Genomic DNA, 72,089 nt, shown 5'->3' on the forward strand with positions numbered 1-72,089 from the left:
TGATAACTGATGAAATAATAATTCATAATGTTTACCCATTACTTGACAATTAAATATTAGTATTTCTTTCATTTTAAATAGTCACTATGTATGTGACAACATAGCTCAGTTGGATAAACTGCAACAACAATTGGATATAAGCAACTCGTTTTGTGGGTTCGAATCTTCATGAGTTTTTTTTTTCAGATTTGTTTTTTTTTTCTATTCGTTTTCATTTTTGTTTCATTATTTTTGTGTCTTTTTTGATGGTTTGAATTTGTATATATGTCTTTATATAACACAATAGTATGTTCATTATTTGCATGGTTTGAGTGCATGCATTTAATCAATATCATCTTTGATATATAATAAACTATTCTGATCTGCCATATCGGCTTTAGATACATCTCTGTCGTATTGTCACACCGTTCATGAAGGAAACTTAATTTTTATGCAAAAGTGAAATAAAAATTAATTCTCAATGCTGAGTTTCGAACCCACACGGCAAAAGATCTGCTGAACATGGACAGTATGCTTTACCACTGAGCTAATTTGTAATTGGAACAAAATCTAGAAATATTTAGTTTGTAACATGCTAGAAAAAATGCTGAATTCCCTATGTTCCATTTTAATCTATTTATAGTCATGTTTGTAAATATCAAGTTATCGTTGGGGCATAGTATCAAAGCCATAGTCTTTGTGGTTTGGACAAGAAGATTTTCAAAGTTTTTCCCTACATAAGTCTATGTAAACCATGTGGCCCCAAGGGCCGAGCCATATTTGACCCTAGGGGAATAATTTGAACAATCTTAGTAGAGGACCACTCGATGATGTCATATACAAAATATCAAAGCCCTAGACCCTGTGGTTTTGGACAAGAGGTTTTTCAAAGTTTTTTCCTATATAAGTCTATATAAACCATGTGACCCCCAGGGTGGGGCCATATTTGACCCCAGGGAAATAATCTGAAAAATCTTGGTAGAGGACCACTAGATTATGCTACATACCAAATATCAAAGCCCTAGGCCCTATGGTTTTGGACAAGAAGATCAGAAACCATTTAACTGTTCCTGGTCAATGTGACCTTGACCTTTGACCTAATGACCTCAAAATCAATAGGGCTCATCTGCTGGTCATGGCCAACCTAACTATCAATTTTCCTGACATTAGGCCTAAGCGTTCTTGAGTTATTGCCTGGAAACCATTTTACTGTTCCTGGTCACTGTGACCTTGACCTTTGACGTATTGACCTCAAAATCAATAGGGGTCATCTGCTGGTCATGACCAACCTCCCTATTAACTTATGTGACCCTAGGCCTAAGCGTTCTTGAGTCATCATCCGGAAACTGTTTTACTGTTCAGGGTCACTGTGACCTTGACCTTTGACGTATTGACCTCAAAATCAATAGGGGTCATCTGCTGGTCATGACCAACCTCCCTATTAACTTATGTGACCCTAGGCCTAAGCGTTCTTGAGTTATCATCCGGAAACCGTTTTACTATTCAGGGTCACTGTGACCTTGACCTTTGACATACAGACCTCAAAATCAATAGGGGTCATCCGCTGGTGATGACCAACCTTCTATCAACTTTCATGATCCTAGGCCCAAGTGTTCTTTAGTTATCATCCGGAAACCGTTTTACTATTCAGGGTCACTGTGACCTTGACCTTTGACATACAGACCTCAAAATCAATAGGGGTCATCCGCTGGTGATGACCAACCTTCTATCAACTTTCATGATCCTAGGCCCAAGCGCTCTTGAGTTATCATCCAGAAATGGATTGGTCTACATTCCGACCGACAGACATCTGCAAAACAATATACCCCTACTTCTTCGAAGGGGGGCATAAAAAAATACAGGACTTAGTAGGAAGCTGAAACCTTATTTGAAACTCTCTCTTGTTTTGTGTTTTGAGGGTTAACGTCTGTTTTTCAGCAATAAAACAAAACTATATACTAGAGACCGTACCATAGCTCTTCGCATACTTTGATTTTTCAAACTAAAGTGATTTTTACAAGTGCACCGGTTACGATAAAAAATGTAAACAACGGACTCTGTCTATGAAACTTTGAAATGAATGAATGACAGTCGATCTTAGTCATAATACTGATTGACAGTGAATGCTAATGACTCCATGTGTTGCAGAAAGGTATTTAGTTTGTAACTGTAATTTCCCATTAATTGAAATTCTCTCAAAACTGGTAAAATAATTACTTATATTTGGACAAATCTTATCGTCTTTGCCGTTCGGCAGCTGCAAAAAGGGCAAATATAAAATATTCAGTGTAAGTAATATTTCACTGGTACTGCCAGTTAGTAAGTTCATACTCTGAACAACACGTCAGAGAATGACGTTGGCAGCATTAGATTATATTTTTTCTTTACACAAAAAATGCCGTTAGGTAACAAAGCGAATACGCCGATAATCCGGAGTTCACCGATTATTGTTCCAGTTCACGCAATGTAATCCAGCAATTAAACTGCATAGCTATTAGCTACTGCTGTTACAGGGAAGTGGTAGAGTGTCTGCCTTAGGTGTGAGAGGTCCTGGGTTCGAGTCCCAGTTAGAGCTTAACTATTTAGATTCTGCTAAAGCATAGTTTTTCTGTTAATAGACTGTTCCAGATGTTCTAAATTTTTAGCATACAGTATCATGGATCAGTATTTAGCAATCCAGATCAAAGTTGAATGTTAAATCAAATGCACCCAATTAAAAAATATTGACTATATTATGTCCCTTTGATGTTTATGCTCTCCATGTTCAAGAAGAGTTGCATGTCCTTGATCACAAAATTTTCGTTATCATGAAAATATTAAATGCTCATAACTCCGCACTTCTGGTTAAAATATTGTCTATATTTCTGTTTTTGAGAAATATATGTACATTTGTCTTCATTTCAAAGCTTTTTAACTTCAAACCTATGATTTGAAAAACTTAGGTACTATCTCTATATATACTGGCGAGCTGTTAACCTATTCTAGTTTTCTTTGATCTCTTAATTAGTACTAACCTTTCTCTCAGCAAGTAACTGACAACTTTCCCTATCTAATTGGAGGTTGGAGACGAATGACCAAGACACAATTGCCAAGATCAATCATCACAAAGTAGCAGAGCTATTTTAATAGAATGTTAACACTAGGCACAGGTTACCTTGTTTTATCGGTGTTTTCATAGCTGGAGGACTTCGTATTGCTTTCACAGCTGAAGAGTTTTCCTTATCAATCACCAAAGGGCTCCTGGACTTTCTAAAGTATGAAAGTGGGTGCATTGTTGTCAGGATCATTGCAGTCTGTGTGCGAATCTACAGAGCTACCATGGCTGGACTCTGGAAACAATTTAATATTTAGTATCTTTATACAATCACTATGACAAAGTTAAACACATATTTTGTACAACTTCATACGTACATTACGAGGTATTATGTGTAGAAACAAAAAAAGTCATGAACCACAAAACAAATTAAACTTCTATATACAGTGTGAGATACATAAATGTATATCAATACTACGATCTCAAATCATTTCCTTTTTTACAGGGTTCAGATAAAGCTGAGAAAATAAACTTCTCTGACTTTTCCCTGATCAAAGTCCAATTTTCCACGACAAAAACAATTCATGTTCACAGAGCTAAGCTGGTCATAGATTAATAAATATTGGCCTCAATTGTCCCTATCAGCTAAAGTTTACCATCTTTCTTGTTAGAATGATGAAAAGAGTGTAAAGCAAGTTTGTTACAGTTTAGCAAACCACTGTATTTCTTTAGCAAGATGTAACAGACAATAAGAAAGATCCATACTATTCACTGAAAGACTACCAATTATCACATTTTGTGTTTTACTACTTGATAAGTTCAGACAGACATATGCCGTTCTGTGAAAACTTGTCCTTATTCATACTTGATTTTTATATAAAATAGCATTTTTTTTACTAAAATTTATATATGCTGCGATATATTTAGAAGAAATTTGTTTTGTTTTATATTTTCAGTAGTTCAGTTTGCATTGTAAAAATGATAATATAAGATAAGTCATGAAATCAAATAACAAGAGGGCCATGATGGCTCTATATCGCTCACCTGTTATCATTGCACTTGAGGACCAAGAAGGTCCTCAGATATCTAAGTCCAAAGGACAGGAACAACAAAGGGAAGAAATTTAACCAAAAAGAAAAAAAAATTCTTACAAGGTACAGATATGTCAAAATACACCTAAAAATTAGAGGTACCATCCATGTCGTACCATAGAAAAGTGGTCTCGGTTTTTCCCTACGGCCAATAATAAAAAAGTTACTAAAAATAAGCTATTTATAGTAACATAAAAGGGAAGTAATTAAAAAAAAAATTATTGCAAGTGAACAAAAGGATCTGCCAAATAAATCTGTTGACATAAATGAAATTTCAGATCAGTATCTTCATTAGTTTAATTTGAAATAAAGGGAGGTAATTTGACATAAAATCAGTCCATAGTTATCTACCCTGATTGGCTCAGTCCAACTAATGACAATAATGAAATTTCAAATAAGTCCTATAAGTACTTACTGATATAAATCCATTTTGATTACAATCAGGGGAGGTAATCAGATATAAAATAACTCTGGAACCTACGATTGGATCTGATTTGTCATAGAATCCAAGACTTATTGTTGCTGAAGATATTTTGGAAGTTTGTATCAAATAAAACCATAAATGAAGTCTCTATATGGCTGCAAAAGCCAAAATAGTCAATACTGGACCTTTAAGGGGCCATAACTCTGGAACCCATGACGGAATCTGGCCAGTTCAAGAAAGAAACCCAGATCTTATGGTGATACAAGTTGTATGCCAGTTTGGTAAAAATCAAATTATAAATAAAGCTGCTATTGTGCAGACAAGGCCAAAATAGCTAATTTTGGCCCTTTCAGGGGCCATAACTCTGGAACCCATAAAGGGATTTGGCCAGTTCAAGAAAGGAACCGAGATCTTATGGTGATACAAGTTGTGTGCAAGTTCCGTTAAAATAAAATCATAAATGAAACAACTATCGTGCAGACACGAAATTGTTGACGCACGCACGCACAGACAATCGGACTGACGACAGGTGATCACAAAAGCTCACCTTGTCACTATGTGACAGGTGAGCTAAAAACATATGCCTGTTTATTTTCAAATGTTAAAATTTTCTGAGTACAGAATAAGTACTAATTTTGCAGGAAAGAACATCTGAAATTAACGAAACTACTGCAATGCAATATGTAAACGTATCATCAGGGGTCCTGAAATAAGCTGTCCGATTCGTGGATTCCTCGGTCCGGACAAGCAGTTTTTAGAAGCTGGCTTGTCCGGGGACAAGTAAAATTTCCGTGGTAAATATTTTATGAAAATGAAACTAATCGGCGACATCTGTTATTTCCGCATGCATAAAGGCAATATCTAATCTATTTGTGATCATTTATGACCCTTAAATTTATCAAAACAAAAATGTATGCAGCCATTTATAGACACGTGGACTGGTTTACTACATTTAATGATCATTATTGGAAAATTAAACCGTGAAGTTGAAAATGAGTGCCAGTCTGGGGATTCCCGTTATCTACTTTCATTTTTGATTTTCAGGAAAACGATTAGCTAGGTTGACGCTATGTAAAAAAGTTTAGTAACCAAAATTTGTGGCTTAATTTTTCGAGTCGATTGTTTTGACATTTAACAACTCGGACAGCTTATTTCAGGACCCCTGAAAGACCAGTGCAGTATTCATTGAATGTAATGGGACCAGGGTAGAAATTCTAGGCATACATACATGTACTGAGATTATTTTTGTCAATGGCATGTGTTCAAGTGTTCTTAATTATTCTCTACTCACTAAACTTGCTAGTTATAACATATTTTCAAAAGGATGGTTCTAGTCATAACATAAAAACTTTATATAAGTTAAAATAGAAGTCAACAGAAGTGTATGTTTGTATTATTTGTTTATTTAGTAATGATAATGCTGATCCTTTCCTTTTTAAACTAAAAAGTACGGACAAGTTCTTCTTAGGTACGGACAAGTGGATTTGTGGGCCCAACTTGTCCGTGGCTAAAGTAGACTCTGAAAATATTTCAGGACCCCTGATCATCATTTAATATGACTAAAAAACAAAATTTGTCTTAGTTTTCCACTATAACTAATGCTGTCACTGTGTTACTATTCTACAATTGAAAAGAACTTTCCTCACACTTTTTACATATACAAGAGAGTAGCAGCGTTTGGTTATTTATTGTTCAGTATTCCCCTTAAATCAGCTCAGTATTAGATTTGAAGCCATTATGCCCAATATGTCCTGATATCAACCCTAAATATTGTCGGTAGTTTGTTTTTCTTGCATTCCTTTCTTAATCTTTCACTTCTTTTATGAGCTGAATTGACCTTACGCCAGACAGCCTGTAGCCACGCCTACCAGTTTTCAGGGGGAACAATTCATGCTAGGCCCGACAAACAAAGGAATCAAATTGCGACGGCAGAAATATTTTGCCGGACATTCTAGTTGATTTCGGCGTACACTACCTCAATTCACACGTATTTCTAAAGTGAAAAGATAAAACACAATCGTTAATAAGTGGATGTTCTGTAGCGAAACATAAATTCTACAAAAAACAATGATAGATTGTTGTTAAAAGCCGGAAACTGCACCCGAGTATGAGGAAAACTAAACAAGGCAGGGGGCCGAGCGGAAAACACGTAAAAAAGACGGAAATATCTGAAACCATTATAGCTGATTTTGTGTTTTTTTTTTTTATTGTCCGTTTCTTTTTCATTATAGAAACGTCAAATTTCGATCTCCCGGAAATCATGTAGGGTATGACTATATTAAGCAGACTAGAACATTGATTTTTATTAATTAAGGTTGAAATCAGACTGTGGATTCTGAATCCTATTTCAAAATAATTAGATAAATTAAATAAGGTAATTTACATGTAAAAATTGTCACTTGTGTCATTTAAGAAACGTCGGATTTCGAAATACCGGAACTCATTTTAAGATGCTCATATCATTGTTCAACATTATTCAGATACATAGCATTTAATGTCTAATACTTGGACATGATGTGTTTTAAGTATAAGTAAAGAAAGTTCTCTTATTAGAATTAAAACGTGTAAATGATAAATAAATAAGATATAGTCCAAGGCGATGATATAGTCCATACTCATATTTCAAGACTTATACCGGCGCATCGCAGCTTAAAACAATGTTTGAGCCTACCAAATTTCTTTATAAAGTATACAGAATGAATGCACAATTTTTTGTTTAAGAACATATCTTCTTTATACGAAATATACTATTTTTTCTGGAATTTTAGACGAAGTTTACGCTGTCTATTAAAATGAAATTTAGAACGAAAGCACACACCGAGTGCTAAGTCAAAACTTTGAGCACCTGGAAAATTATTGATTAGACTCATTAAAAATAATCTTATATTAATCATAGTTTTTTATCATGTTTATTATTTGTTGTATTATCACCCAGGTATGACTTAACATACACCAGTGGGAGATTGATGTAAACCTTAAAAAATGCATAAATCATGTTTCAGGTACATTAAGGCATACTATTTACACGTTACCATTCAAATAATATAGAACATCAAATATTTGTGTTTTATCAGAACATACCAGTTACTCTGGTAACTGATGGAATATTTTTACTATTGAATAAAGAATACTAGGCACTTTTGTTAAATAAGAAAGTTAATTTTCATAGAATTTTACACTGATTTAAATGAAATAATTAAAACGTTATAACACAATGAGTGCTAAGTCGAATTGCTTTGCTTTTAAACACTCTTATAAGATTTTTAAGATCAACTATTCTTGAGGACGTCCACAGAGCCTGATACATCGTTGACAATATTTGAGGTCTGAGAGTGGATTTGGAAAAGGGAAGCGCTCTAGTATTACACTCCCCCCTGTGTCTGATGTAAAGGTGTCCTAACGTCACCTTTTTCCCATTTTGGACGATTTTTCGGTGGTATTTATATTCTTTGACTGGCGAGTCCGGCACTAAGTTTGACGGACAAAATGGCGGCTAACAACAAGGCTTATCAGTTCTGTTATCTGATTGGTCAGTTGGAACCTGTCAATCAACACTGGCGTAAGGTCAATTCTACAGTACTACAGGGTAAAACTAAAATGCTGACATAGCACGTTATTAACTATGTCATAATGACCATGGCTTGATCACCTGTGTAATACGAGCTACATGTATCAAATGTCAAACTGATGTTTAAATACCAAGAAAGTAGGTAAGTAGGTCATATTCATGGTCACTTAAAGTCAATTTTAAGATAAGTGTGCAAAACTTGTAAGAAATCAACTAAACAATGATACCGGTACTACCAAATATCAAAGGCCTAGGCCTTGAACTTTCAAACAGAAGACTTTTCAATTTTTTTCCTATATAAGTTCATGTAAAACTTGGGACACCCTGGGCCTATTTTCAACTAAGGGGCATAATTTGAATAATCTTGGTAGAGTACAATTCAATATCTGCATTTGTTCTGCAGACAGTAACTTGCAAGTAAAACTTTAACTAGAATTTTATAAGTCCAATAGGGGGCATAATTTGCCCAAAATACATGTCAGAGGTATGGGACTTGACACAGAGAGGTTGGTAATTGATTTAGAAAAAGAAAAAAAATAAATATCAAATCTATAATGCCTTTAAGTAACTGCTGTAAGTACTTGCACACGAAACTTTAAACAGGATCTTCTAAGACCAAAAGGGGGCATAATTTGGCCAAAATGGTTAGAGTTATGGGACTTGATGCTATCAACTAGTTTTATAACTCCGAAGACACATGTGAAGTTTCAATTCAGCATCTGCATTAGTTTTGGAGATAGTAACTTGCATGTAAAACTTAAACCAGGACTTTCTTAGTCCAAAAGGGGGCATAATTTGTTAAAAATATACATTTTTTTCCAGAGTTATGGGACTTGACCTAGTAAGGTTAGTAATTGACCTAGAAAAAGAAGAAAAATAAGTTTCAAGGGTATATATATACCTTTTAATAACAGCCATATGTACTTGCATGCAAAGCTTTAACCAAGGTGTCACGCTGACACTAGGGCGAGTAGAATAGCTAAGACTATTCAGTCAAGCTAGAAATTCCCAGACTTTCCCGTGACCTTGAAAAATATGTTTTTCCCTGACTGTGGGAACCCTGAAAAGGTAAAGTTACTTTGCTTTTTGGTGCTTTCTGGACTGGAGGGCTTCTCGATGCTTTCACTGCTGAAGAGTTCTTTATCCATCTCATTACCAAGCGCTCCTGGTCTTTCTCAATGATGGAAGTGTGTGCTTTGCTTTCAGTTTCATTGCAGTCTGTGTGCGAATCCAGAGGTACCATAGCTGGACTCTGAAACCAGACAACAGAGATGTTTATTCATTCACTTTGACAGAGCTTTACACATATTTTGTATAACATCATAAATACACTACAAGGACAACTTCATACAAACATTATGAGGTGCTATGCGTAGACACACAAACCATTCAACAAATTAAACTTCTGAATAAAGTATGAGATACATTAATGTATATGAATACTGAATCTTGGCATATACATTTGAAATAATTTCAAAAGGTACAGTTACCTGGCTTATTGGAGCTTTCATGGCTGGAGGCCTTCTTGTGTCTTTCACTGCTGAAAAGTTCCTTATCCATCTCATGGCAAAGGGCTCCTGGTCTTTCTCAATAATGCAAGTGGATGCATTGTTTTCAGGAGCATCGCAGTCTGTGCGAATCTACAGAGCTACCATGGCTGGACTCTGGAAACAATTTAGAATTTAGTATCTTTATACAATCACTATTACAAAGTTAAACACATATTTTGTACAACTTCATAAGTACATTATGAGGTATTATGTGTAGACACACAACAAATTAAATTTCTGAATACAGTGCGAGGTTCATAAATGTACATCAATACTGCATCTTGGCATATACACGTCAAATCATTTCAACAAGAGCTGTCAGTAGGACAGCGTGCTTGATCTTTCTCAGTGCTTGTTGATAAAACAAAACCTGAAGGTAAAAATTTCTAGAACATATGTCGCATAAATCTGTCAACATCAGAAGATAGCTATTGGTATTGCTTTTTATTATTTGAAACGTATTTCATTCAAGTTTCAAAATAAATCCTTTTGATAGTATTTAAGGTACTGGACTTAATAAATCAAGAGGGCCATGATGACCCTGGATCGCTCATCTAAGTAATATGAGCTACATGTTTCAAATGTCAAAATGATGCTATAAGATTAAGAAAGTAGGTAACATTCATGGTCAGTGAAGTCAGTTTAAGATCGGAGTGCAAAACTGTATTTGTCATCCAAATTTCAAGGCTCCGAGTGTCTTAAAAAACAACAACACACACACACTAAAAAGTAGGTCATCAGGTCAAGGTCAAAGTCAAGTGACCCTAATTACTTAGAGTCAACAGGATATTATAATAAAACTGTCTAAGAAATATGATCAGAAAATCTTTAATTTTTTTTCCCTTACATAACTCATATAACATGTGATCCCACAGGTAGGGCCTCTTGTCACCCAAGGGGCATAATTTGAACATTCTTGTTTCGACAAGAAGATTTAAAAAACAAGAGCTGTCTCCATAGGATGACACATGCCCCCGATGGCACTTTGAATGAATAGTTATGGCCAATGTTACAGTTTAGGACCTTTGACCTACGGACCTGGGTCTTGCGCGCGACACGTCGTCTTACTGTGGTACACATCCATGCCCAATATTTTTAAAATCCAAGCATGAATGACAAAGATATGGACCGGACACGCCCATCAATGCACTATGTTGAAATATGACCTTTAACGTCTAAGTGTGACCTTGACCTTTGAGCTACGGACCTGGGTCTTGCACGCGACACGTCGTCTTACTGTGGTACACATTCATGCCAAGTTATTTAAAAATCCATCCATGGATGACAAAGATATGGACCGGACACGCCCAACTATCATGAAAAATGACCTTTAACATCTAAGTGTGACCTTGACCTTTGAGCTACGGACCTGGGTCTTTCGCGCGACACGTCGTCTTACTGTGGTACACATTCATGCCAAGTTATTTGAAAATCCATCCATCGATGACAAAGATATGGACCGGACACGAAAAATGCTGACAGACTGACAGACCGACTGACGGTTCAAAAACTATATGCCTCCCTTCGGGGGCATAAAAATCCTGTATAAGACTATGTAAAACTTGGGACCCACGAGGTGGGGCAAATTTTCACCTCAAGGTAATCATTTGGACAATCTTGGTACAGGAACATAAGGCAATGATACATACCAACTATCAAAGGCCTAGGTCTTGGGGTTTCTGAAAAGAATATTTTTTTTAAGGTTTTTAATATATGTCTTTGTAAAATTGGGACCCCCGGGGTGGGGCCTCTTTTCACCCCCAGGGTAATAATTTCAACAATCTTAGTAGAGGACCACGAGGATGAGAATGACAATTTTGTCCGGAGCATTTCTTCTTCATGCATGGAGGGATTTTGATGTAACTTGGCACAAATGTTCACCACCATAAGACAGAGTGTCATGTGCAAGAACCAGGTCATTAGGTCTAAGGTCAAGGTCAAGGTCACACTTAGAGGTCAAAGGTCAGATACAAGAATGACTTTGTCTGGAGCATTACTTTTTCATGCATAGAGGGATTTTGATGTAACTTGGCACAATTGTTCACCAGCATGAGACGGAGTGTCATGCGCAAGAACTTAGAATTACTTCCCTTTGTTGTTACTATAAATAGCTTATATTGTAACTTTTTTATTACTGGTCATAGGGAAAATTCAAGACCACTTTCCTGTAGTACAACATGCATGTTACATCCAATTTTGAGGTGTATTTTGACCTGTCTCTACTGGTAAGGATTTTTGTGTGGACTTAGATTTTTTTTTTTTTTTTTTTTTTTTTAAGATTTACTTCCCTTTGTTGTTACTACAAATAACTTATATTGTAACTTTTTGTAATCTTTTTTTTAACTGGCATAAATGTTTGCCTCAATGAGACAGAGTGTCGTGTGCAACTCCCAGTCCTTTTGACAGCTGACGGGCTCGACATGTTGCCCGTGGGCATCTAGTTTTAGATAAAGGAATTTAGTGTACATGTTGCCACGGTTACATAATTCAAATTATATTTCATAGAAGTTATTGATTTGTATTTTCAATTAGGGATATACAATGTATAATTCTATTGTAATAGAATGTTCACTTTCTTTAATATTTTCCATTATAATTAGCCAGTGAAAAACAAATGATGCAGAAGGAATGACTGAAATGTTACGTTCTTACGATAATTACTTTTGTTACAAAACATACCATAAAACTGAATATTCTAAAGTAGTTTTGTGTGTTTTCCACATTTCTTTTCCTGGATACTTATGATTTAAAATATCTAACTTATTAGAAACAATTTCAAATTAATCTGTTGTTTTCAAGTATGATAATAGAAAACAAGAGTGCCAGAATGTCACAATATACGCCCATCACAGCAAATTTCTTAACACTAGCACCAGTCTGTATTTGCAAATGGAATTTTAATTTTCTAGTTGTTTACAATGTTTTTTTAGAAATTGTTGTAATTCTTTTATTTTTCTAAGTCCACAAAAAAAATCCTTACAAGGTAGAGATACCTTAAATTACACCCAAAATTTGAAAGTAGCATCAATGTTGTACCTCAGAAAAGTGGTCTTGGTTTTTCCCTAGGGTCAATTATAAAAAAGTTACAACAGGGCTTCCATTAGGATTTAATTTCATGGAGTCAGGACTGCCTAACATTCAGATTTTGGAGTCCCTCTTATATTTTCTTGGAGTCCTACGTAATATCACTTTGTACAATGACCTTCAGTATCATCATCATCATCATCATTACTATCATCATCATATCTAATTGGTTCAAAACAGTGTGTAAAGTAATAGAGTAAAAGGACCTCTAGAATGATTAGAAAACATTTTATTTAACAAAAAATATTTTATTGTTTTATTATACCTATAGCAACAGTCAGCATTTTATTAAAATCACCAGACTTACTGTTGTTCAGCTACATAACGAAAATCCACTTTAAACAAGAGTGCAAGAATGTCACAATATACGCCCGTCACAGCAAATTTCTTTACTCTAGCACCTGTATTTGCAAATGGAATTTTAACTTTGTGGTTGTTTAGTAATAACTAAATGTTTTGTTTTTCTAAGTCCACAAAAAAACTCCTTACCAGGTAGAGATACCTTAAAATACACCTAAAATTGGAAAGTAACATCTATGTTGTACCATAGAAAAGTGGTCTTGGTTTTTCCCTACGGTCAATTATAAAAAAGTTACAATATAAGTTATTTATAGTAACAACTAAGGGAAGTTAATCTTTAAAAAAAAAAAAAAAAAAAAAAAAAAAAAAAAAAAAAAATTGTAAGTCCTCACAAAAATCTTTTCCAGGTAGAGACTGGTCAAAATACACCTCAAAATTGGATGTAGCATGCATATTGTACTACAGAAAAGTGGTCTCGATTTTTCCCTATGACTTGTAATGAAAAAGTTACAATATAAGCTATTTATAGTAACAACAAAGGGAAGTAATTCGAAAGAAGGGAACTGCGCATGACACTTCGTCTCATGATGGTGTATAATTGTGTCAAGTTAAATCAAAATCCCTCCATGCATGAAGAAGAAATGCTTCGGACAAAGTCATTCTTGTATCTGACCTTTGGCCTCTAAGTGTGACCTTGACCTAAGACCTAGGGACCTGGTTCTTGCGCATGACACTACGTCTCGTGGTGGTGAACATTTGTGCCAAGTTATATCAAAATCCCTCTATGCATGAAGAAGACATGCTCCGGACAAGGTTTTCATTCTTATATCCTTTGACCTCTAAGTGTGACCTTGACCTTAGACCTAGGGACCTGGTTCTTGCGCATGACACTCCTTCTCATGATGATGAACAATTGTGCCAACTTTCATCAAAATCCCTCTATGCATGAAGAAGATATGCTCCGGACAAAGTCATTCTTGAATTTGACCTTTGACCTCTAAGTGTGACCTTGACCTTAGACCTAGGGACCTGGTTCTTGGGCATGACACTCCGTCTCATGATGGTGAACAACTGTGCCAAGTTTCATCAAAATCCCTTCATGCATGTAGAAGATATGCTCCGGACAAGGTCTGTGGACGCCGCCCGCCCGCCTGCCAGTGGCGTTCCCATAATACGTCCCGTTTTTCAAACGGGCGTATAAAAATCTAAAGTACATTTTATTTGGAATAGAATTATGTCAAATTACGTCATTCACCTGGCAATACTCAACCAGTTAACTTTCATCCCACATCAAAGAAAATCAATAAAGGAAAATTTTGCCGAAAACTCCCTTTGAAGCCACGTGCTGGTGTCATCAAAATGTGTCAAAGATATCAGTTCTTAATAGGAGAAAAATTGAATGTTTTGTTTTGTTTTTGTTTTTTCTCTAGAAATACTGTAAAAACAGGATTTATCATTCACGAAAATCCAAAGTAAGTAGCAAATTTATTACCGATCGAAAAAAATGTTTTAATATAAACTGGATGTGAAATGTCATTTGCTAGAAGAAAATAGTTACTTTCTGAGGTTTTTTGTGCTGAAATTATCGATATATTTCCCACAATTAGTTACTTTGTCTTCCGACTTCGGAACTTGTTTCACAAACTTGATCCGAGCCAAATGCATGTAATGTTTTATTGTCGGCAATTAGCGCCAAAGGGGTCCGGCACGGTTGAATTGTGTTAAAATGTGGGTGAATTGGGTTTAATGACTTATTTTTGGGTCCTAGAGCTAAAATTAAAAAAAATCCCATACTACTATAACTACTCCCTAGAAACCCAATTCACCCACATTTTAACACAATTCAACCGTGCCGGACCCCATTGATTAGCGCCTTCTAAACATGTCAACTGATCTGGATAACGGTTTACATTTACAGACGGTCTCTATCAAACACGATGCTTTCACACTAGTCTCACACTTCAAACACTGCCGGCAGTTTATACGAGGCTGTCCATCAAGAGTCATTCTTGTATCTGACCTTTAGCCTCTAAGTGTGACCTTGACATTAGACCTAGGGACCTGGTTCTTGCGCATGACACTTCGTCTCGTGCTTGTGAACATTTGTGCCAAGTGGTATCAAAATCCCTCAATGCACGAAGAAGAAATGCTCCGGACAAAGTTTTCCTTCTTGTATCCTTGACCTCTAAGTGTGACCTTGACCTAACCCCTAGGGACCTGGTTCTTGCGCACGACACTTTGTCTCATGATGGTGAACAATTGTGCCAAGCTACATCAAAGTCCTTTCAAGCATGAAGAAGATATGCTCCGGACAAAGTTTTCATTCTTGTATCCTTTGACCTCTAAGTGTGACCTTGACCTTAGACCTAGGGATCTGGTTCTTACGCATGACACTCCCTCTCATTATGGTGAACAACTGTGCCAAGCTACATCAAAATCCTTCAATGCATGAAGAAGATATGCTCCAGACAAAGTCATTCTTGAATTTTTCATTCTTGTATCCTTTGACCTCCAAGTGTGACCTTGGCCTTAGACCTAGGGACCTGGTTTTTGCGCATGACACTCCGTCTCATGATGATGAACAATTGTGCCAACTTTCATCAAAATCCCTCCATGCATGTAGAAGATATGCTCCGGACCAGGTCTGTGGACGCCTCCCGCCCGCCAGGGGTGTTCCCATAATACGTCCCATTTTTCAAACGGGCGTATAAAAAGGAGTTTAATACTTATGTTGCCATGGTAACGCAATTTGAATATTTTTTCTTAGAAAATACGGAATTAAATTAGCTGTATTTTTCTACTTTATAATAAGCATCTACAATACAAAATTTCCTAGTAGTATATGTTTCTTTTTTTTTTAAATAGTCATTTATTACCAGAGGTGAAAGACAGATTAAGAAGAAACAATGACAGAAATGTCTTACTCTTATGGTTATACTCATGTAACAAAATCTATCATAAAACCTAACATATTTTATATTTTCACAAGAAATCTTCGGATTCTATTTTTGAATACATATACTATATAATATCCAACTTAATGAAACACTTCTCCAGATTTATCTCGTTTTAAAGTTTTAATGCTGGAAACAGAATCAAATGTATATGTTGCCATGGTAACACAATTTTACTAAGTTTATTCTTTTGGTTAATACCCATATTACCAAACCTGTCATAGCACCAAACTTTATTTAATATTTTCATCTGGAATTTTCAGATTTTGCTTTTGAATATCTATACTTTCAAGAATTCAGATTACTGGAAACATTTTTATTTTTCAAATAAAGCTTCTATTTTGAAATACTATCGTAGAAAAAAGAATATAATGCATATGTTGCTATGGTAACGCAATATGAATAGTGTTTTCATAGATAATATTGACAATTTTAATTATCAGTATTTTCCTACTTTAAATAAGCTTCTAAAATATACAAGTTCATAGTAACAGAAGGTTTAAAATAGACATTTATTACCAACAATTGTATGACAAGTTATGAAGACACAATGATGAAAATGCCTAAATCTTATGGATTTTGCCAATTTTACAAAAACTGTCATAAAACCAAACATTTTTAAGATTTTTATGTTAAATTTTCAGATTTTATTTATGAATACCTATACTTTTATTATAAATAACTTACTATAAACATTCTTTCAAGTTAAGCTTCTATTTTACAACTATTGAAGAAAAGGGAAATTAATGCATATGTTGCCATGGTAACGCAATTTTAATAATGTTTTAATACATGATATGGAAGATTAAAATTGATTAAATTTTTCTACTTTAAGTAAGCATCACTAGTATAAAATTTCATAATAATAGAAGTTTCATTTATTTTCAAAATACTCATTTATTACCAGCAAGTGAAAGATAACTTGTGAAGAACAAGAGGACCATGATGGTCCTGAATCGCTCACCTCTTCCCACATGACCTAGTTTTGAGTATGACATCGTTTTTTCTACTATTTGACATAGTGACCTAGTTTTTGAGCTCAAGTGACCCAGTTTTCAACTTGACCTAGATATTATCAAGATAAAAATTCTGTCCAATTTTCATGAAGATCCATTGAAAAATATGGTCTCTAGAGAGGTCACAAGGTTTTTCTATTATCTGACCTATTGACCTAGTTTTCGAAGGTACGTGACCCTGTTTTTAATTTTATCTAGATATCATCAAGGTGAACATTCTCACTAATTTTCATGAAGATCTCATGAAAAATATGGCCTCTAGAGAGGTCACAAGGTTTTTCTATTTTTATATCTACTGGCCTAGTTTTTGACGGCACGTGACACAGTTTCGAAACTGACCTAGATATCATCAAGGTGAACATTCAGAACAATTTTCATGAAGATCCATTGAAAAATATGGCCTCTAGAGCGGTCAAAAGATTTTTCTAATTTTAGACCTACTGACCTAGTTTTTGACCGCAGTTGATCCAGTTTCAAACTTGACCTAGATATCATCAAGATGAACATTCAGACCAACTTTCATACAGATCCCGTGAAAAGTATGGCCTCTAGAGAGGTCACAAGGTTTTTTTATTATCTGACCTACTGACCTAGTTTTTTAAGATACGTGACCCAGTTTCTAACCTGACCTAGATATCATCAAGGTTCACATTCTGACCAATTTTCATGAAGATCCATTCAAGGGTATGGCCTCTAGAAAGGTCACAAGGTTTTTCTATTTCAAGACCTACTGACCTAGTTTTTGATCGCAGTTGACCCAGTTTCAAACCTGACCTATAAATCATCAAGATAAACATTCAGACCAACTTTCATACAGATCCCATGAAAAATATGGCCTCTAGAGAGGTCACAACGTTTTTTTATTATTTGACCTACTGACCTACTTTTTGAAGGCACGTGACCCACTTTCGAACTTGACCTAGATATCATTAAGAGGAACATTCTGACCATATTTTATGGAGATCCATTCACAAGTCTGTCCTCTAGAGAGGTCACAAGGTTTTTCTATTTTTAGACCTACTGACCTAGTTTTTGACGGCACATGACCCTGTTTCGAACTTGACCTAGATATCATCAAGATGAACATTCTGACCAACTTTCATACAGATCCCATGAAAAATATGGCCTTTTAGAGAGGTCACAAGGTTTTTCTATTATTTGACCTACTGACCTAGTTTTTGATGGCACATGACCCACTTTCGAACTTGACCTAGATATCATCAAGGTGAACATTCAGACCAACTTTCATGAAGATCTCATGAAAAATGTGGTCTCTAGAGAGGTCACAAGGTTTTTCTATTATTTGACCTACTGACCTAGTTTTTGATGGCACGTGACCCATTTTCGAACTTGACCTAGATATCATCAAGGTGAACATTCTGACCAATTTTGATGAAGATCTCATGAAATATATGGCCTCTAGGGAGGTCACAAGGTTTTTCTATTTTTAGACCTACTGACCTAGTTTTTGACCGCAGGTGACCCAGTTTCGAACTTGACCTAGATATCATCAATATGAACATTCAGACCAACTTTCATACAGATCCCAAGAAAAATATGGCCTTTAGAGAGGTCACAAGGTTTTTCTATTATCTGACCTACTGACCTAGTTTTTGATGGCACATGACCCAGTTTCAAATTTGACCTAGATATCATCAAGGTGAACGTTCTGACCAATTTTCATGAAGATCTTGTGAAAAATATGGCCTCTAGAGAGGTCACAAGGTTTTTCTATTTTTAGACCTACTGACCTTGTTTTTGAAGGCACGTGACCCAGTTTCGAACTTGACCTAGATATCATCAAGGTGAACATTCTGACCAATTTCCATGAAGATCTTGTGAAATATATGGCCTCTAGAGAGGTCACAAGGTTTTTCTATTTTTAGACCTACTGACCTAGTTTTTGATGGCACGTGACCCAGTTTCAAACTTGACCTAGATATCATCAAGATGAACATTCTGACCAACTTTCATAAAGATCCCACAAAAAATGTGACCTCTAGAGTGGTCACAAGCAAAAGTTTACAGACGCACGAACGCACGCACGGACACCGCGCGATCACAAAAGCTCACCTTGTCACTTTGTGACAGGTGAGCTAAAAATGACTAAAATTTCTGATTCTTATGGTTATTACCCATGTCATAAAGATGGTTATACAATCAAACATTTTGGATATTTTCATGTGAAATTTTCATGTCATATTTAAAAATACATATTTTTCAAATATTTTACATTTTGAAACCTTATTTCAAGTGAAAATGTTTTTTTAAGTATTTGCATGTAGAAAAAGGGAATTTAATATAGCTGTTGCCATGGTAACACAATTTGAGTAATGATTTTATTGAAAGGCTTGTAGATTTTAATTGATTATCATTTTGTGTATTAAGTAGGGATCTATATTACATCCTGCCATTGTAACTGAAGATAAACTTATCTCACAATTGTGAACTATTACCAGTGACAAATAAACTTGAAAGAAAGGATATTAACTGAAATGTTCTATTTATACTTTTAATATCTATGTTACAAAAAATGTCATAAAACTCAAAATATTGAAGATTTTCCTCTGAAATTTTCAGGATTAATTTCTGAATGGATGTACTTTCTAAATATGCAAAAATCTGAAAATGTCAAATTCCCTCATCTGGACCCATTTTCTCAGTCCTGGTCACATATAAGTCTATATAAAACTTGGGACCCCCAGGGCAGGGCCTCTTTTCATCCCAGGAGTACAATTTGAACAATTTTGGTTGAGGACCATAAGACAATGCTGCAAACCACATATCAAAGGTCTAAGTGTTGTGGTTTCAGACAGGAAGATTTTTAAACTGTTTTTCCTATATAAACTTGGGACCCCCGGGACAAGGCCATATTTGATCCTAGGGGGATAATTTGAACAATTTTGGTAGAAGACCACTAGATGATGCTACATACCAAATATCAAAGCCCTAGTGGTTTTGTACAAGAAGGTTTTCAAAGTTTTCCCTATATGAGTCTATATAAACTATGTGACCCCCTGGGCGGGGCACATATCTGATCCTAGGGGGATAATTTTGGTAGAGGACCACTAGATGATGCTACACACAAGATATCAAAGCCCTAGGCCCTGTGGTTTTAGACAAGAACATTTTTAAAGTTTTTCCTTCTGAATGGAATTCAATTATTTGAACAATTTTGAAAGGGGGCCACCCAAGGATCATTCCTGTGAAGTTTGGTGTAATTCTGCCAATGGTTTTCAAGAAGATTTTTTTAGAAAATGTTGACGGACACCAACACACGACGGACGACGGATATTGAGCAGTCACAAAAAGCTCAACATGAGCCTTTGGCTCAAGTGAGCTAAAAAGGGGTAATAACTCATTAACAAGAGGGTCATTATGACCCTGGATCGCTCACCTGAGTAATATGAGCTACATGTTTCAAATGTCAAACTGATGATTTTTAGAATTTTTTTTTAAAATTTTCTGATGTACAATCAAGTAACCCCTGGGGCTGAGTCAATTTTACCCCGGGGGTCATGATTTGGACAAAGTTTGTATAAGTCTACTAGGCAATGTAACATATCAAATATCTAAGATCTAAGCCTTCTGGTTTATTTTTAGCAAATTTATAAAGATTTCCCTATGTACAAGCAAGTAACCCCTGAGGCTGGGTCAATTTGACCCTGGGTGGGGGGGTCAAGATTTGAACAAATTTTGTAGAGGTCCACTAGGCAATGCTACATGTCAAATATCTAAGCTCTAGGCTTTCTGGTTTATTTTTAGAACATTTTGAAGATTTTTCTATGTACAACTGGGGATCATGATTTGAACAAATTTTGAAAAGGTCTATCAGGCAATGCTACATGTCAAATATCTAAGCTCTAGGCCTTCTGGTTTATTTTTAGAAAATTTTTGAAAATTTTCCTATGTAAAATCAAGTGACCCCTGGGGCACCCGGCGTTCATGATTTGAATAATTCTGTAGAGGTCTACTAGGCAATGCTACATGTCAAATATCTAAGCTCTAGGCCTTCTGGTTTATTTTAAGAAAATTTTGACAATTTTTTTATGTACAATCAAGTAACCCAATGGGGCGGGGGTCAATTTGATCCCATGAATCATGATTTGAACAAATTTTGTAGAAGTCTACTAGGCAATGCTACATGTCAAATATCTAAGATCTAGGCCTTCTGGTTTATTTTTAGAAAATTTTTGAAGATTTTCCTATGTAAAATCAAGTGACCCCTGGGGCGGGGTCAGTTTTGACCCCGGGGGTCATGATTTGAACAAATTTTTTAGAGGTCCACTAGGCAATGCTACATGTCAAATATCTAAGATCTAGGGCTTCTGGTTTATTTTTAGAAAATTTTTGAAGATTTTCCTATGTAAAATCAGGTGAACCCTGGGGCGGGGTCACGATTTGAACAAATTTACTAGAGGTCGACTAGGTAATCACTGTGGGGAATCATATGATCAAAATAATCTCTAAACCAAAGTTATATTTTGAAGAACATGAATAAATTTCCTGTCATGATAAGATATGTAATCTAAACATAGCCTATCATGTGACTAATAAAAATTGTGAAATTATCATGTAGTTGACAATAATGATAGATATCCTGTAATTACAAACACTAAGGAAAACTAGAAAATGCTTTTGTAAAAAAGCGTATGTCTCCCCCAATGCAAAGTCCTATAGGCAAGAAGTCAATAGGGGTCAGGAGCGAAAGTCAAAGAGACACTGATGGTTGGCTGCAGTAGGGATCATCTACTTGGCATGTCCAGTCATCCCACTAAATTTCAACACTCTTAGCCTAGTGGTTCTCAAGTCACTGTTCAGGCTCCTGTGACCTTGACCTTTGATCAAGTGACCTCAAAATAAATAGGAGTCATCTACTCTGCATGTCCAATCATCCTATTAAGTTTCAACATTGTAGGTCAAGTGGTTCTCAAGTTATTTCCAACAAGAGTGCCAGAATGTCACAATATACGCCCGTCACAGCGAATTTCTTTACACTAGCACCTGTATTTGCAAATGGAATCTTAATTTTCTAGTTGTTTACAATGTTTTTTTTTAGAAATTATTGTAATTCTTTTATTTTTCTAAGTCCACAAAAAAAATCCTTACCAGGTAGAGATACCTTAAAATACACCCAAAATTTGAAAGTAACATCAATGTTGTACCACAGAAAAGTGGTCTTGGTTTTTCAGTAGGGTCAATTATAAAAAAGTTACAATGTAAGTTATTTATAGACACAACTAAGGGAAGTTAATCTTTAAAGAAAGAAAAAAAAAAAATAAATAAAAAAAAAAAAAAAAAGAAAAAAATTACAAGTCCATACAAAAATCCTTACCAGGTAGAGATAGCTCAAAATACACCTCAGAATTAGACGTAACATGCATGTTGTACTACAGAAAAGTGGTCTCGATTTTTCCCTACGACTTGTAATGAAAAAGTTACAATATAAGCTATTTATAGTAACAGCAAAGGGAAGTAATTCAAAAGAAGGGACCAGTGCATGACACTCCGTCTCATGATGGTGTACAATTGTGCCAAGTTACATCAAAATCCCTCCATGCATGAAGAAGAAATGCTCCGGACAAAGTCATTCTTGTATCTGACCTTTGACCTTTAAGTGTGACCTTGACCTTAGACCGAGGGACCTGGTTCTTGCGCATGACACTCCGTCTCATGCTTGTGAACATTTGTGCCAAGTTGTATCAAAATCCCTCAATGCATGAAGAAGAAATGCTCCGGACAAAGATTTCATTCTTGTATCCTTGACCTCTAAGTGTGACCTTGACCTTACCCCTAGGGACCTGGTTCTTGCGCATGACACTCCGTCTCATGATGGTGAACAATTTTTCCAAGCTACATCAAAGTCTTTTCATGCATGAAGAAGATATGCTCCAGACAAAGTTTTCATTCTTGTATCCTTTGACCTCTAAGTGTGACCTTGACCTTAGACCTAGGGATCTGGTTCTTACGCATGACACTCCCTCTCATTATGGTGAACAACTGTGCCAAGCTACATCAAAATCATTCCATGCATGAAGAAGATATGCTCCGGACAAAGTCATACTTGAATTTTTCATTCTTGTATCCTTTGACCTCTAAGTGTGACCTTGACCTAAGACCTAGGGACCTGGTTTTTGCGCATGACACTCCGTCTCATGATGATGAACAATTGTGCCAACTTTCATCAAAATCCCTCCATGCATGAAGAAGATATGCTCCGGACAAAGTCATTCTTGAATTTGACCTTTGACCTCTAAGTGTGACCTTGACCTTAGACCTAGGGACCTGGTTCTTGCGCATGACACCCCGTCTCATGATGGTGAACAACTGTGCCAAGTTTCATCAAAATCCCTCCATGCATGTAGAAGATATGCTCCGGACAAGGTCTGTGGACGCCGCCCGCCCACCGGCCCAACCGCCCGCCAGGGGCGTTCCCATAATACGTCCCGTTTTTCAAACGGGCGTATAAAAAATGACTTTACATGAACAGGCCACTGTGACCTTGACCTTTAATAGACTGACCCCAAAATCAATAGGGGTCATCCACTCGGCATGTTCAATCATCGTATGAAGTTTTAACATTTTGGGTGAAGTGGTTCTCAAGTTATTGATCGGAACTGGTTATGAATGTTCAGGCCCCTGTGACCTTGACCTTTAACGGAGTGACCCCAAAAACAATAGGGGTGATTTACTCTGCATGAACAACCATCCTATGAAGTTTCAACATTCTGGGTGGAGAGGTTGTCAAGTTATTGATTGGAAATGGTTTTCCATGTTCAGGCCCCTGTGACCTTGACCTTTAAAGGAGTGACCCCAAAATCGATAGGTGTCATCTACTTTGCATGTACAATCATCCTATGAAGTTTCAACATTCTGGGTTGAGAGGTTCTCAAGTTATTGATTGGAAATGGTTTTCCATGTTCAGGCCCCTGTGGCCTTGACCTTTAACAGTGTGACCCTAAAATCGTTAGGGGTCATCTACTCTGCATGACCAATCATCCTATGAAGTTTCAACATTCTGGGTCAAGTGGTTCTCTAGTTATTGATCGGAAATGGTTTTCAATGTTCAGGCCCCTGTGACCTTGACCTTTGACGGAGTGACCCCATAAACAATAGGGGTAGTCTACTCCAGCAGCCCTACAACCCTATGAAGTTTGAAGGTTCTAGGTCAAATGGTTCTTCAGTTATTGCTCGGAAATGAAGTGTGACGTACGGACGGACAGACGGAAGGACGGACAGGGCAAAAACAATATGTCTCCTGGGGGAGACATAATAATAAGTATCAGTTTCCTGAAGTGTTCCAGATAATCAAAAGGTAATTGTGATTGAAATCTATGTAGGTTTAGGATAGATGTATGTCGGCATATGATAGGCTATATTTCAATTTTACAGCAAAAGATTCTACAATATTATCCCATATTATTATTTTTTTATTTTGGTTTAGAGATTATTTTGATCATGTGATTCCCCGCAGTGGGTAATGCTACATGTCAAATATCTAAGCTCTAGGGTTCTGGTTTTTGAGAAGAAGATTTTTTAAGATTTTCCTATGTAAAATCAAGTGATCTCTGGGGCGGGGTCAATTTTGACCCCGGGTCATGATTTGAACAAATTTGGTAGAGGTCCACTAGGTAATGCTTCACAACAAATATCTGAGCTCAAGGGCTTCTGGTTTTTGAGAAGAAGATTTTTAAAGTTTTTCCTTTCGGTTGCCATGGCAACCAGAGTTCTGCAGTTTGGTGAAGTTTGGTGTAATTCTGCCTAGTGGTTTTCAAGAAGATTTTTTTAGAAATTGTTGATGGATGACGAACGACACATCAAGCAGTCACAACAGCTCACCTTGTCACTTTAAAAAGTCCCGTAACTCTGCAAATTTTATTTTCTGAAAGAACATAACATGCCCCATGCACAACTACTGTTGTTACTGATCACTTGTGTGAAGTTTCATTAAACTGTGTCAAGAGGATGAGAGTTTGTGCGCACAAGATTGGGCCAAAATAAAAAATATGTTTGTTTGCTGTCTCCCCACCTACCCACTTATAATGCTGCGCGCTTTAAGTTTTTATTGGATAATGCTGGTCAAATTTTTTTACAAGTTGCAGTATGAAGTGTTGCATATATTTCAAGTAAGCAAAATAATAAGAAAGTTTGAATAATTATTATATGTCTTATTTTTACAGAAGAAATATTCTTTAAGATGAGACTATATATCAACTGGCAAAAGTGTAATCCCTCAGGCAAAAAAAAAGTAATAGCCTACCTACCTACCCTACCTTAAAAAGAAAAAGAAGGGTCGTGAGACAGCAAACAAAGACTTTTGTAAATGTGGCCTTGTGTCTACAGACAGACAGAAAGACAACCTGAATCAGTATACTCCCCCACCTTACAACTTTCTTGTTGGGGGTACAAAAATTGGTTGACTCTATCCTAGTAAACCTCGATACTAACCGTTATGACAATTTTTCTCCTCAGTAAGACTTGGACCCCCATCAGCAATCATACTGTTGTCTTTGCTAAAAGCCGGGACGAGTTTCCACTTGATTCCGGCTCAGCAGTTTGAACAGAAACGAGAATCTCATTGACTGTGGGACTTTCATCTACACTCTTATCCTCTTGTCTATCACCTGAAAAACATCCAAGGCCAGTTAATTATTGTGGAGGTCTGTGGAAATACGTAAAAAAACGAGCTGTCACTAATGGTGACAAATGCCCCCGCAGCACCTTGACCTTTGGCCTGGTGACCTTGACCTATGACCTGGTGACCCCAAAGTCAGCAGTGGTCGTGTACTCAATAAGTACTATCAGCATGTGAAGTTTGAAGGTCCTGGGTGCAGTGGTTCGCGAGTAAAGTGCCTTCATGCAAAAAGTTAACGTTGTGACGAACGAACGAACGGACTGACAGTTGAAAACTAATATGCCTCCCTTCAGGGGCATAAAAAAAGATATTGAATGTAATGTCAAGACTTTTAAAACTGACATTTTATACAAGCAAATTTGAATGTTTGACATCAAAGACTTCTGACTTAATTGTGTGACTTTGTTATTGAGAGTTTAACGAGGCTTCTGACTTTTGGTGGACTTTATGGATAGATTAATGGGGCAAGAGAAGGACAATTTTTGGGAACTTTTAATGGAAAGATTTATGGAGCTACATAAAGACAAAGTTTTGGGGAATGTGGTTCATGGATAATGTAATGAAAAAACAAAGTTTGGGGGACTGTTTTATAAGATCTAGGAGGCTACTGGAGGACAAACATTGTGGGACTGTTATGGCTAAGTTAATGGGGCTACAGTAACTGAAGGACAAAGTTTGGGAGACTTTGTGTTATGGAAAGATCTATGAGGCTACTGAAGGACAAACTTTGTGAGACTGTTATGGCTAAGTTAATGGGGCTACTGAAGGACAAGCTTTGTGAGACTGTTATGGCTAAGTTAATGGGGCTACTGAAGGACCAGGTTTAAGGGGACTTTATGTTATGGAAAGATCAATGAGGCTACTGAAGGACAAACTTTGCGAGACTGTTATTGATAAATTAATGGGGCTACTAAAAGACTAGGTTTAAGGGGACTTCGTGTTATGGAAAGATCAATGAGGTGACATGTAACCACTTGGGTACATCAGGTAAATATAATTAAACAGTCTAGAAAATATGATCTGATAATTTTTGAAGTATTTTTTTTCTATATAACCCATATAACAAGTGACCAACAGGGCAGGGCCTCTCAAAACCCCAGGGGCACAATTTGAACAATCCTGTTAGAGGTCCACTAGGCAATGATACATACCAAATATCAAAGGCCTAGGCCATGAACTTTCAGACAATAAGATTTCTTTTTTCCCCTATATAAGTCTATGTTAAACTTAGGACCCCTGGGACGGGGCCTCTTTTCACCTCAAGGGCCAATTTGAACAATCTTGATAAGAGGACCATAAAATGATGTCACATGCCAAATATCAAGACTCTACATCTTGCGGTTTTGGACAAGAAGATTTTTTAAGTTTTTCCTTTCGACTGCCATGACAACCAGAGTTCTGTATGGAATTAATTTCTTTAAATAATTTTGAAAGGGGACCACCCAAGGCTCATTCCTGTGAAGTTTGGTGTAATTACCAAGTGGTTTTCAAGAAGATTGACGGACACACAACGCACAACAGACATTGATCGGTCACAAAAGCTCACCATGAGCCGGCTAAAAAGCACTGGACCATTCAGTCTAATCTGTTATTTGGATGCTTTGTAAAGTTTTTAAACTAGATGCCCACGGGCAACATGTTGAACCTGCCAGCTGTCAAAAGGACTAGGAGTTGCACATGACACCCTGTCTCACTGAAACAAACATTTATACCAAATAAAAAACAACAGCTGTCGGAGGACAGCAACGCTCGACTATTCAACAGCCTAGTCGCTTGAATGAATACGAAAGTCGAACAAGAGTGCCAGAATGTCACAATATACGCCCATCACAGCAAATTTCTTTACTCTAGCACCTGTATTTGCAAATGGAATTTCAATTTTGTGGTTGTTTAGTAATCATTGTAAGTCATTTGTTTTTCTAAGTCCACAAAAAAAACTCCTTACCAGGTAGAGATACCTTAAAATACACCTAAAATTTGAAAGTAACATCCATGTTGTACCACAGAAAAGTGGTCTTGTTTTATCCCTATGGTCAATTATAAAAAAGTTACAATGTAAGTTATTTATAGTAACAACTAAGGGAAGATAATCTTAAAAAAAAAAAAAAAAAAAAAAAAAAAATCCCCCCAAAAAATTGTAAGTCCACACAAAAACCTTTACCAGGTAGAGATTGGTCAAAATACACCTCATAATTGGATGTAGCATGCATGTTGTACTACAGAAAAGTGGTCTCGATTTTTCCCTACGACTAGTAATGATAAAGTTACAATATAAGCTATTTATAGTAACAACAAAGGGAAGTAATTCTAAAGAAGGGAACTGCGCATGACACTTTGTCTCATGATGGTGTATAATTGTGCCAAGTTACATCAAAATCCCTCCATGCATGAAGAAGAAATGCTTCGGACAGTCATTCTTGTATCTGACCTTTGGCCTCTAAGTGTGACCTTGACCTTTGACTTAGGGACCTGGTTCTTGCGCATGACACTCCGCCTCATAGTGGTGAACATTTGTGCCAAGTTATATCAAAATCCCTCTATGCATGAAGAAGAAATGCTCCGGACAAGGTTTTTATTCTTGTATCCTTTGACCTCTAAGTGTGACCTTGACCTTAGACCTAGGGACCTGGTTCTTGCGCATGACACTCCGCCTCGTGGTGGTGAACAATTGTGCCAAGCTACATCAAAGTCCTTTCATGCATGAAGAAGATATGCTCCGGACAAAGTTTTCTTTCTTGTATCCTTTGACCTCTAAGTGTGACCTTGACCTTAGACCTAGGGACCTGGTTCTTGCGCATGACACTCCGTCTCATGATGATGAACAATTGTGCCAACTTTCATCAAAATCCCTCCATGCATGAAGAAGATATGCTCCGGACAAAGTCATACTTGAATTTGACCTTTGACCTCTAAGTGTGACCTTGACCTTAGACCTAGGGACCTGGTTTTTGCGCATGACACTCCGTCTCATGGTGGTGAACAACTGTGCCAAGTTTCATCAAAATCCCTTCATGCATGTAGAAGATATGCTCCGGACAAAGTCTGTGGAGGCCGCCCGCCCGCCAGGGGCATTCCCATAATACGTCCCGTTTTTCAAACGGGCGTATAAAAAGGGGCATAATTTAGTAAAATAGGGTTATGGAACCTGCATAGTGCTTATCAGCTAAAGACAGTGGACAAGTGTGTGAAGTTTCAATCCATTTCCATTAGTGGGTACTGAGATACCAGCTTACATATAAGAATTTAACCCAAAACTCCTAAGTTGAAAAAGGGGCATAATTTTGAAAAATGTCATATCATGACAGTGAACTAGTGTGTGAAGTTTCAATCCTTTCCCATTAGTGGATACTGAGATACCAGCTTACATACAAAACTTAACCAAAAATTTCTATGTTGAAAAAGGGGCATAATTTTGTAAACAAGAGCTGTCTCCATAGGATGACACATGCCCCCGATGGCACTTTGAATGAATAGTTATGGCCAATGTTAGAGTTTAGGACCTTTGACCTACGGAGCTGGGTCTTGCGCGCGACATGTCTTCTTACTGTGGTAGACATTCATGCCCAATAATTTTAAAATCCATGCATGAATGACAAAGATATGGACCGGACACGCCCATCAATGCACTATCATGAAATATGACCTTTAACGTCTAAGTGTGACCTTGACCTTTGAGCTACGGACCTGAGTCTTGCGCGCGACACGTCGTCTTAGTGTGGTACACATTCATGCCAAGTTATTTGAAAATCCAGTTATGGATGACAAAGATATGGACCGGACACGAATGCACTATCATGAAAAATGACCTTTAACGTCTAAGTGTGACCTTGACCTTTGAGCTACGGACCTGGGTCTTGCGCGTGACACGTCGTCTTACTGTGGTACACATTCATGCCAAGTTATTTAAAAATCCATCCATCGATGACAAAGATATGGACTGGACACGAAAATTGCGGACAGACTGACAGACGGTTCAAAAACTATATGCCTCCCTTCGGGGGCATAAAAAGTGAAATAAAGTTATGGGACCTGCTTTGTGCAGGTCAGATTATGACAGTGAACAAGTGTGTGAAGTTTCAATCCTGGTTCTTGCACATGACACTCCGTCACATCGTTGTGAACATTTGTGCCAAGTTACATCAAAATCCCTCCATGCATGAAGAAGAAATGCTCCGGACTCATTATTGAATTTAACCTTTGACCTCCAAGTGTGACCTTGACCTTTGAGATAGGAACCTGCGGCTTGCGCAATGACACTCCGTCTCACAGAGGTTAACATTCATGCCAAATATAAAACAAGATTGCTCCATGCATGTCAAAGTGATGGTCCGGACAAACCAAATCCGACGGACGCACGCACATACACCAAACAGCCATTTGGACAAACTATGTCTTCGCTTCCCGCAAGCGGGCTCGACAAAAATTACACCGATAAACTATCACTTCTAGCATTACCACAAGAAAAAACTTGACTGTGCCAATTTGGTGAAATAAATGAGTTGGTATCAGCAAAATACCCAATAACTTTTGAAAAGCCATGGTAATAATATAATTTTTTACCCAATTCATATTTCCAGTAACAAATTCAGACAAAAAGTGACGGGTAAATACCTAGCTCAACAGTTGCACTAAAAGCTTATCTGGAGCTCTGAAATATAATAATATACAAAATTTTTTATAGATGAAGCAGGTTATGTGAAAATGGTACCACTAACCATTATGACGACTGCTCTCCTGTGTAAGACATAGCACCGTATCTCCACTCCTACTGTTGTCTTCATTATAGGCCTTGGGCGAGTTTCCATTTGACTCTGGCTCCGCAGTTTGAAGGGGAACAAGATTCTCATTGACTGTGGGACTTTCATTTACACTCATATCCTTGTGTCTATCACCTGAAAAACATATATAGCCAGTTAATTACTGTTCTGGTCAGTAATATTATCCACAATATATACTGAATTAAATACTGCCAATATTTATTTATCTATTTGGATTTAATACAAGAAATCTAAAATCAAAGACTGCCAACTCTGATCATATTTTAAGTTAACTCAGTGGGGAGAGCGTTGGTCTTTGGATTGTGGGGCCACGAGTTCGATCCTCGGGCAGGGCTTATGTTCTCTATGGCAATTTGGTAAAAGACATTGTGTCTGAAATCATTCGCCCTCCACCTCTGATAATTCATGTGGTGAAGCTGTACTGGTACAGAATCCAGGAACACTGGTTAGGTTAACTGCCTGCCATTACATGACTGAAATACTGTTGAACAAGAGCACCGCCTTGCGGGTGCTGACGCTCATCTGATTTTTTTTGTGTAATAGAAATATTGTCCTACCCATGATTTTCTAAGTCTAAAAAGGGCCATCATTCTTGCAAAAAGCAGGTTAGAGTTATGTTTCTTGATGTTCAGTGTCCACTTATGATGGTGAAAAACTGTTGCAAGTTTTAAAGCAATAGCTTTGATAGTTTATGAGAAAAGTTGACTTAAACATAATACTCAACCAAGAAAATTATTTTCTAAGTCCAAAAGGGGCAATAATTATTGCAAAAAGCAGGATGGAGTTATGTTGCTTGCTGTACAGGGTCAGCTTAAGATGGTCAACAAGTATTCCAAGTTTCAAAGCAATAGCTTTGATAGTTTAAGAGAAAGAGTTGACCTAAACATTAAAACTTAACCAAGAAATCTGATATTTTCTAAGTCCAAAAGGGGCCATAAATCTTGCAAAAAGCAGGATGGAGTTATGTTTCTTGCTGTACAGGGTCAACTTATGATGGTGAACAAGTGTTGCAAGTTTTAAAGCAATAGCTTTGATAGTTTAGGATAAAAGCTGACCTAAACATAAAACTTACCAAGAAAACTGATTTTCTAAGTCCAAAAGGGGCAATAAATCTTGCAAAAAGCAAGATGGAGTTATGTTTCTTGATGTACAGGTCTGCTTATGATGGTGAACAAGTATTCCAAGTTTCAAAGCAATAGCTTTGATAGTTTAGGAGAGAAAAGTTGACCTAAACATAAAACTTAACCAAGAAATCTGATATTTTCTAAGTACAAAAGGGGCCATAAATCTTGCAAAAAGCAGGATGGAGTTATGTTTCTTGCTGTACAGGGTCAACTTATGATGGTGAACAAGTGTTGCAAGTTTTAAAGCAATAGCTTTGATAGTTTAGGATAAAAGCTGACCTAAACATAAAACTTAACCAAGAAAACTGATTTTCTAAGTCCAAAAGGGGCAATAAATCTTGCAAAAAGCAAGATGGAGTTATGTTTCTTGCTATACTGGGTCAGCTTATGATGGTGAACAAGTATTCCAAGTTTCAAAGCAATAGCTTTGATAGTTTAGGAGAAAAGGTGACCTAAACATAAAACTTAACCAGGCAACGCCGACGCAGACGCCGACGCCGACACCGACGCCGACGCCGACGCCGACGCCGACAACCGCTCAAGTGATGACAATAACTCATCATTTTTTTTCAAAAAATCAGATGAGCTAAAAACGGCATTAAACCAAAAACAATGAAAGAAACAATATCTTTAAGTTAGATATAAAGTGATAGACTCAACTGGGCAATAAATAATGCATACATAATTTTGTACTTATGAAGGTAGCAACGCGAAAATGTTACCACTAACCATAATAACGACTGCTCTCCTGGGTATGACAAAGGTCTACATCACCATTTCTACTGTTGTCGTCACTATAGTAGCCTTGGGCGAGTTCCATTTGACTCTGGCTCAGCGGTTTGAAGGGTAACAAGAATTTCATTGACTGTGGGACTTTCATCTACACTTTTATCCCCGTGCCTATCAGCTGAAAAACATACCTGGCCAGTTAATTACTTTTCTGGTCAGTAAAAATATCAACAAATTTATACTGAACATAATGCAGTAAATCATAAATCTAAAATCAAAGGCTGCTGACACTGATCATATCTTTAAGTCAGATGTAAAGTGACAGACGAATTTGAGCAATAAATAATCATTAATGCATACATAACTTTGTATTTATGAAGATGGTTACATGAAAATGGTGCCACTAACCATTGTGACGACTGCTACCCTTGGTAGCTGCTGACACTGATCATATCTTTAAGTCAGATGTAAAGTGACAGACGAATTTGAGCAATAAGGCCAGAGTTTTTTTATCTTTCGTTTTACGGGAGATTTTTGAAAAATGAGCAGGGGGAGGAGGGAATGAAAATAAAAATAACAAGAGGGCCAAGATGGCCCTAGGTCGCTCACCTAAGAAACACTCCATAACAGTGTAAAACATGTTTGACCTAGTGATTTCATGGAAACAAATATTCTGACCAATTTTCATTAAGATTCGACCAAAAAATTGGTCTCTTGCAATAAAAAAACCATTTTCTTAGATATGACTAGTTTTTGACCCTAGATGACCCATGTCAAACTCGACCTAGATTTTATCAAGGCAATCATTCTGACCAAAATTCATGAAGATCAACTGAAAAATACAGCCTCTATCACATACAGAATTTTTCTTTTATTTGACCAATTGACCTAGTTTTTGACCTCAGATGACCCTATTCAAATTCGACTAGATTTCATGTTGAGATATGGCAATGTCTTCTCTTAGATTTTCTAATTTTAAGCGTGCTAAATACAACAAACTGAGGGCATCTAGCTGAAGATTTTGGCATAATACTCATATCAAAATAAATACATGTTCAGATTTGTTCTGTTTTTCTGTGGCAATAAACTGTGATAGTTACAAATTGTTTAAATGCAAAAAAAACGACTAATACATATTATAGTGTTTAATTTATTTTTCTGTGTTCTACTTGTGTTTCCCTTAAATTTATCTCTATTTGACGGATTTCTGTTCTTCAAAGCTAACCGGTAAGTCATGGTTCTTGTGCATCGTGGACGGGGTTCCAGCGTTTTTTTTGGTATCTAGTTTTTAGCTCACCTGTCACGAAGTGACAAGGTGAGCTATTGTGACTGCTTGATGTCTGTCGTCCGTCGTTCGTCAACAATTTGTAAAAAAATCTTCTTGAAAACCACTGGGCAGAATTACACCAAACTTCACAGGAATGATCCTTGGATGGCCCCCTTTCAAAATTGTTCAAAGAATTGAATTCCTTGCAGAACTCTGGTCGCCATGGCAACCAAAAGGAAAAACATTAAAAATCTTCTTCTCAAAAATCAGAAAGCCTGGAGTTTAGATATTTGGTGTGAAGCATTGCCTAGTGGACCTCTACCAAGTTTGTTCAAATCATGACCCCGGGGTCAAAATTGACCCCGCCCTAGGGGTTACTTGATTTTACATAAGAAAATTTTAAAAAATCTCCTCAAAAACCAGAGCCCTAAAGCTTAGATATTTCACATGTAGCATTGCCTAGTGGACCTCTACTTAAATTGTGCAGATCATGTCCCCTGGGATAAGAATTGACCCTGCCCCAGGGGTCACTTGAATTTACATAGGAAAGTCTTAAAAAAATTTCTAAAAATAAACCAGAAGACCTAAATCTTAGATATTTGACATGTAGTATAGCCTAGTAGACTTCTACAAAATTTGTTCAAATCATGACCCCCAGGGTCAGAATGACCCACCCCATGGGGTTACTTGATTGTACATAGGAAAATCTTCCAAAAAATTTCTAAAAATAATCAGTTTGACATTTGAAACATGTAGCTCATATTACTCAGGTGAGCGATCCAGGGTCATCATGACCCTCTTGTTGCGTTTCCTATTCCTATCCAGCAAATGACCCCTATTGATTTTGAGGCCAGTATGTCAAAGGTCAAGGTCACAAGTGATCCGGAACAGTGAAATGGTTTCCAAATAATAACTCTAGATTGCTTGGGCCTGTAATCATGAAAGTTGATAGGGAGGTTGTTCATGACTAGCAGATGACTTCTATTGATTTTGCCATCAGTAGGTCGGGTCAAGGTCACAGTGGCCAGGAACAGTCAGATGATTTACGGGTGATAACTTTAAAGCACTTGGGCCTAGGATCAGGAAAATTGACAGAGTTTGGTTATGACAAGCAGATGAGCCCTATTGATTTTGAGGTCATTAGGTCGAAGTTCAAGGTCTAATTGGCCAGGAAAAGTTAAATATTTTCTGGATATTAACTTGAGAACTGTTAGGCCAAGGGTCATGAAAGATCATAGAGTGGTTTATCATGACCAGCAGATGACCACTATTGATTTTTAGGTCAGTAGGTCAAGGGTCAAGGTTACAATGACCCGGAACATTTAAACCGTTTCCAGACAATCGCTTGAGAACACTTGGGCCTAGGATCACGAAACTTGAAAGTGAGGTTGGTCATTACCAATAGATGAACCATACAGATTTTGAAGTCAGTTGGCCAGAGGTGAAGGTCACATTGACCCGAAACAGTTAAACCCTTTCGGGACGATACTTTGAGAACGCTTGGGCCTAGGATCACGAAACTTAATAGGGAGGTTGATCATGACCAGCAGATGACCCAGGTTGATTAGGTCAATAGGTTAAAGGTCGAGGTCAGATTGAACCAGAACAGTAGAACTTTTGTTTACAGTGAGCATATAATTTCTGTTACTTGTGCAGTTACTGAATGCATCAAGGAGGGCTCTTGGGAAGTAGAAAAGCTTGGCGGAAGTTCTTCCTCCCTTTCTGAAATTATAATTAAATATTCGGCTTTGTTTTCATTATCAGCAGGAAGTACCGCCAGTTCACCTATAGAGGATTCCTGAGTGTCACCAGGTATCGAATGCTGCCTGGTAGACTCTTCATATGTGAGCTCTTGGGAAGCAGATAAAGCCATGTTTGGAATTCTTCTCCTTTCTGAACTGAAATTAATATTTGTCTTCGTTTTCATTACTGCAGGAAGTACCGCCACATTGGCCTATAGCGGGTTCCTGGGTGCCACCAGTATCGAATGCTGCCTGGCAGCCTCTTTGGTACGTGAGCTCTTGGGAAGCATAAAGCATTGTGGAAGTTCTTCCTCCCTTTCTGAACTGAAAATTAATATTCTGTCTTCGTTTTCATTACTGCAGGAAGTATTGCCACTTCTTATAGCGGGTCCTGGTGCCACCGGTATCGAATGCTGCTGGCGCCTCTTGATATCTGAGCTCTTGGGAGCAGAAAAGCTGTGCGAAGTTCTTCTCCCTTTCTGAACTTATAATTAATATTCTGGCTTGTTTTCATTACTGCAGGAAGTACCGCCACATTACTATAGCGGATTCCTGAGGTGTGCCAGCGGTATCAATGCTGCGCCTGGCAGACTCTCATAGTGAGCTCTTGGGAAAGCAGAAAAGCCATGTGTGGAAGTTCTTCTCCTTTCTGAACTGATAATTAATATTTGTCTTCGTTTTCAGTACTGCAGGAAGTACCGCCACATTGGCCTATAGTGGGTTCCTGGGTGCCACCGGTATCGGATGCTGCCTGGCAGCCTCTTCGATATGTGAGCTCTTGGGAAGCAGAAAAGCCATGTGCGGAAGTTCTTCTTCCCTTTCTGAACTGATAATTAATATTCTGTCTTTGTTTTCATTACTGCAGGAAGTACCGCCACTTGGCCTATAGCGGTTCCTGAGTGCCACCGTATCGATGCTGCCTGGCAGCCTCTTTGTATGTGAGCTCTTGGGAAGCAAAAAGCCATGTGTGGAAGTTCTTCCTCCCTTTCTGAACTGATAATTAATATTCTGTCTTCGTTTTCATTACTGCAGGAAGTACCGCCACATTGGCCTATAGCGGGTTCCTGGGTGCCACCAGTATCGAATGCTGTCTGGCAGCCTCTTTGGTACGTGAGCTCTTGGGAAGCAGAAAAGCCTTGGGGGAAGTTCTTCCTCCTTTCTGAAATAAAATTAATATTCTGGCTTCGTTTTCATTACTGCAGGAAGTACGCCACATTGGCCTATAGCAGGATCCTGGGTGCCAAGTATCGAATGCTGCCTGCAGCCTCTTCAATATGTGAGCTCTTGGGAAGCAGAAAAGCCATTTTGGAAGTTCTTCCTCCTTTCTGAACTGATAATTAATATTCTGTCTTCGTTTCATTACTGCAGGAAGTACCGCCACATTGCCTATAGCGGGTTCCTGAGTGCCACCGGTATCGAATGCTGCCTGGCAGCCTCTTGTATGAGCTCTTGGGAAGCAGAATAAGCCTTGTGCGGAAGTTCTTCCTCCCTTTCTGAACTTGATAATTATTATTCTGGCTTGTTTTCATTACTGCAGGAAGTACCGACCACATTCTTATAGAGGATTCCTGGGTGCACCGGTATCGAATGCTGCCTGGCAGACTCTTCGATATTGAGCTCTTGGGAAGCAGAAAAGCCTTGTGCAGAAGTTCTTCCTCCCTTTCTGAACTGATAATTAATATTCCGGCTTTGTTTTCATTACTGCAGGAAGTACCGCCACGATTCATAAGAGGATTCCTGAGTGTCACGAGTATCGAATGCTGCCTGGTAGACTCTCATGATGTGAGCTCTTGGTAGAAGCAGAAAAAGCCATGTGGGAAGTCTTCCTCCCTTTCTGATACTGATAATTAATATTCTGTCTTGTTTTCATTACTGCAGGAAGTACCGCCACATTGGCCTATAGCGGTTCCTGGGTGCCACCGTATCGAATGCTGCCTGGCAGCTCTTCGATATGTGAGCTCTTGGGAAGCAGAAAAGCCTGTGCGGAAGTTCTTCCTCCCTTTCTGAACTGATATTAATATTCTGTCTTCGTTTTCATTACTGCAGGAAGTACCGCCACAGGCCTATAGCGGGTTCCTGATGCCACAGGTATCGAATGCTGCCTGGCAGCTCTTCATTGTGTGCTCTTGGGAAGACAGAAAAGCCATGTGCTGGAGTTCTTCCTCCCTTTCTTAACTGATAATTATATTCTGTCTTCGTTTTCATTACTGAGGAAGTACCGCCACATTGCCTATAGCGGGGGTTCCTGGGTGCCACCAGTATCGAATGCTGTCTGGCAGCCTCTTGTTCGTGAGCTCTTGGGAAGCAGAAAAGCCATGTGTGGAAGTTCTTCCTCCCTTTCTGAACTGAATAATTAATTCTGTCTTCGTTTTCATTTACTGCAGGAAGTACGCCACTTGGCCTATAGCGGGTTCCTGGTGCCACCAGGTATTCGAATGCTGCCTGGCAGCCTCTTCGATAGTGAGCTCTTGGGAAGCCGAAAAGCCATGTGCGGAAGTTCTTCCTCCCTTTCTGAACTGATAATATAATATTCTGTCTTCGTTTTCATTACTGCAGAAGTACCGCCACATTGGCCTATAGCGGGTTCCTGGGGTGCCACCTGGTATCGAATGCTGCTCTGGCAGACCTTTGGTATGTGAGCTCTTGGGAAGCAGAAAAGCCATGTGTGGAAGTTCTTCCTCCCTTTCTGAACTGAAATTAATATTCTGTCTTCGTTTTCATTACTGCAGGAAGTATCCGCCAATTGGCCTATAGGGGTTCCTGGTGCCACCAGTATCGAATGCTGCCTGGCGCCTCTTCAATATCTGAGCTCTTGGGAAGCAGAAAAGCCTTGTGCGGAAGTTCTTCCTCCCTTTCTGAACTTATAATTATATTCGGCTTGTTTTCATTACTGCAGGAAGTACCGCCACATTCCCTATAGAGGATTCCTGAGTGCCACAGGTATCGAATGCTGCCTGGTCAGACTCTTTAATATGTGAGCTCTTGGGAAGCAGAAAAGCCATGTGGAAGTTCTCCTCCTTTCTGAACTGATAATTAATATTCTGGTCTTCGTTTTCATTACTGCAGGAAGTACCGCCACTTGGCCTATAGAGGGTTCCTGGTGCCACCGTATCGAATGCTGCCTGGCAGCCTCTTCATATCTGAGCTTTGGGAAGCAGAAAAGCCATGTGCGGAAGTTCTTCCTCCTTTCTGAACTAAATAATTAATATTCTGTCTTGTTTTCATTACTGCAGGAAGAACCGCCACATTCCTATAGCGGTTTCCTGGGTGCCACAGGTATCGAATGATGCCTGGTAGCCTCTTTCATATGTGAGCTCTTGGAAGCAGAAAAGCCATGTGCGGAAGTTCTCCCTCCCTTTCTGAATGATAATTAATATTCTGTCTTCGTTTTCATTACTGCAGGAAGTACCGCCACATTGGCCTATAGCGGGTTCCTGGGTGCCACCGGTATCGAATGCTGCCTGGCAGCCTCTTCGATATCTGAGCTCTTGGGAAGCAGAAAAGCCATGTGTGGAAGTTCTTCCTCCCTTTCTGAACTGAAAATTAATATTCTGTCTTCGTTTTCATTACTGCAGGAAGTACCGCCACATTGGCCTATAGCGGGTTCCTGGGTGCCACCGGTATCGAATGCTGCCTGGCAGCCTCTTCGATATCTGAGCTCTTGGGAAGCAGAAAAGCCTTGTGCGGAAGTTCTTCCTCCCTTTCTGAACTTATAATTAATATTCCGGCTTTGTTTTCATTACTGCAGGAAGTACCGCCACGTTCACCTATAGAGGATTCCTGAGTGCCACCGGTATCGAATGCTGCCTGGTAGACTCTTCAATATGTGAGCTCTTGGGAAGCAGAAAAGCCATGTGCTGGAAGTTCTTCCTCCCTTTCTGAACTGATAATTAATATTCTGTCTTCGTTTTCATTACTGCAGGAAGTACCGCCACATTGGCCTATAGCGGGTTCCTGGGTGCCACCGGTATCGAATGCTGCCTGGCAGCCTCTTCGATATCTGAGCTCTTGGGAAGCAGAAAAGCCATGTGCGGAAGTTCTTCCTCCCTTTCTGAACTGATAATTAATATTCTGTCTTCGTTTTCATTACTGCAGGAAGTACCGCCACATTGGCCTATAGCGGGTTCCCTGGGTGCCACCAGTATCGAATGCTGCTGGCAGCCTCTTTTGTACGGCTCTTGGGAAGCAGAAAAGCCAGTGGGAGTTCTTCCTCCCTTTCTGAACTGAAATTATATTTGTCTTCGTTTTCATTACTGCAGAAGTACCGCCACTTGGCCTATAGCGGGTTCCTGGGTGCCACCGTATCGAATGCTGCCTGCAGCCTCTTCGATATCTGAGCTCTTGGGAAGCGAAAAGCCATGTGCGGAAGTTCTTCCTCCCTTTCTGAAACTATAATTAATATTCCGCTTGTTTCATTACTGCAGGATAGTACCGCCCAACCTATAGCGGATCCTGGTGCCACCGGTATCGAATGCTGCCTGGCACTCTTCATATGTGAGCTCTTGGGAAGCAGAAAAGCCATGTGGGAAGTTCTTCCTCCCTTTCTGAACTGATAATTAATATTTGTCTTCGTTTTCATTACTGCAGGAAGTACCGCCACATTGGCCTTATAGCGGGTTCCTGGGTGCCACCAGTATCGAATGCTGCCTGGCAGCCTCTTTGGTACGTGAGCTCTTGGGAAGCAGAAAAGCCATGTGCGGAAGTTCTTCCTCCCTTTCTGAAAATAAAATAAATTGAATATATTTCTGGTCTTCGATTTCTTCATTATCTGCCAGGAAAGTACCGGCCACTATTCGGCCTATAGAGGAGTTCCTGAGGGTGCCACCGGTATCGAATGCTGCCTGGCAGACTCTTCAATATGCTGAGCTCTTGGGAAGCAGAAAAGCCATGTGTGGAAGTTCTTCCTCCCTTTCTGAACTGATAATTAATATTCTGTCTTCGTTTTCATTACTGCAGGAAGTACCGCCACATTGGCCTATAGCGGGTTCCTGGGTGCCACCGATATCGAATGCTGCCTGGCAGCCTCTTCGATATCTGAGCTCTTGGGAAGCAGAAAAGCCTTGTGCGGAAGTTCTTCCTCCCTTTCTGAACTGATAATATTCTGGCTTCGTTTTCATTACTGCAGGAAGTACCGCCACGTTCACCTATAGAGGATTCCTGAGTGCCACCGGTATCGAATGCTGCCTGGCAGACTCTTCAATATGTGAGCTCTTGGGAAGCAGAAAAGCCATGTGCGGAAGTTCTTCCTCCCTTTCTGAACTGATAATTAATATTCTGTCTTCGTTTTCATTACTGCAGGAAGTACCGCCACGTTCACCTATAGAGGATTCCTGAGTGCCACCGGTATCGAATGCTGCCTGGCAGACTCTTCAATATGTGAGCTCTTGGGAAGCAGAAAAGCCATGTGCGGAAGTTCTTCCTCCCTTTCTGAACTGATAATTAATATTCTGTCTTCGTTTTCATTACTGCAGGAAGTACCGCCACATTGGCCTATAGCGGGTTCCTGGGTGCCACCAGTATCGAATGCTGTCTGGCAGCCTCTTTGGTACGTGAGCTCTTGGGAAGCAGAAAAGCCATGTGTGGAAGTTCTTCCTCCCTTTCTGAACTGAAAATTAATATTCTGTCTTCGTTTTCATTACTGCAGGAAAAAAAAAAAAAAAAAAAAAAAAAAAATACGGGTCCGGGTGATATTTGAATGTGCTGTAGACCTTCTACAAATTTGTCAAATCATGACCAGGGTCGATGCCCCCTTTCTGATTTAATGGAATATTCCTTTCTTTCATTTGCAGAAAGTAGCTATTACCATGAGGATCCGGGTCATCGATCGTTGCTTCCTATCTCCAGCAATGATATTTTTGAGCCTTTTGGGCAAGCCAGAAAAGAAATGTTTCAAATTCTCTGATCCCTTTCTGAACTGATAATTATACTACGTCTTCGTTTTCATAGTGCGGGAAGTCACAGTGGCCAGACGTAGGTTACGGGTGATAACCACTGGCTAGGATCGGAAATGACTTGTATGCAGCCTGGCCTTTGATTTGAGGTCTTGGCGAAGCAAGTCAATTGGCGGAAGTTTTTCGTTTAACTGAGAATTAAAGGGTCTGTCTAGTGTTTATACTGCAGAAGATGCCACATTGGCCTATAAGGCAGGTTCTCCGGTCCGCAGCAATCGCTGCTGGCCTAGGATCACATCTTGAAATGAGGTTCATTCCAAGCAGAAAAAGTTTTGAGCAGTGCCAGAGTTTCAATTCCAACTCCCTTTCGGGATACTTGAAAGGGTAATACGACTTAGGGGTTTCATACCAGGAGATACCGGTATTGCCTAATAGAAGGGGATCCTGAGTTTTTTTGTCCATCCCCTGCTATATCGGATTTGACTGCCTGGCAGCCTTTCGATATGTGAGCTTTGGGAAGCAGAAAAGCCATGTGGGAAGTTCTTCCTCCCTTTCTGAACTGAAATTAATATTCTGTCTTCGTTTTCATTACTGAGGAAGTACCGCCACATTGGCCTATAGCGGGTTCCTGGTGCCACCGGTATCGAATGCTGCCTGGCAGCCTCTTCGATATTGAGCTCTTGGGAAGCAGAAAAGCCTGTGGGAAGTTCTTCCTCCCTTTCTGAACTGATATATTAATATTCTGTTTCGTTTTCATATGGCAGGAAGTACCCACGCCTCATTGGCCTATAGCGGGTTCCTGGGTGCCACCAGTATCGAATGCTGCCTGGCAGCCTCTTTGGTACGTGAGCTCTTGGGAAGCAGAAAAGCCATGTGTGGAAGTTCTTCCTCCCTTTCTGAACTGAAAATTAATATTCTGTCTTCGTTTTCATTACTGCAGGAAGTACCGCCACATTGGCCTATAGGGGGTTCCTGGGTGCCGCCGTATCGAATGCTGCCTGGCAGCCTCTTCGATATCTGAGCTCTTGGGAAGCAGAAAAGCCATATGCGGAAGTTCTTCCTCCCTTTCTGAACTTATAATTAATATTCCGGCTTTGTTTTCATTACTGCAGGAAGTACCGCCACGTTCACCTATAGAGGATTCCTGAGTGCCACCGGTATCGAATGCTGCCTGGTAGACTCTTCAATATGTGAGCTCTTGGGAAGCAGAAAAGCCATGTGCGGAAAGTTCTTCCTCCCTTTCTGAACTATAATAATATTCTGTCTTCGTTTTCATACTGCAGGAAGTACCGCCACTTGGCCTATAGCGGGTTCTGGTGCCACCGTATCGAATGCTGTCTGGAGCCTCTTGGTAGTGAGCTTTGGGAAGCAAAAAGCCATGTGGGAAGTTCTTCCTCCCTTTCTGAACTGAAAATTAATATTCTGTCTTGTTTCATTACTGCAGGAAGTACCGCCACATTGGCCTATAGCGGGTTCCTGGGTGCCACCGGTATCGAATGCTGCTGGCAGCCTCTTGGTCTGAGCTCTTGGGAAGCAGAAAAGCCATTGTGCGAAGTTCTTCCTCCCTTTCTGAACTGAAATTAATATTCTGTCTTCGTTTTCATTACTGCAGGAAGTACCGCCACATTCCTATAGAGGGTTCTGGTGCCACCAGTATAATGCTGCCTGGCAGCCTCTTTGTACGTGAGCTCTTGGGAAGCAGAAAAGCCATGTGGAAGTTCTTCCTCCCTTTCTGAACTGAAATTAATATTCTGTCTTCGTTTTCATACTGCAGGAAGTACCGCCACATTGGCCTATAGCGGGTTCCTGGGTGCCCGGTATCGAATGCTGCCTGGCAGCCTCTTCGATACTGAGCTCTTGGGAAGCAGAAAAGCCTTGTGCGGAAGTTCTTCCTCCCTTTCTGAACTTATAATTAATATTCCGGCTTTGTTTTCATTACTGCAGGAAGTACCGCCACGTTCACTATAGAGGATTCCTGAGTGCCACGGTATCGAATGCTGCCTGGTAGACTCTTCATATGTGAGCTCTTGGGAAGCAGAAAAGCCATGTGGGAAGTTCTTCCTCCCTTCTGAACTGATAATTAATATTCTGTCTTCGTTTTCATTACTGCAGGAAGTACCGCCACATTGGCCTTAGGGTTCCTGGGTGCCACCGTATCGAATGTGCTGGCAGCCTCTTGTACGTGAGCTCTTGGGAAGCAGAAAAGCATGTGCGGAAGTTCTTCCTCCCTTTCTGAACTGAAATTAATATTCTGTCTTCGTTTTCATTACTGCAGAAGTACGCCACATTGGCCTATAGGGGTTCCTGGTCCCACAGTATCGAATGCTGCCTGGCAGCTCTTCGTAGTGAGCTCTTGGGAAGCAGAAAAGCCATGTGTGGAAGTTCTTCCTCCCTTCTGAACTGATAATTAATATTCTGTCTTCGTTTTCATTACTGCAGGAAGTACCGCCACATTGGCCTATAGCGGGTTCCTGGTGCCCCGTATCGAATGCTGCTGGCAGCCTCTTTGATATCTGAGCTCTTGGGAAGCAGAAAAGCCTGTGCGGAAGTTCTTCCTCCCTTTCTGAACTGATAATTAATATTCGTTTCGTTTTCATTACTGCAGGAAGTACCGCACATTCCTATAGGGGTTCCTGGTGCACCGGTATCGAATGCTGCCTGGAGCCTCTTCAATATGTGGCTCTTGGGAAGCAGAAAAGCCATGTGAGGAAGTTCTTCCTCCCTTTCTGAACTGATAATTAATATTCCGGCTTTGTTTTCATTACTGCAGGAAGTACCGCCACGTTCACCTATAGAGGATTCCTGAGTGCCACCGGTATCGAATGCTGCCTGGTAGCCTCTTTGGTACGTGAGCTCTTGGGAAGCAGAAAAGCCATGTGCGGAAGTTCTTCCTCCCTTTCTGAACTGATAATTAATATTCTGTCTTCGTTTTCATTACTGCAGGAAGTACCGCCACATTGGCCTATAGCGGGTTCCTGGGTGCACCGTATCGAATGCTGCCTGGCAGCCTCTTCGATATTGAGCTCTTGGGAAGCAGAAAAGCCTGGTCGGAAGTTCTTCCTCCCTTTCTGAACTGATAATTAATATCTGCTTCGTTTCATTACTGCAGGAAGTACCGCCACATTGCCTATAGCGGGTTCCTGGTGCCACGTATCGAATGCTGCCTGGCAGCCTCTTATAGTGAGCTCTTGGGAAGCAGAAAAGCCATGTGCGGAAGTTCTTCCTCCCTTTCTGAACTGATAATTAATATTCTGTCTTCGTTTTCATTACTGCAGGAAGTACCGCCACATTGGCCTATAGCGGGTTCCTGGGTGCCACCGGTATCGAATGCTGCCTGGCAGCCTCTTCGATACGTGAGCTCTTGGGAAGCAGAAAAGCCATGTGCGGAAGTTCTTCCTCCCTTTCTGAACTTATAATTAATATTCTGCTTGTTTTCATTCTGCAGGAAGTACCGCCCTTGGCCTATAGAGGGTTCCTGGTGCCACCGGTATCGAATGCTGCCTGGTCGACTCTTCAATATGTGAGCTCTTGGGAAGCAGAAAAGCCATGTGCGGAAGTTCTTCCTCCCTTTCTGAACTGATAATTAATATTCTGTCTTCGTTTTCATTACTGCAGGAAGTACCGCCACATTGGCCTATAGCGGGTTCCTGGGTGCCACCAGTATCGAATGCTGTCTGGCAGCCTCTTTGGTACGTGAGCTCTTGGGAAGCAGAAAAGCCATGTGTGGAAGTTCTTCCTCCCTTTCTGAACTGAAAATTAATATTCTGTCTTCGTTTTCATTACTGCAGGAAGTACCGCCACATTGGCCTATAGCGGGTTCCTGGGTGCCACCGGTATCGAATGCTGCCTGGCAGCCTCTTCGATATCTGAGCTCTTGGGAAGCAGAAAAGCCTTGTGCGGAAGTTCTTCCTCCCTTTCTGAACTTATAATTAATATTCCGGCTTTGTTTTCATTACTGCAGGAAGTACCGCCACGTTCACCTATAGAGGATTCCTGAGTGCCACCGGTATCGAATGCTGCCTGGTAGACTCTTCAATATGTGAGCTCTTGGGAAGCAGAAAAGCATGTGGGAAGTTCTTCCTCCCTTTCTGAACTGATAATTAATATTCTGGCTTCGTTTCATTACTGCAGGAAGTACCGCCATTGGCCTATAGGGTTCCTGGTGCCACCGGTATCGAATGCTGCCTGGCAGCCTCTTGGTATTGAGCTCTTGGGAAGCAGAAAAGCCTGGGCGGAAGTTCTTCCTCCCTTTCTGAACTGATAATTAATTCTGTTTCGTTTTCATTACTGCAGGAAGTACCGCCACTTGCCTATAGCGGGTTCCTGGGTGCCACGGTATCGAATGCTGCCTGGCAGCCTCTTCGATATGTGAGCTCTTAGGAAGCAGAAAAGCCGTGTGCGGAAGTTCTTCCTCCCTTTCTGAACTGATAATTAATATTCTGTCTTCGTTTTCATTACTGCAGGAAGTACCGCCACATTGGCCTATAGCGGGTTCCTGGGTGCCACCAGTATCGAATGCTGCCTGGCAGCCTTTTTGGTACGTGAGCTCTTGGGAAGCAGAAAAGCCATGTGTGGAAGTTCTTCCTCCCTTTCTGAACTGAAAATTAATATTCTGTCTTCGTTTTCATTACTGCAGGAAGTACCGCCACATTGGCCTATACGGGTTCCTGGTGCCACCGGTATCGAATGCGCCTGGCAGACTCTTCATATTGAGCTCTTGGGAAGCAGAAAAGCCATGTGCGGAAGTTCTTCCTCCCTTTCTGAACTTATAATTAATATTCTGGCTTTGTTTTCATTACTGCAGGAAGTACCGCCACGTTCACCTATAGAGGATTCCTGAGTGCCACCGGTATCGAATGCTGCCTGGTAGACTCTTCAATATGTGAGCTCTTGGGAAGCAGAAAAGCCATGTGCGGAAGTTCTTCCTCCCTTTCTGAACTGATAATTAATATTCTGTCTTCGTTTTCATTACTGCAGGAAGTACCGCCACATTGGCCTATAGCGGGTTCCTGGGTGCCACGCGATATGTATCGATGCTGCCTGGCAGCCTCTTCGAGTATGTGAGCTCTTGGGTGAAGAAAAAAGCCATGTGCGGCAAGTTCTTCCTCCCTTTCTGAACTGAAATTAATATTCTGTCTTCGTTTTCATTACTGCAGGAAGTACCGCCACATTGGCCTATAGCGGGTTCCTGGGTGCCACCAGTATCGAATGCTGCCTGGTAGCCTTTTTGGTACGTGAGCTCTTGGGAAGCAGAAAAGCCATGTGCGGAAGTTCTTCCTCCCTTCTGGAACTGAAAATTAATATCTTGCTTTGTTTTCATTACTGCAGGAAGTACCGCCACTTTGCCTATAGCGGTTCCTGGGTGCCGCGGTATCGAATGTTTGCCTCGCAGACCTCTTCGATATCTGAGCTCTTGGGAAGCAGAAAAGCCATGTGCGGAAGTTCTTCCTCCTTTCTGAAGATCTAATTAATATTCGTCTTCGTTTTCATTACTGCAGGAAGTACCGCCACATTGACCTTAAGGGGGATTCCTGAGTGCCACCGGTATCGAATGTGCCTGGTAGACTCTTCAGATATGTGAGCTCTTGGGAAGCAGAAAAGCCATGTGCGGAATAGTTTCTGCCTCCCTTTCTGAACTGATAATTAATATTCTGTCTTCGTTTTCATTACTGCAGGAAGTACCGCCACATTGGCCTATAGCGGGTTCCGTGGGTGCCACCAGTATCGAATGCTGCCTGGCAGCCTTTTGTACGTGAGTTTGGGAAGAGAAAAGCCATGTGCGGAAGTTCTTCCCCCTTTCTGAACTGATAATTAATATTCTGCTTCGTTTTCATTACTGCAGGAAGTACCGCCACATTGGCCTATAGGGTTCCTGGGTGCGCCGGTATCGAATGCTGCCTGGCAGACTCTTCATATCTGAGCTCTGGGAAGCAGAAAAGCCTTGTGGAAGTTCTTCCTCCCTTTCTGAAACTGATAATAATATTCTGTCTTCGTTTTCATTACTGCAGGAAGTACCGCCACATTGGCCTATAGCGGGTTCCTGGGTGCCACCAGTATCGAATGCTGCCTGGCAGCCTTTTTGGTACGTGAGCTCTTGGGAAGCAGAAAAGCCATGTGCGGAAGTTCTTCTCCCTTTCTGAACTGAAAATTAATATTCTGTCTTGTTTTCATACTGCAGGAAGTACGCCACATTGGCCTATAGCGGGTTCCTGGGTGCGCCGGGTATCGAATGCTGCCTGGCGCCTCTTCGATATCTGAGCTCTTGGGAAGCACAAAAGCCATGTGCGGAAGTTCTTCCTCCTTTCTGAACTTATAATTATATTCTGGCTTTGTTTCATTCTCAGGAAGTACCGCCCGTTCACCTATAGAGGATTCCTGAGTGCCACGGTATCAATGCTGCTGGTAGACTCTTCAATATGTGAGCTCTTGGGAAGCAAAAAAGCCATTGCGGAAGTTCTTCCTCCTTTCTGAACTGATAATTAATATTCTGTCTTCGTTTTCATTACTGCGGGAAAGTACCGCCACATTGCCTATAGGGGTTCCTGGGTGCCACCGGTATCGGATGCTGCCTGGCAGCCTCTTCGATATGGTGAGCTCTTGGGAAGCAGAAAAGCCATGTGCGGAAGTTTTCCTCCCTTTCTGAACTGATAATAATATTCTGTCTTCGTTTTCATTACTGCAGGACAGTACGCACATTGGCTATAGCGGGTTCCTGGGTGCCACCAGTATCGAATGCTGCCTGGTAGCCTTTTGGTACGTGAGCTCTTGGGAAGCAGAAAAGCCATGTGCGGAGTTCTTCTCCCTTTCTGAACTGAAAATTAATATTCTGTCTTGTTTTCATTACTGCAGGAAGTACCGCACATTGGCCTATGCGGGTTCCTGGGTGCCCGCCTATCGAATGCATGCCTGCAGCCTCTTCGATATCTGAGCTCTTGGGAAGCAGAAAAGCCCATGTGCGGAAGTTCTTCCTCCCTTTCTGAACTTAAAATATTCGGCTTGTTTTCATTACGCAGGAAGTACCGCTCGTTCACCTAGAGGATTCCTGAGTGCCACCGGTATCGGAAGCTGCGGGTAGACTCTTCAATATGTGAGCTCTTGGGAAGCAGAAAAGCCATGTGCGGAAGTTTCTTGCCTCCCTTTCTGAACTGATAATTAATTTCTGTCTTCGTTTTCATTACTGCAGGAAGTACCGCCACAATTGGCCTATAGCGGGTTCCTGGGTGCCACCAGTATCGAATGCTGCTGGCAGCCTTTTGGTTACGTGAGCTCTTGGGAAGCAGAAAAGCATGTGCGGAAGTTTCCTCCCTTTCTGAACTGTATTAATTTTCTGTCTTCGTTTTCATTACTGCAGGAAGTACCGCCACATTGGCTATAGCGGGTTCCTGGGTGCCGCGGTATCGAATGCTGCCTGGCAGCCTCTTCAATATCTGAGCTTTGGGAAGTCAGAAAAGCCTTGTGACGGAAGTTCTTCCTCCCTTTCTGAACTGATAATTATATATTCGTTCGTTTTCTTACTGCAGGATAGTACCGCCACATTGGCTATAGCGGGATCCTGGGTGCCACCGTATATCGATTGCTGCCTGGCAGCTTTTTGGTACGTGGGCTTGGGAAGCAGAAAAGCCATGTGTGGAAGTTCTTCCTCCTTCTGAACTGATAATTATATTCTGTCTTCGTTTTATTACTGCAGGAAGTACCGCCACATTGGCTATAGGGGTTCCTGGGTGCCGCGTGTATCGAATGCTGCCTGGCAGCCTCTTCGATATCTGAGCTCTTGGGAAGCAGAAAAGCCTTGTGGGAGTTCTTCTCCCTTTGAACTTATTAATTAATATCCGGCTTGTTTAATTACTGCGGAAGTACCGCCACGTTCACCTATAGAGGTTCCTGAGTGCCACCCGTATCGAATGCTGCCTGGAGACTCTTCAATATGTGAGCTCTTGGGAAGCAGAAAAGCCATGTGCGGAAGTTCTTCCTCCCTTTCTAACTGATAATTAATATTCTGTTTCGTTTTCATTACTGAGGAAGTACCGCCACATTGGCCTATAGCGGGTTCCTGGGTGCCACAGTATTCGAATGCTGTTGGCAGCCCTTTGGTACGTGAGCTCTTGGGAAGCAGAAAAAGGCCATGTGTGGAAGTATTCCTCCCTTTCTGAACTGAAAATAATTCTGTCTCTTCGTTTTCATTACTGCAGGAAGTACCGCCCATTTGCTATAGGGGTGCCCGTGGGCTGCCACCGGTATCGAATGCTGCCTGGCAGCCTCTCGATATCTGAGCTCTTGGGAAGCAGAAAAGCCTTGGCAAAGGTTCTTCCTCCCTTTATGAACTTATAATTAATATTCGGTTTGTTTCATTACTGCAGGAAAGTACCGCCAATTCACCTATAGAGGATTCCTGAGTGCCCCCGGGGTATCGAATGCTGCCTGGAGCCTCTTGGTACGTGAGCTTCTAGGAAGCAGAAAAGCCATGTGCGGAAGTTCTTCCTCCCTTCTGAACGATAATTAATATTCTGTCTTCGTTTCATTACTGCAGGAAGTACCACCACATTGGCTATAACGGGTTCCCGATCCCACCGTTTCAAATCGCCTGGCAGCCTTTTCGATTTTTGAGCCTTGGAACAGAAAACCCATGTGCGATTTTTTCCCCCCTTTTGAACTGAAAATTTTAATATTCGTTTTCTTTTTCTTTACTGCGGGAAGTACCCCACATTGGCCATGGGGGTTTCCGGGGTGCCCCCGGGGTACAAAATGCTGCCTGGCACCTCTTCGATTTGAGCTCTTGGGAAAGAGAACCAGTGCAAAGTTCTTCCCCCTTTCTGAACTGATAATTAATTTCTTCTTTTTTTCTTTACTGATGAATCCCCGCCCTTTCACCTTAAGGCCCGAGTGCCACCGGTATCAAAGCGCGGGCAGCCTCTTGATATTGAGCTTTTGAAAGCGAAACCCCATAGGGGAAAGTTCTACTTCTTCTGAACTGAAAATTAATTTTCTTTTAGTTTTATTACTGCAGGAAGTACCGCACATTGGGCCTTAGGGGGTTCCTGAGGACCGGTTTTAAATAATCCCTGGCAACTCTTCGAATGTGAGCTTTGGGAAGCAAAAAAAAGCCTGGCGGAAGTTCTTCTCCCTTTCTAAACTGAAAATTTAATATTCTGCTTTGTTTTCATTAGCAGGAAGTCCCCGCCACTTGGCCCTAGGGCGGGTAAAGAAAAAGGTTTTATAACACGTAGAGGCCCATTTTGACTGTATCTTAGAATCTTGCAAAAGGGAAAGTTTTGATTTTGTCAAGATCCTTTTGAACGGGTCTGTAGGGTAAAAAACTAGGCCCAGGTAAATTTCAAAAAAAAGTATTTACACTGAGGGGCCACATTTTCCCATATTTAAGAAACTAGGTCAGAATTTTTGAGATCTATAGGTCAATTTAAAATCGGAGGGGGGGGGTCAAAAAAAGGGTCACAGGTCAAAGAAAAGGGAAAAGTTTTTAACACTTTTGAGGCCCTTTTATGATAATCTTATGAAACTTGGTCAAAGGGTAAACCTTTGGATTTCAAGGGGTCCAGTTTGAATTGGGTCATTTTGGGTCAAAAAATAGGTCACTAGGTCAAATTAAAAGAAATGCTATTTAAAAAATTTTAGACGCCCCTTTTACCCCAAATCTTAATAAAACTTGGTCAAATGTTAATTTGAGGGTTTTTAGTCAGTAGGTCGGTGAGGATACAGGGCCTTCAGGCCCTCTTGTTTTTTTTTGTAAATTTTTATTAAAGATCGGTTCAGTTTTTTGGAGGTTGAATTATTCCTAAAGTGCAAATCTTGTTTTAATTTGCAAAAAAAGTAAAAATGCTCTCAAGTTGAACATTTGTGAACTGTAGCTCAAAAGGTTTGTGGAACTGTCCAACATTTGTCAGGAAGACGACAGTAAAGGATGATGTGGGTCAATCTTTCCCCGGAGAGCCGGGGCATAAGTTAGGCACCATTTTTTATGTAACCATCTTCTAAAACAAAAAAATTTGCATTATTTTTGCCCCATGTGGTTTTGGGACAAAACGTGTATGAAAAAAATTTTTAACCATGCCTTCCCTGCATGACCGTAAGAGGCGACATAAGGGCTTAATACTTTCTGTAACTTGTGATTCCAGCAGGGATGCGATTTTGATTCCATAAGAAAACAAAAAATTTGTAGTCCCGTTTGTGCCCGAACTTACTTGTTGTGCCATAAACCCCCAAAAAATGAATAAAAATTTCCCCAAATTGATCTTTTTTGTTTCATCGCCAAAAAATGACAGGTCAAAACCTTTATTTTAGATTTATGCTTTGCTATAAATAATTTTTATTTAGTATAAAATTTTTTTTTTACGACCAAACATAATTAAAATGGCCATTTTGTTTTAGGGGGATAGGCACAAAGGGAAAAATGAGGAAAATCCCAAAACCATAAGATTTCGTTCCCCTTCAAAATACGAGCCAGATCAAATGAAAAATCAAAACCCAAGGTTTATAGGGAAACAACATAGAGGGTGATGTAACCTTTGTCATACCCGGGGGGCATGTCATAAAGGGTTTGTGGTACATTTTCAATAGCTACCTTCATAAATACAAAATTATTATGCCTTATTAGTCCCCTTGAGTTTTGTATTACCTGCCATTTGGTATTTAAGAGTCGGGGGTCTTTTATGTTAGATTTTTTAAATTGGGGGTATTTTATTTATATTTAATGCAAAGTTGTTTTTTTTGGTGTAGGCAAGGGATAGGAGGTAGATGAAAATCCCCGTCAAAGAACCCGGGTTCCGTTAAAACTATGACCAAGTCAAATAGAAACTCACCCCCGGCTTTTTGTGAAGACAAAAAGTAGGAAGGGGACGAGATCTTTGTCTTACCCGAGAGCAGTCGCCCCTTAAAAGGTAAGTTCCATTTCAAAAGCAACTTTCTTCATAAATACAAAAATTTTTTATTATTTGTTGCCCTTTTGGTCGTACTTTAAAATTACTTAAAAGGTATGATCATTCAGCAGCCCTTTGATTTTAGATTTATATTTGCATATTGTATTTAGTATAAAAATTTTGGGTTTTTTACGACCAGAACGTAATTAAATGGCCGTTTTTTTCAGGGGATAGGATGGGGGAAGGTAGAAAAGCCCACATCAATGGATTTTTGTTCCTGTTCAAATACCCAGCCCCAGTCAAGTAGAAACCCCCCCGCTTTTTTGTGAAGACAACAGCAGGATGGGGATAAGACCTTTGCCTTACCCCGGGGAGCGTGTCGTAATGGTTATGGCACCTTTTCATGTAACCATCTTCATGAAAAAAATTTGTATGCATTATTTTTTGCTCAAATTTTTCTTTTACTTTAAATCTGACTTAAAGGTAGACTGTCCAGCCCTTTGAATTAGATTTTTATATGCTTATTAATTCGTATAAAATTTGGGGTAGTTTTACTGACCAGAACAGTAATTAACTGGTCATGTATGTTTTTCAGGTGATAGGCAGGAGGATGAGTGTAGATGAAAGTCCCAAGATCAGTGAGATTCTTGTTCCCGTCCAAAGTACCGAGCCAGAGTCAAATGGAAACTCGCCCAAGGGTTTTGAAAACAACAGTAGGAATAACAATGTGGGTCTAGTCTTACCCAGGAGACCAGTCCTCATAATGGTTAGTTGCACCATTTTCACGCAGCTTGCCTAATAAGTACAAATATAATTATGCATGCATTTTTTATTGCCCAAATGAGTCTGTCACTTTACATCTGACTTAAAGATATGATCAAAGTTAGCAGCCTTTGATTTTAGATTTATGATTTGCTATATTATATTTAGTATAAAATCGTGGATATTTTTACTGACCAGAACAGTAATTAACTGACAGTGTATGTTTTTCAGGTGATAGGCAGGAAGGTAAGAGTAGATGAAAGTCCCACAGTCAATGAGATTCTTGTTCGCATTCAAACTACATAGCCAGAGTCAAATAGAAACTCGCCAAAGGGTTTTAGTGAAGACAACAGTAGGAGTGGTGATATAGATCTTTATCTTACCCAGGGGAGCAGTCGTCACAATGGTTAGTGGCACCATTTTCATGTAACCATCTTCATAAATACAAAATTATGTATGCATTAATGATTATTTAGGCCAGAGTTTTTTTATTTTTCGTTTTACGGGATCGCCGGTCCTAAATATTGCAAAAATGGAATAAAATTCATTTTCCCGAGTTTTATATTATTTTTTTCGCCTGTCGGTTGTTTACAGCCCCAAAGAAAATAAAAATTAGTGTATTTTCACCTGCACGTAATTTCACAGGAAGGGAGTTTAACGCGTGCAAAATATCGTGTTTTGCGGTACATTTATCGGCATTATCAGGGTGTAAAATTCCACTCGCCCGCTCGCATTGGCGAGTTAAGTCTGAGTAGGACGAGTGGACCTCGCTGTGTACTTGACCGATCGGGCAAGTGTTTTTTTTACGTCCTTACTTTACCGAAATTCAGAAATTACATCTACAAAACGTCAACAAACTTTGAGATGGTTCAGTGGCTACCTGGATTGACTGGAATTTACCCGTGAATCATAAAGATATCAAAACGTCATGCCGGTAATTTTCCATTCCACAAGCACGTGTGACCTATCGTAACATCTAATTTACATCGACACGTGCACAAAAACCGTGAGTAGTGCATTCATTTTTTAATATTTTCGCTTCAAGTTTTCAACACCCCTTGAGAAATAATACTTTTTGAATTCTATAATGATTTTAATAAGGTATCGACAGAAATGTAGGCAAAATTCTATAAAAACGGTCGAATTTTCATATAATCATTTGTAAAAATTCAAACAGCGCGATCTTAGTTACTTATTTCTTTCTAAAAGTAAATAAATGATGAATACTATGGTCTTAAAATTCAGACTTTTGACCAGAAAGTACAAAAAAAACAGAATAAAAAAATCTTAAATAATGAAAAGGCGGCAGCAATTACAATACATGGAGTAAAACGATTTCTGTTAGTGCGGCAGAATGGGTTACGTGACCTCGTGAACGTAAATAGAAATGCGATTTTAAAATAAAGCAATGTGATGTCACTGCGGTTTTTAATAAGTTTTAAATGAATCTTTGTACATGTATTTTTTTGACCAACAATTTAAAAGTTTTTCTTGTCAAACAATAATGTAAATTCCTTGAGGGCAAATAGGTCACAGAGGTAGGATATCCACTATAGTAACTATCGTTTGAGACATTTACCTTTTATACGGGATATAGCACATTCGCTTTTGATAACAAATTAAAGAAGAAACTTTTTATTGATTTCTATTTCTCAGCAATTTTAAGAACCGATGCGGTACGATCAGTGTGTCACATGGCGCGAAAACATGACGTAATGCCATGACAATCTCGAGCAAAAATACCGCTTTGATCTCCGCTTCAGATGTCAAGATACTGACACACTTCTTTTAGCTCTTTGAGGGGGTGTAAATTAGTGATGGGACATCGGTTGGAAAACTCCAACCGATTATCGGTTGGAATCGGTTAGCAAACTGATGCGATGTATCGGAAAAATAATCGGTTGAATGTAATTTATTTTCATACTTGTTTATTCAGATAGTCATGTCTTTAAAGTGACTGTTTTTCTTAAAATTCATATGCTCTTTTGAAAAATAAAGAACTACCATTAATCAGATGTTTTAAAGCTGGTTCATGGTAAACAGAAACTTGTTTAATAATGCCTAATAAGTTGCTGACAGGGAAACAACAATAAATTGCAATCTGGTTTACATACATGTATCACAGACTCATAGCTGTCATTTGTGACAGTTGACTGGTATACCTGTACCTGTAACATATCTAGCATACAGCAAGGAAGTACAGTCTTTCTCTGGCTGACAAAAATAGTGATTGTAGAAAATCATTAAATGAATTCAGTTATTTTTCGGTAATATTAATATTTTCATACAATGGTTACCATAGCCTGACACTACTGAGCACCATGTTCCAACTACTTGTTGCTTTAATGGCATATAACAATGTCATGAAGCTTGGTAAAAAATGATCAGATAAAAATCAGAGTTTAATCTGTTTCCATATGTACACTGGTCAGCGATAATGGGTAAAACGGAATTTTGGCAGAACAAAATCATGACAACTCGATGACAACTGCAACTGCATAAAAACACCAAAGTTCTTTCCATTGAAATTACGTCATGGACACGGAAATTTGACGGCATTAGTGTCCAGTTTCAACAGATAAATTCCCTCGGGCATACCGTTGTAAAATACGAAAATTTATCAAGTTTCGCTAATTTTTTTGGCCCCACTTTTATTGACGCTATGGACGCCGCCATGTTAACAGCTGATCCTAACTGTAAGATGTTAAATCCATTTTCATTGGATAACTGAAACGAAATACTAACGTTTGAGTGTCGGCATACTTCTGTTTTATCCGTTATGCATGCAGGTAGTCCGTATTTCAGATATTTCTAAGGTAAACATAAATTCTCACGCACCGTATTTCCCTTCGGAAACCTTCGTTCATACCCGTGTAGATTCGTACCCGCTATCGACTCTGAGAAAACATAATCGATTATCGGAATCGGTTGGACTTTTCTAGCCGTCAATCGATTATATCCGCTAATCGGCCCATCACTAGTGTAAATTGATCATGAAAACAAGGTCAACATTACTTAGTTTATCACTGAATAATTACCGATAATCTTTAACGTGTTTTTTATTCTCTCTTTCTACACGGGTGGATGGACGATGATTATTGTGTCCAAATTTTTTTTAAAAACTTTTCAAAATATATATTTTTCGGGAAATAATACTATTGTACATAGTACTCCTTTCATAAAAGTGACAGTATTAAAAGTATTAAATTGTCTAAAGATTGTCTTACTCACATTTTGTTTTCAATAGATTCAACTTACAAGTTTGCCATAGAAAGGTAATACAATATCAAAGGTGCTTTGACATTAAATTTTATTCAAAACATTAATTGTTTGCAGAACAAATAAATGTTTGTAACAGCAGATTTTTTTTTACATTTTTAGCTCGACTATTCATAGAATAGTGAGCTATTGCACTCGCCCATGCGTCGGCGTCCGCGTCCCGATTTTGGTTAAGGTTTTGTATGTAAGCTGGTATCTCAGTAACCACTTGTGGGAATGGATTGAAACTTCACACACTTATTCACTGTGACAAACTGACTTACATTGCACAGCTTCCATAACTCTATTTTGCTTTTTTACAAAATTATGCCCCTTTTTCGACTTAGAAATTTTTGGTTAAGGTTTTGTATGTAAGCTGGTAACTCAGTAACCACTTGTGGGAATGGATTGAAACTTCACACACTTATTCACTGTGATGAACTGATCTACATTGCACAGGTTCCATAACTCTATTTTGCTTTTTTACAAAATTATGCCCCTTTTTCGACTTAGAAATTTTTGGTTAAGGTTTTGTATGTAAGCTGGTATCTCAGTACTTACTAATGGGAATGGATTGAAACTTCACATACTTGTTCACTATCATGATCTGACATGCACTAAGCAAGTCCCATAACTCTACTCTCTTTTTTTTCAAAATTATGCCCCTTTTTCGAGCAGTTTTTTGTTAAATTTTTGTATGTAATCTGATATCTCAGTATCCACTAATTGGAATGGATTGAAACTTCACACACTTGTTCACTGTCATGATATGACATGCAGTACAGAGGTTCAATACCTCGACTTTGCATTTTACAAAATTATGCCCCTTTTTCAACTTTTGTATTCATTCAATTGACAAGGCTGTTGAATAGTCGAGCGTTGCTGTCCTCCGACAGCTCTTGTTATTTCAATGGTGACCCCTCACACTTTACACAGGCTTGGGACTGTCTGGCATAAAGCAGCTGGTAGTGTTGGCAAAATCTCAGACAGATGGTCCATTTCTTTTGTAACTTCAATAGAATTCGTAAGTGTATAAAGAATAATAAAGAATACTTTTTATTGGAGACAATATTTTGACAAAAAGTGATGCAACTTCAGTACTTGAACTAAGTGTATATAAAAAGGTGCAAATTACAGAGTTAAATGAGGTAAATTTTCAGTTTACTTTTTGCTAGATTATCTTTTGTTTTTCATCACTGAAAAAAAATCTTGCCCTCTGCACTGTGACTGTTATTCAAAGTTATTAAATACTTTATTTTGCTGATAAAACCCAGTATATTATGAGCTGGTATAAACTGTAAAGTTAGCTTGTTAAAGATGATATTGGTGAAAGATACAATAAGTAAATATTATGTATAAAAAGCAGAGGTTGCACAGCAGAAGATGCAAGCAAATCAAACCACCAAAACTACTACACTACTAGGCCACTTTATACCAGACCTGTTTAGTCTCTACTTGCTGTCACTGAAATTTACTGTGGCTGTTGTAACAGATAAAATAATTTTTGTCTTCCACTTAAATTAAGTAAAACAAGCTTTCTGAATTTTAAAGACTTGCCAGTGTGAGTTACAGTGCCTGAAGCAGTTTATTCACAAGCATGCATGAAAATAATTGTCTGGCATGTACATTTTGACAAAATTTTATTCAATGTTCATCCTGTATAAATGGCTTTTATAGTCTTAAAACATAACGATACAGCACAATATTTAATACTGGACACAAACACAAGTAAACAAAACCTGAAACGAAACGAAAGTTCATCAAAATAAAAAAAATCTTAAAAAATTCTATTTTATTTTTATTTTTTTCTGAGATGCTCACTTTCAAGCTTTTTATTTTTTATTCCCTCCTCCCCCTGCTCATTTTTCAAAAATCTCCCGTAAAACGAAAGATAAAAAAACTCTGGCCTTATTGCTCAAATTCGTCTGTCACTTTACATCTGACTTAAAGATATGATCAGTGTCAGCAGCCTTTGATTTTAGATTTATGATTTACTGCATTATGTTCAGTATAAATTTGTTGATATTTTTACTGACCAGAAAAGTAATTAACTGGCCAGGTATGTTTTTCAGCTGATAGGCACGGGGATAAAAGTGTAGATGAAAGTTCCACAGTCAATGAAATTCTTGTTACCCTTCAAACTGCTGAGCCAGAGTCAAATGGAACTCGCCCAAGGCTACTATAGTGACGACAACAGTAGAAATGGTGATGTAGACCTTTGTCATACCCAGGAGAGCAGTCGTTATTATGGTTAGTGGTAACATTTTCGCGTTGCTACCTTCATAAGTACAAAATTATGTATGCATTATTTATTGCTCAGTTGAGTCTATCACTTTATATCTAACTTAAAGATATTGTTTCTTTGATTGTTTTTGGTTAAATGCCGTTTTTCAACAGTATTTCAGTCATGTAATGGCGGGCAGTTAACCTAACCAGTGTTCCTGGATTCTGTACCAGTACAGCTTCACCACATGAATTATCAGAGGCGGAGGGCGAATGATTTCAGACTCAATGTTTTTTACCAAATTACCATAGAGAACATAAGCCCTGCCCGAGGATCGAACTCGTGGCCCCACAATCCAAAAACCAACGCTCTCCCTACTGAGTAAACTTAAAATATGATCAGAGTCGGCAGTCTTTGATTTTAGATTTCTTATCGGCTGTATTAAATCCAAATAGATAAATAAATATTGGCAGTATTTAATTCAGTATATATTGTGGATAATATTACTGACCAGAACAGTAATTAACTGGCTATATATGTTTTTCAGGTGATAGGCACAAGGATATGAGTGTAAATGAAAGTCCCACAGTCAATGAGAATCTTGTTCCCCTTCAGAGTCAAATGGAAACTCGCCCAAGGCCTATAATGAAGACAACAGTAGGAGTGGAGATACGGTGCTATGTCTTACGCAGGAGAGCAGTCGTCATAATGGTTAGTGGTACCATTTTCACATAACCTGCTTCATCTATACAAAATTTTGTATATTATTATATTTCAGAGCTCCAGATAAGCATTTAGTGCAACTGTTGAGCTAGGTATTTACCCATCACTTTTTGTCTGAATTTGTTACTGGAAATATGAATTGGGTAAAAAATTATATTATTACCATGGCTTTTCAAAAGTTATTGGGTATTTTGCTGATACCAACTCATTTATTTCACCAAATTCGCACAGTCAAGTTTTTTCTTGTGGTAGTGCTAGAAGTGATAGTTTATCGGTGTAATTTTTGTCGAGCCCGCTTGCGGAAGCGAAGACATAGTTGTCCAAATGGCTGTTTGGTGTATGTGCGTGCGTCCGTCCGGATTTGTTTGTCCGGACCATCACTTTGACATGCATGGAGCAATCTTGTTTATATTTGGCATGAATGTTAACCTCTGTGAGACGGAGTGTCATTGCGCAAGCCGCAGGTTCCTATCTCAAAGGTCAAGGTCACACTTGGAGGTCAAAGGTTAAATTCAATAATGACTTTGTCCGGAGCATTTCTTCTTCATGCATGGAGGGATTTTGATGTAACTTGGCACAAATGTTCACAACGATGTGACAGAGTGTCATGTGCAAGAACCAGAATTGAAACTTCACACACTTGTTCACTATCATAATCTGACCTGCACAAAGCAGGTCCCATAACTTTATTTCACTTTTTATGCCCCCGAAGGGAGGCATATAGTTTTTGAACCGTCTGTCAGTCTGTCGGTCTGTCCGCAATTTTCGTGTCCGGTCCATATCTTTGTCATCGATGGATGGATTTTCAAATAACTTGGCATGAATGTGTACCACAGTAAGACGACGTGTCGCGCGCAAGACCCAGGTCCGTAGCTCAAAGGTCAAGGTCACACTTAGACATTAAAGGATAGTGGATTGATGGGCGTGTTCGGTCCATATCTTTGTCAACCATAGATGGATTTTATTTTACAAATTAGTCACTTACCTGACATATGTACATATGGATTTTTCTTCTCTCAAGGGACGTAACTCGCTCTAATAGTAATTCCGGTACGGTCTGTTTTAAACGGATTTTAGCCTACCGGAAGTAGTCAAACATGTGCAAAATAAAAGTGAAAGCAGTGATGTTTGACATTCAGTTTTCTTCTCGGCGCCACACAAGGCGGACGTATTGTTTATACTTGCTCTATTGGATCTTATGGTGTCTTAGTATGGCTCAGGCTACGTTGAAAGACGCTTCTATGTCCGAATTAGAGGACGGAGAATTGTCTGGGAAAGATATCCCAGCTCCGAAAGTGACGCCTAAAAGACGGTCGCGTATAGGCGAGCTAGAACAGATTGTAAACTCTAACTACACGGAATTAAATGCAAAATTTGATTCTATGATGGAATTATTGCAACAAAAGCTGACACAAAGTCAAGCTTGCACTCAAATGGGTTTGACAAATGACCCTTCACAGACGCAGGGGAATGGTAAAAGCCCTAGAAATGACGATACAATTTCTTTACATCCGCAAGACAGTGAAAAATTTTCGGATGATAATTTTTCGGATAATGAGTGTGATATTGAACCACAATCCGAGGAAACAAAACGTTGTTTATTGGAAATGTTTGGTGAAGATGCATTAGTTAAAATGCCTCGGAAAAAGGAGGGAATTAAAATTGAAGACTCTCAGAAGGAAATTCTGCAGCAAAGCTATAGAGCTGAAAATCCAAACCTTGTGACAGCTTTTTCAGAGGAATACAAAGAGTTATTTCCTGTTGATGAAGATACAGAAATTTTTTTGAAAGTTCCAACTTTAGACGATATTGTCGAAAACTGTTTAGAAAGAAAGCATGGTCCAAAGGCTTCTTTCACAAAAAGGGGCAGATATCTTTTGACGCAGCCAAACAAGATGGTTGAAAAAACGGCTTTTCGAGGTCAACAGTCTGCATATATGGGAATTGTCATGAACATTTATATTCAGCAAGCTTTGGGCATGTTGTTAAATATGTTGGATGATGATAATTCTGAGGCTGTTACACAGAAAGTGAGAGACATTTTTGCCTTATGTACCAAGAGTTTGGATCAGTGGGGTCGTGCAGGTGCATTTTTTCACATTATCAGACGACAAGTGACAATGAATGATACATCTTTGTTTGAGTTAGACTCGGCTAGATCAATTTCAAGCATGCCTTTAACAAGTGATGGTGTACTAGGTAAGGAGCTTGAAAACATGCTCAGATCAAAGAAAGACAAAAAGAAAACTTTAGATGACTTGTTGCCAGAAAACAAATCTAAGGGAACAATGTTTTTGAAACGTAAAAGTTCAAGTGCAAGTGAGGCAGCTCCTGCTAAGAAGCCTTACGGTAGACAGTCAACATCAGAAAGTTCTTTTCGGATCCCCAAATTGCCAAACAGGGATACATACTCCAGATCTAGTTTCACAGCGCCAAGCAGAGATACATATTCCAGATCAGATTTCACAGCAAGAAAAGCTGGTGACAAACAGTCCTTCAAAACAGGCGGTAAACCTGCAGGGGGTAGAGGGAAATCTACCAGGGCTGGTACACAATGACAAAATTCAGGTGAGTGTGTTGACTTTACGTCCGGAGATACCTGTTGGAGGTCGTTTATCACATTTCATAAACAAATGGAAAGAAATAACGAAAGATTCTTGGGTTCTGTCTGTAATAGAACACGGTTACAAACTGGAATTCGAACAAATTCCCCCTTTTCTAGGTGTCAAACAGACGCGTACAAATACAAAAAATATGGTCATTTTGGAAAAAGAGGTAAATTCACTTTTAGAAAAAAATGCTATAGAAATAGTACCGAAACAGGACTGGAACAAAGGTTTCTACAGTACGCTATTTTTAGTAACAAAAAAGACAGGGGATTTACGTCCTGTCATAAATCTGAAACCCTTGAACAGGTATCTCCGGAAGAGGCATTTCAAGATGGATACACTAGCAAAAGTACTGAGTATTGTAAAAAAAGGGGATTGGGCGTTCTCTATAGACCTAAAGGATGCATATTCCCATATTCCAATTCACAAAAAACATCGCAAATTCCTTCGTTTTGCTCTAAACAACAAAGTTTACCAATTTCGAGCACTGTGTTTCGGCCCTACAGTCTCACCAAGGGTTTTTACAAAAATAGTGTCTGTTGTGGCAGCATATCTGAGATCAAAAGCAATTCGTCTTGCAGTTTACCTAGACGACTGGTTACAACTGAACCAGAGTCTTTTACAAATTCTGAAAGACAAGGAATTTACACTCAATCTCCTGTTAGAACTAGGCTTTATGATCAATACTCAGAAATCACAGTTAGTGCCTGTACAGAAAATAACCTACATAGGGGCCCTTTTCAATCTTGTACAAGGATTAGTATTTCCAACTCCAGAAAGGTTTCAGAAACTAAAGAGGGAAATTCTAGAACTGTGTCAGGGAAAATTATCAGCAAGACAATTTCTGATAGTTCTGGGGATCATAGCTTCAGTCATCGAGCTAGTACCAAATGCACGTCTCTTTCTAAGACCGATACAGTTACACTTGCTCAATCACTGGAGACCAGTTTCTATGAATTTAGAGGTCCAAATTCCTTGTACTCCACAGCTAAAATATCATCTGAAATGGTGGTTACAATAGAAAAATTTCCTCAAAGGCAGGTCCTTAGACAATTTTCAGATGGACGTGGAACTGGTGACGGACTCGTCCAAAACTGGTTGGGGGGCTCATATGAAGAATCAGTTTGTACAGGGGACTTGGAATCAGAGTTATGCTATACTGCATATAAACTTCCTGGAGTTGGAATCAGTTTATCGGGCTATGAAACATTTTCTCCCAGCATTGAAGGGCAAACAAGTTTTGATTCGCTCGGACAACATGACAGTTGTTCACTACCTGAACAAGCAGGGAGGTACTCGTTCAGTGAGCCTGTGCAATCGCACAAGGGATATTTGGTTACTAGCTATTCAGAATCAAATAATCCTGAAAGCTGCACATCTGCAGGGAAAATTGAATATAATAGCAGATTCCCTGAGCAGAAAAACATTGCACTCAACAGAATGGTCACTGAATCCAGTGATATGTCAAAGACTTTTTCAGGTTTGGGGTCAGCCAGTAATAGACTTGTTTGCAACAGCAGAGAACCGTCAATGTCTAGTGTTCTGTGCTTGGCAACCTCATCCAAAAGCATTTGCACAAGATGCCCTATCAATTCACTGGGAGAGAATGTTTGCTTATGCCTATCCACCATTTTGCATGATTCCAAGAGTTCTGAATCACATGAGCAGTTTTCAGTGCGAACTGATCTTAATTGCACCAATGTGGCCAAGACAACATTGGTACCCTTTACTTCTGCAAATGTTGATAGATTACCCGATATATCTGTCGGATCAATCGAACCTCCTATGTCAGAACGGAGTAATTCACCAGAACCCCCAGTTTCTAAAACTGGCTGCTTGGAGGTTATCAACCAACAGTACAAAGCAAAGGGTTTTTCAAAACTCACTAGAAAATTGCTCACGGCTTCTTGGAGAGCAGGCACACAAAAAGACTATTCTTCCAAGTTCAGAAAATTCAGTAGCTGGTGTAATTCACAAGAAATTGATCCTTTTCAGGCATCTTTAACAGATTGTGCAAATTTCTTAGCCATTTTGTATGATCAAGGACTTAAATACAGAACAATAGCTGGATACAGGTCTATGCTTTCGGCTGTTTTACCACCAGTCGAAAAATTCCCGGTAGGACAACATCCTAGTATTATTAGGTTGTTAAAAGGGGTTTTTAACTCAAGACCACCACTACATAAGTTGATACCTGAATGGGATTTGCCTCTAGTTTTAAAAATGTTACAACAGCCTCCTTTTGAGCCCATTGATAAAGCTAGTCTCAAATATCTTACTTGGAAGACTGTTTTTCTGATTGCCATTACAACTTTCAGGAGATGCAGTGATTTGCAAGCTTTGCGTATTGGTAACAGTTCTGTGAACATTCAAAAGAAAGGTATTACCTTTCTCAGACATGGTTTAGCTAAGCAAGATAGACAAAACCATCAGAGTAAAACTGTTTTTGTTCCTTTTTTCAGAGAAAACAAGCTTCTAGATCCAAAAAGGGCACTGACTTGGTATCTGAAAAGAACTGAAGAATTCAGGACAGAATCTGAAGAATTGAAACTTTTTCTCACAACTATCAAACCACATCGTCCTGCTTCAGCACAGACAATTTCAACATGGATCGTAAAAACAATCAAAAGAGCTTACAGAGTAAATCAATTAATGGACCCAAAAGTTAAAGGGCATTCTACTAGGTCAATTGCTCCATCTTGGGCTCTGTTTAAAGGAGCTTCTATGAATGATGTACTCAACAGTGCGGATTGGAGTCGCTCAACAACTTTCACTAAATTTTACCTAAGAGATGTCAGTGTTGATGTTTTGAAATTCTTAGGTCATAAGTGATCTAAGTAATCTATAATAAATTGGTCAGTATGAGTTTTCACTTCCCGGCGAGTTTCAGTGAAGACAGTGTCCATTTTCTTGGTATCAGAAGCTACTGTAAATAGTGTACACAGTAATATGTTGGGGTTAAGTTACTGTCCGATTATATGTGTTCAAGATGGATCATCTATTTGTACTGTATATTAACTGTAAATAGTCTTGATTCAAGAAGATAGACGTAGTTCCTGGGAGGAGTTATGTGTATATACATGTATAAATTTCTGATTGTGTGGAAGACCCACCACCTGTAAAGATATTGCTATGGGAATCAGGAATAATCCATATGTACATATGTCAGGTAAGTGACTAATTTGTAAAATAAAATTTGATAATTTGTATTCAAATTGTAATTTTATGAATAAATTATACTTACCTGACATATGTAACAACCCTCCCTCCTCCCCACTTTAAAAATTAGGTCGCCTTGTATGGCACCTCTGAAAACTGAATGTCAAACATCACTGCTTTCACTTTTATTTTGCACATGTTTGACTACTTCCGGTAGGCTAAAATCCATTTAAAACGGACAGTACCGGAATTACTATTAGAGCGAGTTACGTCCCTTGAGAGAAGAAAAATCCATATGTACATAATGTCAGGTAAGTATAATTTATTCATAAAATTACAATTTGAATACAAATTATCAAATTTTCAAATAACTTGGCATGAATGTGTACCACAGTAAGACGACGTGTCGCGCGTAAGACCCAGGTCCGTAGCTTAATGGTCAAGGTCACACTTAGACGTTAAAGGTCATTTTTCATGATAGTGCATTGATGGGCGTGTCCGGTCCATATCTTTGTCATTCATGCATGGATTTTAAAATAATTACGCATGAATGTGTGGCATATTAAGACGACGTGTCGCGCGCAAGACCCAGCTCCGTAGGTCAAAGGTCCTAAACTCTAACATCGGCCATAACTACTCATTCAAAGTGCCATCGGGGGCATATGTCATCCTATGGAGACAGCTCTTGTTTTGTTAAAGTTTTATATAATGTCTAATGTCTTTGTTACATACAAAGCTATTGCCTATTATGCCCCTTTTAACTGGCAAAACTTTAATTCAGAGTCAATCACTGAGAAAAGTCGAGCATGCCATCTTACAGAAGCTCCTTCTTGTTCTAACTTTAAACTTTCTTAACGGATTAAATTTGTAGAAACAAAGTCTCAATTTAGGTCTGAAATGAAGGTGAACATGCATTAACATTATTCTACTCGAGGACTTAAAAAAACGAAGCTCTAAATTGGTCTGAACACAACTCATAAATTATGTAAATTCCTTACCCCACCCACTTTCGTATAAAAATACTGATGATTTTCACATGAAAAATAGAAAATAGAAATGCATCAACATGTATTTACCCTTACCAAAATAATGTAGATTGATGTTATCAAATAAATGAGTGTGTGTTTTCATCCAATTTTCAATGAAATAAGTCCAGTTTATTAGCAAATTAATTTGGTCAACATTGGAAGAAAATGGCGTAACTCCGTAAGGGGAAATAACACTCCTGTTCTAAAAATAGTAATGGGTTGGGTTTTCCAACAATTACTTATGTGATTTTATTACCGAGCAAAATTTTTCTTTGAATAATCAAAATTCATTTCAGTTGGGAATTATTTCTTATGACTGGGAGTTTTTTTGCTTCAAATTGGTAAAAAATGGAGCTTAATTGGCACTGAGAATGGGCAGATATTCGGCCCCGTGAGACAGGTGGAAAAGGCCCTGCTTGTCTAATCCCTTATCAAGACAATTAATAATTCACCTGTGAAAAACAACTCTTTCCTCCAGCAACATGTGTGTCAAACATGTTTAATACACAACAGTCGGTGACCCTTTGATTTATTGTGTAAACATGTTTGGCACTCCTCGGTAATTATCAACCCAGTCATAATACTGATTTTTATTTTTTGAAAAGCGGGAGAAATATGGTTTTGGTCGGGAGACGGGAGGCAAGGTGAAAAAATCGAGATTTTGACCTTCCCGCGCGGGAGATCACATGTATGAAATTGCTTTACCATGGCAACATATGCATTAATTTCCCTTTTCTTCAATAGTTGTAAAATAGAAGCTTAACTTGAAAGAATGTTTAAAGTAAGTTATATATAATAAAAGTATAGGTATTCATAAATAAAATCTGAAGATTTAACATAAAAATCTTAAAAATGTTTGGTTTTATGACAGTTTTTGTAAAATTGGCAAAATCCATAAGATTTAGGCATTTTCATCATTGTGTCTTCATAACTTGTCATACAATTGTTGGTAATAAATGTCTATTTTAAACCTTTTGTTACTATGAACTTGTATATTTTAGAAGCTTATTTAAAGTAGGAAAATACTGATAATTAAAATTGTCAATATTATCTATGAAAACACTATTCATATTGCGTTACCATATCAACATATGCATTATATTCTTTTTTCTACGATAGTATTTCAAAATAGAAGCTTTATTTGAAAAATAAAAATGTTTCCAGTAATCTGAATTCTTGAAAGTATAGATATTCAAAAGCAAAATCTGAAAATTCCAGATGAAAATATTAAATAAAGTTTGGTGCTATGACAGGTTTGGTAATATGGGTATTAACCATAAGAATAAACTATTAAAGCCATTGTTTCTTCAGTTTGTGTTTTTCACTTATTGTTAATAACTGGCTATCTTTAAATACATGTATCTTCTATTATGATAAAAATTATGTATATTTAGATTTTCTCTTAAAGAGCAAATATCTAGCTAACAAAAATCCTTACCCTTTACATTTTTCTATAAAAACATTGTAAAATTGTGTTACCATGGCAACATATACATTTGATTCTGTTTCCAACATTAAAACTTTAAAACGAGATAAATCTGGAAAAGTGTTTCATTAAGTTGGATATTATATAGTATATGTATTCAAAAATAGAATCCGAAGATTTCTTGTGAAAATATAAAATATGTTAGGTTTTATGATAGATTTTGTTACATGAGTATAACCATAAGAGTAAGACATTTCTGTCATTGTTTCTTCTTAATCTGTCTATCACCTCTGGTAATAAATGACTATTTAAAAAAAAAAGAAACATATACTACTAGGAAATTTTGTATTGTAGATGCTTATTATAAAGTAGAAAAATACAGCTAATTTAATTTCGTATTTTCTAAAAAAATATTCAAATTGCGTTACCATGGCAACATAAGTATTAAACTCCTTTTTTTCTATTATCATACTTGAAAACAACAGATTAATTTGAATTGTTTCTAATAAGTTAGATATTTTAAATCATAAGTATCCAGGAAAAGAAATGTGAAAAACACACAAAACTACTTTAAAATATTCAGTTTTATGGTATGTTTTGTAACAAAAGTAATTATCGTAAGAACATAACATTTCAGTCATTCCTTCTGCATCATTTGTTTTTCACTGGCTAATTATAATGGAAAATATTAAAGAAAGTGAACATTCTATTACAATAGAATTATACATTGTATATCCCTAATTGAAAATACAAATCAATAACTTCTATGAAATATAATTTGAATTATGTAACCAGGCAACATATACACTAAATTCCTTTATCTAAAACGAGCCCATCAGCTGTCAAAATGACTGGGAGTTGCACACGACACTCTGTCTCATTGAGGCAAACATTTATGCCAGTTAAAAAAAAGATTACAAAAAGTTACAATATAAGTTATTTGTAGTAACAACAAAGGGAAGTAAATCTTAAAAAACAAAAAAATCTTAAGTCCACACAAAAATCCTTACCAGTAGAGACAGGTCAAAATACACCTCAAAATTGGATGTAACATGCATGTTGTACTACAGGAAAGTGGTCTTGAATTTTCCCTACGACCGGTAATAAAAAAGTTACAATATAAGCTATTTATAGTAACAACAAAGGGAAGTAATTCTAAGTTCTTGCGCATGACACTCCGTCTCATGCTGGTGAACAATTGTGCCAAGTTACATCAAAATCCCTCTATGCATGAAAAAGTAATGCTCCAGACAAAGTCATTCTTGTATCTGACCTTTGACCTCTAAGTGTGACCTTGACCTTAGACCTAATGACCTGGTTCTTGCACATGACACTCCGTCTTATGGTGGTGAACATTTGTGCCAAGTTACATCAAAATCCCTCCATGCATGAAGAAGAAATGCTCCGAACAAAATTGTCATTCTCATCCTCGTGGTCCTCTACTAAGATTGTTGAAATTATTACCCTGGGGGTGAAAAGAGGCCCCACCCCAGGGGTCCCAATTTTACAAAGACATATATTAAAAACCTTTAAAAAAATATTCTTTTCAGAAACCCCAAGACCTAGGCCTTTGATGTTTGGTATGTATCATTGCCTTATGTTCCTGTACCAAGATTGTTCAAATGATTACCTTGAGGTGAAAATTTGCCCCACCTCATGGGTCCCAAGTTTTACATAGTCTTATACAGGATTTTTTTTAAAATCTTTTTGTCGAAACAATGTTCAAATTATTTCCCTTGGGTGACAAGAGGCCCTACCTGTGGGATCACATGTTATATGAGTTATGTAAGGGAAAAAAAATTAAAGATTTTCTGATCATATTTCCTAGACAGTTGTATAATAATATCCTGTTGACTCTAAGTAATTAGGGTCACTTGACTTTGACCTTGACCTGATGACCTACTTTTTTGTGTGTGTGTGTTGTTGTTTTTTAAGACACTCGGAGCCTTGAAATTTGGATGACAAATACAGTTTTGCACTCCGATCTTAAACTGACTTCACTGACCATGAGTGTTACCTACTTTCTTAATCTTATAGCATCATTTTGACATTTGAAACATGTAGCTCATATTACTTAGATGAGCGATCCAGGGTCATCATGGCCCTCTTGATTTATTAAGTCCAGTACCTTAAATACTATCAAAAGAATTTATTTTGAAACTTGAATGAAATACGTCTCAACTAATAAAAAGCAATACCAATAGCTATCTTCTGATGTTGACAGATTTATGCGACATGTTCTAGAAATTTTTACCTTCAGGTTTTGTTTTATCAACAAGCACTGAGAAAGATCAAGCACGCTGTCCTACTGACAGCTCTTGTTGAAATGATTTGACTTGTATATGCCAAGATGCAGTATTGATGTACATTTATGAACCTCGCACTGTATTCAGAAATTTAATTTGTTGTGTGTCTACACATAATACCTCATAATGTACTTATGAAGTTGTACAAAATATGTGTTTAACTTTGTAATAGTAATTGTATAAAGATACTAAATTCTAAATTGTTTCCAGAGTCCAGCCATGGTAGCTCTGTAGATTCGCACAGACTGCGATGCTCCTGAAAACAATGCATCCACTTGCATTATTGAGAAAGACCAGGAGCCCTTTGGCAATGAGATGGATAAGGAACTTTTCAGCAGTGAAAGACACAAGAAGGCCTCCAGCCATGAAAGCTCCAATAAGCCAGGTAACTGTACCTTTTGAAATTATTTCAAATGTATATGCCAAGATTCAGTATTCATATACATTAATGTACCTCATACTTTATTCAGAAGTTTAATTTGTTGAATGGTTTGTGTGTCTACGCATAATTCCTCATAATGTTTGTATGAAGTGTCCTAGTAGTGTATTTATGATGTTATACAAAATATGTGTAAAGCTCTGTCAAAGTGAATGAATAAACATCTCTGTTGTCTGGTTTCAGAGTCCAGCCATGGTACCTCTAGATTCGCACACAGACTGCAATGAAACTGAAAGCAAAGCACACACTTCCATCATTGAGAAAGACCAGGAGCGCTTGGTAAGAGATGGATAAAGAACTCTTCAGCAGTGAAAGCATGGAGAAGCCCTCCAGTCCAGAAAGCACCAAAAAGCAAGGTAACTTTACCTTTTCAGGGTTCCCACAGTCAGGGAAAAACATATTTTTCAAGGTCAAGGGAAAGTCTGGGAATTTCTAGCTTGACTGAATAGTCTTAGCATTCAGTCTTAGCTATTCTACTCGCCCTAGTGTCAGCGTGACACCTTGGTTAAAGTTTTGCATGCAAGTACATATGGCTGTTATTAAAAGGTATATAGCCTTGAAACTTATTTTTAGCTCACCTGTCACATAGTGACAAGGTGAGCTTTTGTGATCACGCAGCGTCCGTCGTCCGTTGTCCGTCTGTCCGTAAACTTTTGCTTGTGACCACTCTAGAGGTCACATTTTTTGTGGGATCTTTATGAAAGTTGGTCAGAATGTTTTATATTGATGATATCTAGGTCAAGTTCGAAACTGGGTCACGTGCCTTCAAAAACTAGGTCAGTAGGTCTAAAAATAGAAAAACCTTGTGACCTCTCTAGAGGCCATATATTTCATAAGATCTTCATGAAAATTGGTCAGAATGTTCACCTTGATGATATCTAGGTCAAGTTTGAAACTGGATCAAGTGACTTCAAAAAGTAGGTCAGTAGGTCTAAAAATAGAAAAACCTTGTGACCTCTCTAGAGGCCATATATTTCACAAGATCTTCATGAAAATTGGTCAGTACGTTCACCTTGATGATATCTAGGTCAAGTTCGAAACTGGGTCACGTGCCATCAAAAACTAGGTCAGTAGGTCAAATAATAGGAAAACCTTGTGACCTCTCTAAAGGCCATATTTTTCATGGGATCTGTATGAAAGTTGGTCTGAGTATTCATCTTGATGATATCTAGGTCAAGTTCGAAACTGGGTCATGTGCGATCAAAAACTAGGTCAGTAGGTCTAAAAATAGAAAAACCTTGTGACCTCTCTAGAGGCCATATATTTCATGAGATCTTCATAAAAATTGGTCAGAATGTTCACCTTTATGATATCTAGGTCAAGTTCGAAAGTGGGTCACCTGCCTTCAAAAACTAGGTCAGTAGGTCAAATAATAGAAAAACCTTGTGACCTCTCTAGAGGCCATATATTTCAAGGGATCTGTATGAAAATTGGTCTGAATGTTCATTTTGACGATATCTAGGTCAGGTTCGAAAGTGGGTCACGTGCCATCAAAAACTAGGTCAGTAGGTCAAACAATAGAAAAACCTTGTGACCTCTCTAAAGGCCATATTTTTCATGGGGTCTGTATGAAAGTTGGTCTGAATTTTCATCTTGATGATATCTAGGTCAAGTTCGAAACAGGGTCATGTGCGGTCAAGAACTAGGTCAGTAGGTCTAAAATTAGAAAAACCTTGTGACCTCTCCATACTTGTGAATGGATCTCCATAAAAATTGGTCAGAATGTTCATCTTGATGATATCTAGGTCAAGTTCGAAAGTGGGTCACGTGCCTTGAAAAACTAGGTCAGTAGGTCAAATAATGAAAAAACGTTGTGACCTCTCTAGAGGCCATATTTTTCATGGGATCTGTATGAAAGTTGGTCTGAATGTTTATCTTGATGATATATAGGTCAAGTTTGAAACTGGGTCAGCTGCGATCAAAAACTAGGTCAGTAGGTCTTGAAATAGAAAAACCTTGTGACCTCTCTAGAGGCCATACCCTTGAATGGATCTTTGTGAAAATTGGTCAGAATGTTCACCTTGATGATATCTAGGTGAAACTGGGTCACGTGCCATAAAAAAACTAGGTCAGTAGGTCAAATAATAAAAAATCCTTGTGACCTCTCTAGAGGCCATA

General features: G+C 38.8%; 1 protein-coding gene across 1 annotated transcript; it reads right to left on the minus strand.

Annotated features, from left to right (window-relative positions):
* Positions 1-3,129: 3,129 nt before the first annotated feature.
* Positions 3,130-32,439, minus strand: LOC123558120 (uncharacterized). The gene is made up of 6 exons (XM_053524538.1): positions 32,267-32,439; positions 30,351-30,527; positions 25,449-25,624; positions 9,587-9,760; positions 9,175-9,348; positions 3,130-3,308 (listed from the first exon to the last, which is right to left on the minus strand). The coding sequence occupies exons 1-3, from the start codon at positions 32,415-32,417 to the stop codon at positions 25,497-25,499; spliced, it is 456 nt and encodes a 151-aa protein (XP_053380513.1). The 5' UTR covers positions 32,418-32,439; the 3' UTR covers positions 3,130-3,308; positions 9,175-9,348; positions 9,587-9,760; positions 25,449-25,496.
* Positions 32,440-72,089: the final 39,650 nt, after the last annotated feature.

Source organism: Mercenaria mercenaria, chromosome 15, assembly GCF_021730395.1.
Source record: "Mercenaria mercenaria strain notata chromosome 15, MADL_Memer_1, whole genome shotgun sequence".
In the NCBI taxonomy this organism is placed as follows: domain Eukaryota; kingdom Metazoa; phylum Mollusca; class Bivalvia; order Venerida; family Veneridae; genus Mercenaria; species Mercenaria mercenaria.

Coding starts and splice junctions, on each gene's coding strand:
- LOC123558120 (XM_053524538.1), bottom strand. CDS start 32,417: ATGAAAGTCCCACAGTCAATGAAATTCTTGTTACCCTTCAAACCGCTG. Junction 30,528..32,266: donor GGAGAGCAGTCGTTATTATG/GTTAGTGGTAAC, acceptor TATGTTTTTCAG/GTGATAGACACAAGGATATG. Junction 25,625..30,350: donor GGAGAGCAGTCGTCATAATG/GTTAGTGGTACC, acceptor GATGTTTTTCAG/GTGATAGACAAGAGGATAAG.